The sequence below is a fragment of the Pistacia vera genome, unplaced genomic scaffold (genome assembly GCF_008641045.1).
Source record: "Pistacia vera cultivar Batoury unplaced genomic scaffold, PisVer_v2 Contig357, whole genome shotgun sequence".
Classification (NCBI taxonomy): domain Eukaryota; kingdom Viridiplantae; phylum Streptophyta; class Magnoliopsida; order Sapindales; family Anacardiaceae; genus Pistacia; species Pistacia vera.
The window spans coordinates 519,738-591,826 of NW_022196176.1; the positions used below are offsets into that span (position 1 = coordinate 519,738).

At 36.8% G+C, this 72,089-nt stretch overlaps 2 pseudogenes; both read right to left on the reverse strand.

The window, feature by feature from the left end:
• Positions 1-10,649: 10,649 nt before the first annotated feature.
• LOC116139693 lies at positions 10,650-41,221 on the reverse strand (annotated as a pseudogene).
• On the reverse strand, positions 25,254-33,963 carry LOC116139659 (annotated as a pseudogene).
• Positions 41,222-72,089: the final 30,868 nt, after the last annotated feature.

Genomic DNA, 72,089 nt, shown 5'->3' on the forward strand with positions numbered 1-72,089 from the left:
CATCAAAAACCTAAATCAAACAAACAAATAACAACTTCCACGAAGAGAAAAAAAAATGGGTATGATTAAAGATCTCATACGAAGAAAGAATCTTACATAAAATATAATACATCAAAGAACAGAAAATATATGTAAAGAGACAAAAATCGATAAGTTAAGAAAACAATGAAGTAAAGGTAAGAGAGTAGTAGTAAGAAGGCGTCTCGCCAGTAAATCTGTTGAGTTTAAAGAGTGAAAGATAAGAGATGGAAGAAGTAAGAAGGCGTCTTACCAGTAAATCTGTTGAGTGAGTAAAAGATGAAAGACCTCTACTGCTCTCGGAAGAATGGAATTTGAGGCTACAGCTCCGTCCCAGCACTTGATTCTTAAATGGAAGGCACTTGATTTGGCCTACAAATAACACCAGATTCTTCATTTACACAAGAACTCTTATCTTTCATGTTTTACACAATCCGTCAATTACACAATCCATCAATTAAAGTAATTGACGGATGTGTAAAACAGGGAAGATAAGTGTTGACTCCACACACACATACCTTCAATCAAACAAGTAAAGAGCTCCGATCGACAATTTTCTACAAGGAATTTGGCAAGTGAAGTGGTGTCTGGGGGGTTTTTAAAAGAATATAAAAGTCATTCTGGAGTGGGTAAAGATGAAAAGATGGGTTGATCCGAAACGAGAGTTATAATCCTATTTTAGTGGAAACATAAAAAAATAGGGTTTAGAGAAGGATGGCAGTAGGTACACTTCCTTTCGATTGTTTGATGAGTAATTCTCCCGTTTTCTACTTCCTTCTCTTACTCCTGTGCGGCAGTTGACATGGCAAATGCCACCTAATTATCACGTCATCCAATTACCATGTCATTCTGCGCCCAAAATTATTTTTTTTTCCAAATTTCGAATTTAGAGGGAATTTCAAAAAACAAAAAAACAAAAAAAAAAAAAAATTCATTTTATGTTTCCTTAATCATTGAACCCTAAAATTTTCCATGTCTAATTTCAATTTTGAAATACTTAGTCACCACCTTCCAATCTCCAACCACTGCCACGAATCCAAAATAGTCACATTTTGAGCCATTCAGAATAGGCGAAGGTGAATGACTGTGGTGAAGACAAGCAGCAGTTAGGTGAGTGGCCGATTTGTTTGCACTCATTTTCCTTGTCTGTGTTTTCTTCTTTCCGTTGGTTCAATGAGCGTGGTCGCGGATTTAGTTGAAGAATCTTTCATGAATGAAACTTTCTCAGCAATGATGTTTGGTTTATTGAAATTTGGCTTCGTTTGCAAAATGGGTTTATTCCGTGGACATATGGCAATTGAAGAGACCACATGTTAACTGTTTGTGTTATGTGTGGATGAAGGGTGAGATGTCAAAGGTTTTGTTTGTGTATTTTAGTATTGGATTTTGATGCTTGCTAAACTGTTTTGGTATGCAGCCATCTGCAACGGCGACCACTACCGAGCTCAACTATCTTTCAATCAAGCATTCTCTTCCACTGAAGAGGACAAGCCTGTGTTGGATGGAAAAAAATCAAACCTTTGATTTTTTTTTTCTTTAATTGGGTTGCTTCCGGTTTCTAAATTTTGTTTTAACAATACTTTATCTCAATAAACTGTTTTTCTTTTCAAAATTTGTAGTACGGGATAACAATAAAATATTATGGAATTACCCTTGTTAATCAGATTATATCATAAACATTATATAAGCTATTTTATTCACATGTCATTTGTATATTTCAAGATGTGAATTTTAGGGGTGGGATAACCCGGTTAACCGAACCGGTTTATCCAAACCGAAAACCGAACCGGTTTTTTGGTTTGGAGAAAATCCAAACTGAAAACCAGACCGGTTTCGGTTAAAAACCGAATGTAAACCGAATCGAATTTTCGGTGTTAACCGGTTTTCAAATTATTCTTTAATCCTTAAAATTCTTTAATGTTTCATTTAAGTCTCTAAATTCAAATATTTATTATTTTATATATAATAATTTTTTTGCTTTTATATTTAGGGTAAAACCGGTTTGAAATTTTTTTCAAACCGAAAATCGAACTGGTTTTCTGGTTTTTTGAATTTCACAAACCGAACTGGTTTGTAAAAAACCCTAATTTTCGGTTCGGTTTCGGTTCGGTTTTGGGATTCTTTATCCCACCCCTAGTGAATTTCATTATGGTTGTGAAAGCCTTTATGTATAAGTAGAACCATTTCAGTGTTGGACATTCAGAGTTCATAGAATTTTGAGGTGGAATTGTGGACTTCTACACCTACTCTGTTCTAATAATTAATATCACTATTTGAATTCTCAAAGTTGGATGCATTGTTTAATCAACAGTAGTTTGCTGGTGTGATTTAGGGGAAATTTTTGAAGATTTTTGTTACTGCAGTGTTGTGTTTGCTGGGAGTGATGCTGGGGCATGTTGGAGAAACAGCAACAAAAAAATGCATTTTTTACCGGGAAATTGCAGAAGAAAACTGCAGAAAGGTTGCAGAAGGAACTTGCAGTGGGAGAGTATTGCATTTTATGCAGTTTCTATAGTTTTTTCTTTTCTGTTCTTGCAGCTAGTATGCTGCATTTTCTGCAATTGTTTTGTAGAAAATGCAATGTTTTGCCTTCTGGTTGTGAAGCTTTGTTTAATTGATTGTTGTCTTCAAATGGACAAGTTGTTTTCTTTTTCTTTTTTGGGTTAATTTTATATTACATTCTATCAGATGTACTGCACAATAATCTACTGTTTTGAATATATTATTTGATACATGATAAATAGACAATTGGTATTTGCAGTTTCCTATGCTATACTTTTACAAAATTTACTATTTTGGAAAATGTAAGTGCAATTATATGAAGTGAGAAAAAATGAATTTCAAGAACACTAATGCCTCATGGACCATCTAATATGAATCTTCAAAAATTCTAATATTGAGGAAGGAGAGATTTTGAATTTTAGGGTTTTGAAATTTTGGGGAAAAAGAATTTATATAAGGTTGCCCAAATATGTGAAATTTCGGGTTTGATAATTTTCCAAATTTGAAATTTAGGGAATCTCATTTAAATTAAAAAAAGAAAAGAAAAGAAATTTGGGTGCTTGGATGAGGTGGCAGTTGGTTGATGTTAGAGCTGGACATTTGGGATCGGACCCAAAAGCTGGTCCTAAGACTAGTCCTTGAGAGGACAGGACCTTTTGGGACCAGGCCTAAGGAGGAGGCTCGAGCCCTCCATTGGGTCCTCCTCTAAGCCAATTTTTTTTGTATCTTTTCAATATAGTCCCTTGTCAAATTACATAAAACCTCTTATTAATTTTAAAATAAATATAAATTACGAGGGCTAAAAAAAATTATACAAAATTTATTAAAAAAAAAAAAATCTTCCAGGTCTAAAAAATTTATAAATTTTACCCTTAAAAAATACTAAAAACCCCCTATAAAATTTTGTTTTACCCTCAAAATATAAAAAAAAAAAAAAAAGGGGAAAAAAAATTATCCTAGCCCCATGGGACCAATCCTAAGACCAGTCCTGGACCCATGGGACCGATCCCTAACAGGCCTAAGGACTGGTTCGGGTCCTAATTTTTCTCATGGGCCTGGGACCGATCCCTGCCCACCTCTAGGTGACGTTTGTAGATGAGGTGGCATATGCTATGTCAACTGTCACATAAGGGAGTAAGAGAGGGGAGTAAGACTAGCATTACTCTTGTTTGATACCCTCTCATGTCCCACATCTAGCCCATTAGCACACAAGGTCTTCTCATTACTGAACGGGTCATTTGCCCATAAAGTCTTCTTGCAAAAGAAGAATGATGTATAACAAAAAGGGGAACGACTTACACCTGCTCAAAGTTTGTTGTCAAGATAAGTTGGTACACAAAAAGTTTTGAAACGACAAATACCCACCTTTTCGTCAAAGTCTGTTAGTAAAAATTGTTAACTGATATGACATTATTGATGTTCTTCAATCTCTATGGGATAATTTTGATTTTATATATTTTATAAAATCCCAAATTTTTTGTCTATTTCTTTACTATCTTTTACTTCATTTTCTCTTTCTTTCCATCTCAACACTTTATCTTCTCTGCCTTTCCTCTTTCTCTTACTTTTCTTTCCTTTCTTATCCCTTTCTCTTTTCTCTCTCCCTCCTCCTCCTCCCAGCCTCTTCTTCTTCTTCATCTACCCCTCTTCGTATCTTCATCTTCTTCATCTTCCCATCTGGCCAAATTGCACCTGATCGGTGTGATTCCGACTGGAATTGTATCAGATTGGGGATGATTCTACTTGGGTCGGGTCCCATTCCGGCCAAAATCGCATCTAATGGCATGCGATTTGGCTAGAATTGCACCATCCTGCACCTCTACCAAACCTGCCATCATTTCCTCCTCCACCCCTGCCTCGAGTTCCTCCTCCCCACCATTTCCTCTCTCCCTCTCCCTTCTATTGTTTAAATGTGAAGTAAATCCTTGAATAAACCAAATTATGTGCTTGTCTATTGTGGAAGCTCTTCATGAGAATGCCTATGTTTTGCTATTGTTTTGTTTGGTAGGTAGAATGGTGAAGGAAGTGGCTAATTATTTTGCTTGCAATTCATGTGGCATTTTTGGAGAAGTACCACTACGTATTATGATGATTACAGGTGGCATAAAAGGGGATAGCTAGATTGCAGAGTTTCTTTCTTGATTCGGCTTTGATTGTAAAGGATCTTTCCTTTTTGTTTCTTTTTGCTTCTTGTTTTGTTGTTGCATTGGCCTGCCCTAAGGTGTTTTGCTTGAAGGGAGTCCCCTCCTTTAGGTTGTATTATTATTATTATTATTTTTTTTTTCTTTTCTATAAAACTACTAGAAAACTATCACATGGCTTGTGAAGACTATGAGGTGGTCAGAATTTACATACTTGTATATTATACTTTCATTGTAATTAGAAAACATTATTTTTTATTTATTATTCTTTGGTTGTATGTCTTTAAAGGATGACAAAGCTAGACTAATCAGATGGCAAATTTGGTTTGCAAATTATAGAATCAAATTTGAATATATTTCTGGTAAATCTAACTTGGTTGCTAACTTTTTGTCCAAACACTTCTTTGAAGAATTACATGATAATGACAGACAAGAAGTAAACTGGAAATCACTTCTCATGTTTTACTCCCCAAAAACGGTTAATTGACATGAATATTTGTGAGAGGTTTAGCTTTCTAGAAGGCTTAAGATTAACTCCAGCTACTCAAACACTCTGGGAGGACTTGGAAACCCAAATTAGAATCGCATTGGCAATAGGTCAAGGGGAAGTACAACTGTAGAGGTATTTAGAGAAGTGAGCAAGAGTGATAGCTTGGTTGTAATCTGACAAACTATTTTATGAAGACGAGGAGTTTAGAGGAACTGCTTTGCTTTATGAAGCAAGAATTCAAAAAATCAACGTAATGAGAAAATGTTATTTGTTTGACATGATAAATCTCAAACTTAAGAATTTAAATGATCTAATAGTGAAATTAAGAAAAACTGACATAGCGGATTTGGTCTAAGGATTAGCAATTTATCCTAATGGCGCTATGGAATTGTACGTTACATGGAAAACCTTTAGAAAAGGTTATTGCAAAAATCTTTTGAATAGAGGATGGATCGATACAATGGAAATTGATATACAGGAAGCAATGGTGGACCCGAATATGCCAGATGCGGTTAAACAAATGCTTTGTGTATTGAATAGAAAGATCAACACTTCCACTTGCTTGATTACTTCCTCATTGCAAGAGAACTATAATGTTCAACCTATACAGATATGAGAATTTCTTGTAAGAGAACCATGGTACTGAATTATGTTAGATAACAATGTAATAATGAGATCTTATGCACTAGAAGAAATTCAAAGGAAAGAAGAGGAAAATTGGACCAGGTTGCATATTGCAAAACTGCTACTAGTTAAATGCAAGCTGGAAGAGCTTGTTAAAGCAAATGCTACTGTCCATATCTATAATGGAACAGTGGTAGTTTTACTAAACAGGTATGCAACAATCCAGGATACACTCTTCAAACATAACCAAGCCCAGTTAAGAATGCTACTAGAAGGGTTGGATTTAGTTCATCTATCATAGCAGGTTTTAATGGAAGATACTATTGATCCTCTAAGGATGGTCTTAGCCTACGACCAGGAAACCCAAGAAGATGAGACTCTAAAAGATTTTATTGATCTTATAGAAGTAGATAACTTTAAAGATTGATAAAAATCTAGATGATGGAGATTTAGACAACTGAATATGTCCAACACGTAATACGCTGACATGTATAAAATAAGCGAAAGATAATGTGGAGACATCTAGGATTTTGCTGACAGAATTCAACGATCCAGATCAAAAGAAGGCATTGGATGTTATGTATTATTGTTTGCAATAATTATATGTAAAACATGTAACGTAATAATTATATCTTTGTAAGACACATGGGAGACATGTGGACTCGGTGTCATTATCTTTGAGATAGATGTTATTTTCTTATTAGTTTATTAGTTTTTGTAGATTTGACAAGTCACCTTTAGTTGGTGATCGATTAGACCTTTTGTTTTGTTTTGTTTTATGGATTCAATTTATTTGAAATCCGAACTTTTCTATATAAAGAGAAGGTTATGTACATTTTTATTCGAAGAAAAATCAATAATATTTTCAGTTTGTGAAAAAATTCATTCTCTCAATCTCTTGTTTTACTTTTGAATTGCATACTCGAAGCAAAGAGAAATGTTCATTCAAGAAGATTGATACCCAGCTATGAGTTAATATTTAAAACTGAATCTATATGTTTTTCTTTCCAATTAATCAACTAGGTGTCAAGTTATTAATTGTAATGATATTTATTGGACTGGATATAACAAATATTATGTGGGTGTAATGGTATTAGAGCATTGGAAGACGGGGCAGGGGAAGGGGTATCTAGACCTGTTAACCTGTTGAAAGTTCTATAGCATGAATAATGGTTCAAATGATGAAATCTGTGTAAATAATACTTGTTTTCATTTGGATCATGGACTCGAGGGAAAACCAAAGATCGGTTTGTTAAATACTGCCATAGATAAATTGGAGCTTTTTGACCCAGAAGCTTGATAACTTAGACAAGAGAGTAAATTATACGATGTATCATATATTTTCTCTAAACGAAGAATTGACTCAAATCGAAAAACAGATTGTAAAGGTCAATTCTACACTTCAAAAGGTCAAGACACTAGAACACATCTTAACTATTTTACTAAGCTAGTAAAATAGGAGATGTCCTTGGTTCTAAGTGACACCTTGCTATGTCTAAGCAACTACTCAATCATTAAATTTAAATACAAGAAATCTACGAAAAAAGGACTTTTGGGTATCAAAATTAACAAGACAAATCAACCATTAGCCACAAAATAACTCAGAATACATAAGGGTATCTCATGTAAATAACAAAACAAACAAACAAAGAATCCATTTAATCAAGAGTCTACTCACAGTGGGACAATAGCATGACTGCTTGACTTAAGAGTGGAGTGTGCTAGAGTGATGGGTGCTGGCGAACGATGAACGTATCTCACGGTGTGGATGGAATAGCTCACAGTGACTGGACAGTGGATAGAGTCAGCTCTGCTCAATAGCTCACGGTGTGGAACTGTGGATGGAGTAGCTCACGCCTCACAGTGTGGACTGTGGATGGAGTAGCTCACGGTGTGGAAGACTGGAACTGTCGAACTGGAGTCTGGAACTTTGGAAGTGACGAACTAACGAAGTGTAGAGATTTCAATTTTCAGATTTGAAGGTAGAGGAAGACGAACTGTAAAGAGAAATAGAGTGAGGAGTAAAAAAAAATTGTTTGCTCTTATATTTAGGGTAAAACCGGTTTTCGGTTAACTGGTTTGAATTTTTTTTCAAACTGAACTAGTTTTTCGGTTTTTTGAATTTCACAAACCGAAAACCGAACCAGTTTGTAAAAAAAAACCTAATTTTCGATTCAGTTTTGGTTCAATTACCAACTCGGTTTGGTTTTGGGATTATTTAGCCCACCCCTAATAATAGTACTTACAACTGCAAATACAGATGGAAGCCAGGCCTTGTACAAAGCCCGTGGACCTTCTTTACGCAGCACAATTGATAGACATAGGGAAAGCTCTAAGGTGCTATAAACATAGGGAAAGCTCCTAATAATCATATAAAAATAAATTGTCTTTTTATATAAAAGAAGCACTAACAAATTCTTTCAAAAGATAAGATTCACGAAAAAATGTGGGATTAAAAGAAAAGTCCTTTATCAGAGAATACAAAGTTGATTAAACCAAAAAATAATTATCTCAGGAAACTTAATTGGAGAACACTTTGGGTTCAAATTGTCAACAATATTGGCAATATCAGTTACAACTCTTTCACCAATGTCTGATTGTCTTCTGCTTCCAAGCTAATGCAGCAGCAACTGCCTCCACTTTAGGCCCACTTCCACATCCTTTATTATTATTTTCCTTCTAAACCAGCACCTCAACAATCACTAAAGTCAATTTGATATCACCAAAGCCTAGAAAAAGATGATAAGCCAGAACTTCTATAAAACAAATCAAAACTTCAAAAAAGCCAAAACAGGACTAGACGGGACTGGGCTGGACCGGACAACATTGGACTGGACAGAACAGGACTAAACTGGACTGGACAACACTAGACTGGACTGGACAAGGACTGGGACGGGGAAGCGAAAGTGAATTAGATTTAAGTACCGATGACCATAAGTCAAAATATATTAATATACAAAGTTTTGTTGGAGGAATTAACTAGCTTAAACTAATGAGGTAGAGGCCTTTAAGTAACCTATCTTAGATTTAAGTAATGGTGACTTTGAGTAACCTGTGCAGGAATTACATTTAAGCAAATAGCTTCTAGTTGTCAAGATTCTATAAGAAATTCAGCTATTTCATGAGCATAGCATCCCGCTTAACCTCAGTTTCATCTTTTCTCCTAAAGCAGCAATAAATATATTAGAATACTTCAGTTGATTTCTAGACACATATAGTAGAACATACATAAAAGAAGGAACTGCACTTACAATAAAGTGAGACTGAAGTTTCCTCCTTAGGAGCTGGTGGATAACTCCTGCCATTTCAACAAATATATAGTTATTTGTGTATGTTGATTAGGACTAAGGATATGAGCAATGATATATTTATTTTAGTAGATGAATGAGTAGTGGGATAGATATTAAATTATGTTGTTGAGTATTAGCAAATGAACTGATTTCTAGTTTCTATATATCTTTAAAAAGGATTATATTTCCTTATGATTATGCTAGATCTTGCTTTACATCATTTATCCAATTTGTGAACATTTTGACTTTCTAGGGTCAGGATCTTGTAATTGGAAATGTTGGGGAATCAAGAGCAGTGCTAACGATGAGAGATGAAGACAACTTTTTGATTGCTGTACAATTGACTGTGGACTTGAAGCCTAATCTGCCAAGTCTCTCTCTCTCTCTCTCTCTCTACACACACACACACACATAAACGGCCACTTGCATGAGCCTCTATTTACTTGGAAATTTCCAAGTAAAATTTGGGGAAAGAGAAGTTTGGGAAGAATGATATTCCTCAATCTAGCGTCAAAAATACGTAATATAATTGTAAACTTAAAATTCCTAATCTTCTTGTTTTTAGGGGAGGCTGCTAGAATCCAGCAATGCAAAGGAAGTGTCTTTTCATTGCAAGACGAACCAGAGGTTGCCCGTGTATGGTTACCTAATTGTAACTCAGGTAGTTGATAATGGAAGTTTGAAAGTGCAGATGCTGAAGGCCTAAAAGTTTCATGTGAATGGTTTTTATTGTTTCAAAATATAAACGATCTTAAATCTCAGTAAAATATGAATAGTGGTTGTTACTAGATTCTTATGTATTACAGCAGTTCAATAATTGCATGTAAAAGCTCATACACAAGACAACTAAATTAGATTAGTGGTTAGTCTTGCACAACACTAGAAACTTTGGAGCTAAATTAGTTGAAATATTACATCACAAAGTTTCATAGCTGTAAAGGTTGTAGGTTTGGAAGTAGTCCCCAAATTAAAACACAGTGAGCCAGAAGTAAAGGTTGAGGAATTTTAAGGCATAAAAATTTATAATTTATTGTAGTTCTCTATTTTTGCTGGTATTTATTCTATAAACGCACCTTGCCTTTTGGGCATGATGAGATTCTTAATAACCCTTGAACATTTATTTCTCCTTTCTACGAATTTCTTAATCACTATGTTACTATGTAGTACATGATCCCAAGGTTTCGTACTTATAATTCAAGTGCATCATTAGCCCCAATAAAAAAGACATATAAATCAACCTTTGAAACAATTTTGGACTTTCAATTGACAGGTGTTGAAATTTAGAACCTACAAGACTCTTATTATTATTATTATTTTCTTAGATACAAGTTGCAGTAACATGTGCTGTGATATGGTATATGCTAATCTTATCATATACTTATTCTTTTCCGGCGTTGCTTATACAATTTCTTCGTTTGTGTTTTGGGCAAGTAAAACAAATAATAGAATCTGATGCAGCAATGACTGAAGATCGAATTGCTTATAACTTAATCCCGCTGGATGCTCCTACTGGGGTAAATGTTTTTGGTTCCCCTGGTACCATTACAGTCAACCATGTCTATACTTATGATAAGATATGGAGAATTCCACAAAAGCATAACTTAAATGCCACATGCCAATTACAGACGCAGGGAGTTAAAGAGACTTAGAAGCAGAATTTACCGTAACACCAGCAGGAGGATCACGGTAACCAGTTAAAAGAGCAAACACATAATTCTGACCATTGTGACGAGCCTGGAAGGAAAAAGAGTAAGATTTTTCCTGGATAGGAAATTACAGCTTTTATTGTTAAATCCCAGAAGATAGTAATTGCTTTGGTAATAAGACTCAAATCTGGAGGATATGCCCCTCCATTTGCAAACCTAGCAGCTGGCTCATTGGCATATGGCTGAGGAAAAGGATCACTGAATTTACCAAGACGTGTAAACATCTCACCCTCATCATTAGGTCCATCAACCACCTCAATCTCAGTTGTCATTGCCTTTCTTTCCTCTTCTGTATACGCAGCTCCCACCAAATCACGGTATGATATTAGTGACATAGAATGGCAGGATGCACATACTTGCTGGTAAACCTGGCGACCACGCCGAATCCTGAACATTGAAATTAAATCGCAAAAATTACAACATGTAGTTCCGTCAAACTAAATATTACTAGCAACTAAGAACAGATAATATCACAATTTCTCTGATGAAAGATTCTAAATACATAAATTTGAAGAGCTAAGCTGCCTCTGAATTTAAATGATGCAGAACAGCCAGCTTGTTGTCTAAATATATATATTGAATGTTTCTCTTTCACGCATAGGTGGAGTAACAACAGCTACAAGTATAGTACATGTAGTGCCATGTAATTTTTTAACACCACCAGAATGTCTTTCAAAAAACGATTAAACTAGTAGAATAAAAGAAAACATTCTCACTTACAGTCACTACAAGCAAAAGAGTAAGGCTAAACATGATGTGAACCCTGATATTGGAGATAGCATGAAAATATATAACTTAATTAATGGTAAATATAAATATTAGGGAAAAAAAAGTGATACTCAATCAGGTTCGATTAAACTAGAACTTTACAAGTCAACTTAAATTTGCTAGTTCAACAACGAATTTTACAATTAAAAAAGGAGGCCATAAACTCACGAAGCATGGTCGTATTAACTAAGAATGCCTTCATAAGGCCAGGGATAGTTTGGACATGCCAAGCCATTCTCAGCTTCATCAGTAGATGCTATTGTTGCAAAACTCAAAAACCCTGAAACACCAGCACCAAGGAGTGCAAATGTCTTTAGGGACTTCATACCCACAGATCCAGCATCTTCATGAAATTTCTTAGAAGAAAAAAAGGATATAGTGCGTATCCCCTGCAAGATCACATGCACAAACTATTAGGTATAGAACCAACCACTAATTATATATTCTACCTAGCAGCAAAGTAGAAAGGTCCAATCAAATAACGCCATTGTCCCCCATACATGATTGAGAAGCACCACTTGAAGTTGGAAACAATCTCAAACATTTTACCACAATATCATTCATTATTCAATCAGGAGATACAATATAAATTAAAACACTTCAGTTGATTTCCAGACACAACACACATAAAAGGAGGAACTGCACTTACAGCAGAGTGAGACTGAAGTTTCCCCCTAAGGAGCTGGTGTATAACTTCTCCAGCCATTTCAACAAATATATATATCAATTAGTTCACCGTGACAAGAAAAAAAAAATTACAAAATCATTCCAACAAGGATAGACCAAAAAGAAATAAAAAAATCCAAGATTTAAATTAGCTCAAAATGCAGCACTGTATTAAGTGAAGCAGAGAAATATATTTTCATACACACAGATTACAACACAATTTTTCAAACCATTTGTTCTTTTATGCTTAGGATAAATGGCCATTTTCTAAAATAATACAAGTTGTAGACAATTAAATTAATGCACTTTGAATGCATGAAATTACCTCTAAAATATGCCATTTCCAAGATGAATTAATTTTATATTCCAAATGTAATATTAGTTGTTGAATATGCATTGATCGTCAATTCAAAACTTAGTTACACAATTTGTTTAGAAAATGTGATGTCATTAGCCCAATATAGTGGGTGGATAAACATTGCTCACTCTATGGTGAGCGATACTACCATATAGCACTACATGTATACTACACCCATGTGAACAAATTAAAAGCACCATACTTGTAGCACAGAACTATGTGGCACCATACATGTCTGGAAATCAAGCATCAAAATGACTTCAAAAGGCAAGGTTAGATAGGGAGCACGTTAAAAATCAATTTACCCAGTTAGCATCATCAGGAAGAATAGTGTTGAATCAATAAACTATTCTAAACTCTCTCTCAAGGGTTCTATTGACGGTCAAGAAGATTCTAAGTTCCAGATTGCAGCGTTCATAATAAAAATACAGAATTTAAAAAAAAAAAAAAAAAAATGGTCCCACTAATTACATTTCTAAAACATTATAACACAAAAGAGTTACAAAATCTAATCAAATTACATGAATCCAATAAAAACAACAAAATAAAAATAAAAGCAAGTAAAATAAAAATGAGAGCATAAAGATATTAACACACACGATATTCACATTAACATAACAATGAGTTTCTTTTGATTAAAAAAAAAAACCCAAACGGAGAGCAGATCACAGAACATGAAAAGAAAGAGAAAACACAAAAGAACAACAGAACTCATAAAATGATACAAGACAATTGGGTGGATCTTTGAGTTTATGGTCAAAGGAGAAGGCGCAGCTAATAGAGATAAAGGGATCCGAATAGTAGTTTGCGAGAAAATGGGGTTAACATTTGTTGCTATTACCACCAACTCTTATTGATCTTTCGCTTTACTTACAATTTGGGCTGTGGTTTTGGCCCAACTCAACCAATACGCTAAACACCACTTATCCTTTCTTTTAGTACACCCTTTCGTTTCCTTTAATTTGGGGCTGGGCAAGATGGGGGAGCTTGTGTGGAGGAAGCAAAACCCAGTCCATCTCCACCCTTGGACACTTTTCATATCTGTCACAATCATTCATGCATGCTATATATCTACCATACGCATCATCAGCTTACTCCGATTACCTGCCATTCATTCATTGCAAGAGTAATTTAGATCACAAGAAAAAGTTGCAAGAACAACAGATTAATATCAAGGTAGCAAAATGCATTATCATTTCATAAATTTCCTTAAACTCTTGAGGGAATGAAGTTCAATTTTAAAAAGGAGTAATGAAATTTTCTCTTGGATAGTGGTACTAAACAAAAGATGTCAAGGCTTTCTTCTCATAGAAATATGCATAACCTCAACAGATGAGCACAATTAATCAATTTATATGAAATAACATTTAAAGCAAATGGAAAGGGGAAGCAGAGACATACAGCCATAAGCACCAATAAGGACTGAGAATTGTATGTGAATATAGGGCAAAAAAAGCTATTGAGGATTGTATGTTTTGTTAACTTGACATTTTGTAAATGAACGTCTCTTTGATTATTAATATAGTTTATTAGAGCTAAACATATCAAATTCCAGACAATATTTTATCCTCAAGGACTATTTAAGCTTCCTATAGTAAGGAGCACAATAAAATGTGAAAATATATATATATATATATATAATTCTTCAAGCAAAACACATTCACTAGTAAGCTTCTCCACCATTGGTTCACTTATGTTGACTCTAACTAGTTCTAATTTTTTGAGAAAACAGAACCTTATTGTATTAGGTGGCTTCTCAAACCTAAAGCCATTTAGCCTAAGTAGTTAACAATTTAGCAGTATAGATTAGGTGAGGCAAAATGTAAACCTTCTTATCATCTGTTTTAATAGTAATATCTAACTCTTTCACATCCTTCTCTACTGCCAATATTATCCATTTGTCAATAGAACAAAGCAATCCTTCAACATCAACAAGACTTATAAATAACCTAAATGTCTTCATAGAAACCTGATGCTCACAAAATCAAAGCAGGGAAATATCAATAAATTGCAAAAAATTTGCTATAGGTTCACAATATTCTTGATTACTTGCCAATCTCATTTCCAAGTCTGATTGAAACAAGTCAGCTTCACTAAAATTAAAGATAGGGAATGATGCCTGCAAGTGATTCCATCTCTTTTATAAGAGTTTAGTTTGAGCTACCTGTTTTCTGGAGAGGTGAGACATAATTTGATGAATGGTAAAAGGAGGTAGGGCAGAGATCCGATCATCATCCATATTTGTTTCTATCCAACCCGTTGCGAAACTTTTAACAAAACTTCAGCATAACAAAGATGAAAACTAGGAAAAAACCTGCCAAGAAAATTCTTCTTGGAATTCGAAAATTCTGATACTAAATTTCATGCTTAGCCATAAGATTTTACCAGCATGAACTAGACATGTAAATGTACCAAATTATTTCGGATAATACCATCAAAAACCTAAATCAAACAACAAAATAACGAACTTCCACGAAGAGAAAAAAAAAATGGGTATGATTTAAAGATCTCATACGAAGAGAAGAATTCTTACTTAAAATATAATACATCAAAGAACAGAAAATTATATGTAAAGAGACAAAAATCGTATAAGTTAAGAAAACAATGAAGTAAAGTGAAGAGGAAGTAGTAAGAAGGCGTCTCGCCAGTAAATCTGTTGAGTTATTAAAGAGTGAAAGATTAAGAGATGGAAGAAGTAAGAAGGCGTCTTACCAGTAAATCTGTTGAGTGAGTAAAGAGTGAAAGACCTCTACTGCTCTCTGGAAGAATGGAATTTGAGGCTACAGCTCCGTCCCAGCACTTGATTCTTAAATGGAAGGCACTTGATTTGGCCTACAAATAACACCAGATTCTTCATTTACAAAGAACTCTTATCTTTCATGTTTTACACAATCCGTCAATTACACAATCCATCAATTAAAAGTAATTGACGGATTGTGTAAAACAGGGAAGATAAGTGTTGACTCCACACACACATACCTTCAATCAAACAAGTAAGAGCTCCTGATCGCAATTTTCTACAAGGAATTTGGCAAGTGAGTTGGTTCTGGGGGGTTTTTAAAAGAATATAAAAGTTCATTCTTGGAGTGGGTAAAGATGAAAGATGGGTTTTGATGATCCAAAACGAGAGTTATAATCCATTTATAGTGGATAACATAAATTAGGGTTTAGAGAAGATGGCAGTAGGTACACTTCCTTTCGATTTGTTTGATGAGTAATTCTCCCGTTTTCTACTTCCTTCTCTTACTCCTGTGCGGCAGTTGACATGGCAAATGCCACCTAATATCACGTCATCCAATTACCATGTCATCTGGCGCCAAAATTAATTTTTTTTTTCCAAATTTCGAAATTTAGAGGGAATTTCAAAAAACAAAAAACAAAAAAAAAACAATTCATTTTATGTTTCCTTAATCATTTGAACCCTAAAAATTTTCCATGTCTAATTTCAATTTTGAAATACCTTAGTCACCCCCTTCCAATCTCAACCACTGCCACGAATCCAAAATAAGTCACATTTTGAGCCATTCAGAATGGCAAGGTGAATGACTGTGGTGAAGACAAGCAGCATTTAGGTGATGTGGCCGATTTGTTTGCACTCATTTTCCTTGTCTTGTTCTTTTCTTTTTTTTCTCTCGTTGGTTTCAATGAGCGTGGTCGCGGATTAGTTGAAGAATCTTTCATGAATGAACTTTCTCAGCAATGATGTTTGGTTTATTGAAATTTGGCTTCGTTTGCAAAATGGGTTTATTCCGTGACATATGGCAATTGAAGAGACCACATGTTAACTGTTTGTGTTAATGTGTGGATGAGGGTGATGATGTCAAAGGTTTTGTTTGTGTATTTTAGTATTGGATTTTGATTGCTTGCTAACTGTTTGTGGTATGTCCAGCCATCTCAACGGCGACCACACCGAGCTCAACTATCTTTCAATCAAGCATTCTCTTCCACTGAAGAGGACAAGCCTGTGTTGGATGGAAAAAAATCAAACCTTTGATTTTTTTTTTCTTTAATTGGGTTGCTTCCGGTTTCTAAATTTTGTTTTAACAATACTTTATCTCAATAAACTGTTTTTTCTTTTCAAAATTTGTATTACGGGTAACAATAAAATATTATGGAATTACCCTTTTTAATCAGATTAATCATAAACATTATATAAGCTATTTTATTCACATGTCATTTGTATATTTCAAGATGTGAATTTTAGGGGTGGGATAACCCGTTTAACCGAACCGGTTTATCCAAACCGAAAACCGAACCGGTTTTTTGGTTTGGAGGAAAATCCAAACTGAAAACCAGACCGGTTTCGGTTAAAAACCGAATGTAAACCGAATCGAATTTTCGTGTTAACCGTTTTCAAATTATTCTTTATCCTTAAATTCTTTAATGTTTCATTTAAGTCTCTAAATTCAAATATTTATTATTTTATATATAATAATTTTTTTGCTTTATATTTAGGGTAAAACCGGTTTGAAATTTTTTTCAAACCGAAAATCGAACTGTTTTCTGGTTTTTTGAATTTCACAAACCGAACTGGTTTGTAAAAAACCCTAATTTTCGGTTCGGTTTCTGTTCGGTTTTGGATTCTTATCCCACCCCTAGTGAATTTCATTATGGTTGTGAAAGCTTTTATGTATAAGTAGAACCATTTCAGTGTTGGACATTCGAGTTCATAGAATTTTGAGGTGGAATTGTGGACTTCTACACCACTTGTTCTAATTTAATATCACTATTTGAATTCTCAAAGTTGGATGCTTGTTTATCAACAGTAGTTTGCTGTGTGTGATTTAGGGAAATTTTGAAAATTTTTGTTACTGCAGTGTTGTGTTGCTGGGAGTGATGCTGGGCATGTTGGGAACACAACAAAAAATGCATTTTTTACCGGAAATTGCAGAAGAACTGCAGAAAGGTTGCAGAAGGAACTTGCAGTGGGAGAGTATGCATTTTATGCAGTTTCTATAGTTTTTTTTTTCTTGTCTTTGCAGCTAGTATGCTGCATTTTCTGCAATTGTTTTGTAGAAAATGCAATGTTTTGCCTTCTGTTTGTAAGCTTGTTTAATTGATTGTTGTCTTCAAATGGACAAGTTGTTTCTTTTTCTTTTTTGGGTTATTTTATATTACATTCTATCAGATGTACTGCACAATATCTACTGTTTTGAATATATTATTTGATACATGATAAATAGACAATTGGTATTTGCAGTTTCCTATGCTATACTTTTACAAATTTACTATTTTGGAAAATGTAGTGCAATTATATGAAGTGAGAAAAAATGATTTCAAGAACACTTCTCATGGACCATCTAATATGAATCTTCAAAAATCAATATTGAGGAAGGAGAGATTTTGAATTTTGGGTTTTGAAATTTTGGGAAAAAGAATTTATATAGGTTCCCAAATATGTGAAATTTCGGGTTTGATAATTTTCCAAATTTGAAATTTAGGGAATCTCATAAATTAAAAAAAAAAGAAAAAAATTTGGGTGCTTGGATGAGGTGGCAGTTGGTTGATGTTAAGCTGGACATTGGGATCGGACCCAAAGCTGGTCCTAAGACTAGTCCTTGAGAGGACAGGACCTTTTGGGACCAGGCCTAAGGAGGAGGCTCGACCCTCCATTGGGTCCTCCTCTAAGCCAATTTTTTTGTATCTTTTCAATATAGTCCCTTGTCAAATTACATAAAACCTCTTATTAATTTTAAATAAATATAATTACGAGGCTAAAAAAATTATACAAATTTATTAAAAAAAAAAAAATCTTCCAGGTCTAAAAAATTTATAAATTTACCCTTAAAAATACTAAAAACCCCCTATAAAATTTTGTTTTAACCCTCAAAATAAAAAAAAAAAAACAAAGGAAAAAAATTATCCTAGCCCCATGGGACCAATCCTAAGACCAGTCCTGGACCCATGGACCGTCCCTAACAGGCCTAAGGCTGGTTCGGGTCCTAATTTTTCTCATGGGCCTGGGACCGATCCCTGCCCACCCTAGGTGACGTTTGTATTGAGGTGGCATATGCTATGTCAACTGTCACAAAAGGGAGTAAGAGAGGGGAGTAGACTAGCATTACTCTTGTTTGATACCCTCTCATGTCCCACATCTAGCCATTAGCACACAGGTCTTCTCATTACTAACGGGTCATTTGCCCATAAAGTCTTCTGCAAAGAAGAATGATGTATAACAAAAGGGGAACGACTTACACCTGCTCAAAGTTTGTTGTCAAGATAAGTTGGTACACAAAGTTTTGAAACGACAAATACCCACCTTTTCGTCAAAGTCTGTTAGTAAAAATTGTTAACTGATATGACATTATTGATGTTCTTCAATCTCTATGGGATAATTTTGATTTTATATATTTTAATAAATCCCAATTTTTTGTCTATTTCTTTACTATCTTTTACTTCATTTTCTCTTTCTTTTCCATCTCAACACTTTATCTTCTCTGCCTTTCCTCTTTCTCTTACTTTCTTTCCTTTCTATCCCTTTCTCTTTTCTCTCTCCCTCCTCCTCCTCCCGCCTCTCTTCTTCTTCTCTACCCTCTTCGTCTTCATCTTCTTCATCTTCCCATCTGGCCAAATTGCACCTGATGGTGTGATTCCGACTGAATTGTATCAGATTGGGATGATTCTACTTGGTCGGTCCCTTCCTTCCAAAATCGCATCTAATGGCATGCGATTTGGCTAGAATTGCACCATCCTGCCACCTCTACCAAACCTGCCATCATTTCCTCCTCCCCACCCCTGCCTCAGTTCCTCCTCCCCACCATTTCCTCTCTCCCTCCTCTCCCTTCTATGTTTAAATGTGAATAAATCCTTGAATAAACCAAATTATGTGCTGTCTATGTGGAAGCTCTTCATGAAATGCCTATGTTTTGCTTTGTTTTGTTTGGTAGGTAGATGGTGAAGGAGGCTAATTATTTTGCTTCCAATTCATGTGGCATTTTTGGAGAAGTACCACTACGTATTATGATGATTAGAGTGGCATAAAAGGGGATAGCTAGATTGCAGAGTTTCTTTCTTGATTCGGCTTTGATTGTAAAGGATCTTTCCTTTTGTTCTTTTTGCTTCTTGTTTGTTGTTGCATTGGCCTGCCCTAAGTGTTTTTGCTTGAAGGGAGTCCCCTCCTTGTTGTATATTATTATTATTTTTTTTTTTTTTTCTTTTCTATAAAACTACTAGAAAACTATCACATGGCTTGTGAGACTATGAGTGGTCAGAATTTACATACTTGTATATTATACTTTCATTGTAATTAGAAAACATTATTTTTTATTATTATTCTTTGGTTGTATGTCTTTAAAGGATGACACAGACTAATCAGATGCAATTTGGTTTGCAAATTATAGAATCAAATTTGAATATATTTTCTGGTAAATCTAACTTGGTTGCTAACTTTTTGTCCAAACACTTCTTGAAGAATTACATGATAATGACAGACAAGAAGTAAACTGGAAATCACTTCTCATGTTTTACTCCCCAAAAACGGTTAATTGACGTGAATATTTGTGAGAGTTATCTTTCTAAAGGCTTAAATTAACTCCAGCTACTCAAACACTCTGGGAGGACTTGGAAACCCAAATTAGAATCGCATTGGCAATAGGTCAAGGGGAAGTACAACTGTAGAGGTATTTAGAGAAGTGAGCAAGAGTGATAGCTTGGTTGTAATCTGACAACCTATTTTATGAAGACGGGAGGTTTGAGGAACTGCTTTGCTTTATGAAGCAAGAATTCAAAAAATCAACGTAATGGAAAATGTTATTTGTTTGACATGATAAATCTCAAACTTAAGAATTTAAATGATCTAATAGTGAAATTAAGAAAACTGACATAGCGGATTTGGTCTAAGGATTAGCAATTTATCCTAATGGCGCATGGAATTGTCGTTACATGGAAAACCTTTAGAAAAGGTTATTGCAAAAATCTTTTGAATAGAGGATGGATCGATACAATGGAAATTGATATACAGGAAGCAATGGTGGACCCGAATATGCCAGATGCGTTAAACAAATGCTTTGTGTATTGAATAGAAAGATCAACACTTCCACTTGCTTGATTACTTCCTCATGTCAAGAGAACTATAATGTTCAACCTATACAGATATGAATATTCTTGTAAGAAACCAGGTACTGAATTATGTTAGATAACAATGTAATAATGAGATCTTATGCACTAGAAGAAATTCAAAGGAAAGAAGAGGAAATTGGACCAGGTTGCATATTGCAAAACTGCTACTGTTAAATGCAACTGGAAGAGCTTGTTAAAGCAATGCTACTCCATATCTATAATGGAACAGTGGTAGTTTTACTAAACAGTATGCACCAATCCAGGATACACTCTTCAAACATAACCAAGCCCAGTTAAGAATGCTACTAAAGTTGGATTTAGTTCATCTATCATAGCAGGTTTTAATGGAAGATACTTGATCCTCTAAGGATGGTCTAGCCTACACCAGGAAACCCAGAAGATGAGATCTAAAGATTTTATTGATCTTATAGAAGTAGATAACTTTAAAGATTGATAAAAATCTAGATGATGGAGATTTAACAACTGAATATGTCCAACACGTAATACGCTGACATGTAATAAATAAGCGAAAGATATTGTGGAGACATCTAGATTTTGCTGACAGAATTCAACATCCAGATCAAAAGAAGGCATTGGATGTTATGTATTATTGTTTGCAATAATTATATGTAAACATGTAACGTAATAATTATATCTTTGTAAGACACATGGAGACATGTGGACTCGGTGTCATTACTTTGAGATGATGTTATTTTCTTATTAGTTTATTAGTTTTTGTAGATTTGACAAGTCACCTTTAGTTGGTGATCGATTAGACCTTTTGTTTTGTTTTGTTTTATGGATTCAATTATTTGAAATCCAACTTTTCTATATAAGAGAAGGTTATGTACATTTTTATTCGAAGAAAAATCAATATATTTTCAGTTTGTGAAAAAATTCATTCTCTCAACTCTGTTTTACTTTTGAATTGCATACTCGAAGCAAAGAGAAATGTTCATTCAAGAAGATTGATACCCAGCTATGAGTTAATATTTAAAACTGAATCTATATGTTTTTCTTTCCAATTAATCAACAGGTGTCAAGTTATTAATTGTAATGATATTATTGGACTGATATAACAATATTATGTGGGTGTAATGGTATTAGAGCATTGAAGACGGGCAGGGAAGGGGTATCTAGACCTGTTAACCTGTTGAAAGTTCTATAGCATGAATAATGGTCAAATGAGAAATCTGTGTAAATAATACTTGTTTTCATTTGGATCATGGACTCGAGGAAAACCAAAGATCGGTTTGTTAAATACTGCCATAGATAAATTGGAGCTTTTTGCCCCAGAAGCTTGATAACTTAACAAGAGAGTAAATTATACGATGTATCATATATTTTCTCTAAACGAAGAATTGACTCAAATCGAAAAACAGATTGTAAAGGTCAATTCTACACTTCAAAGGTCAAGACACTAGAACACATCTTACTATTTTACTAAGCTAGTAAAATAGGAGATGTCCTTGGTTCTAAGTGAACCTTGCTATGTCTAGCAACACTCAATCATTAAATTTATACAAGAATCTACGAAAAAAGGACTTTTGGGTATCAAAATTAACAAGACAAATCAACCATTAGCCACAAAATAACTCAGAACATAAGGGTATCTCATGTAAATAACAAAACAAACAAACAAAGAATTCCATTTAATCAAGAGTCTACTCACAGTGGGACAATAGCATGACGCTTGACTTAAGAGTGAGTGTGCTAGAGTGATGGTGCTGGCGAACGATGAACGTATCTCACGGTGTGGATGGAATAGCTCACAGTGACTGACAGTGGATAGAGTCAGCTCTGCTCAATAGCTCACGGTGTGGAACTGTGGATGGAGTACTCACGCCTCACAGTGTGGACTGTGGATGGAGTAGCTCACGGTGTGGAAGACTGAACTGTCGAACTGGAGTCTGGAACTTTGGAAGTGACGAACTAACGAAGTGTAAGATTTCAATTTTCAGATTTGAAGGTAGAGGAAGACGACTGTAAAGAGAAATAAGTGAGGAGTAAAAAAATTGTTTGCTCTTATATTTAGGGTTAAAACCGGTTTTCGGTTACTGGTTTGAATTTTTTTTCAAACTGAACTAGTTTTTCGGTTTTTTGAATTTCACAAACCGAAAACCGAACCAGTTTGTAAAAAAAACCTAATTTTCGATTCAGTTTGGTTCAATTACCAACTCGGTTTGGTTTTGGATTATTTAGCCCACCCCTAATAATAGTCTTACAACTGCAAATACAGATGGAAGCCAGGCCTTGTACAAAGCCCGTGACCTTCTTTACGCAGCACAATTGATAGACATAGGGAAAGCTCTAAGGTGCTATAAACATAGGGAAACTCCTAATAATCATAAAATAAATTGTCTTTTTATATAAAGAACACTAACAATTCTTTCAAAAGATAAGATTCACGAAAAATTGTGGATTAAAAGAAAAGTCCTTTATCAGAGAACAAATTGATTAAACCAAAAAAATATTATCTCAGGAAACTTAATTGGAGAACACTTTGGTTCAAATTGTCAACAATATTGGCAATATCAGTTCAACTCTTTCACCAATGTCTATTGTCTTCTGCTTCCAAGCTAATGCAGCAGCAACTGCCTCCACTTTAGGCCCACTTCCCAATCCTTTATTTTATTTTCCTTCTAAACCACACCTCAACAATCACAAAGTCAATTTGATATCACCAAGGCCTAGAAAAAGATGATAAGCCAGAACTTCATAAAACAATCAAAACTTCAAAAAAGCCAAAACGGACGGGACTACTGGGCTGACGGACAACATTGGACTGGACAGAACAGGACTAACTGAACTGACAACACTAGACTGGACTGACAAGGACTGGGACGGGGAAGCGAAATTAGATTTAAGTACCGATGACCTAAGTCAAAATATATTAATATACAAAGTTTTGTTGGAGGAATTAACTAGCTTAACTATGAGGTAGAGGCCTCTAAGTAACCTATCTTAGATTTAAGTAATGGTGACTTTGAGAACCTGTCAGGAATTACATTTAAGCAAATGCTTCTAGTTGTCAGATTCTAAAGAAATTCACTATTTCGTGAGCATAGCATCCACTTAACCTCAGTTTCATCTTTTCTCTCAAAAGCATCAATAAATACATTAGAATACTTCAGTTGATTTCCAGACACATATATTACAACATACATAAAAGAAGGAACTGCACTTACAATAGAGTGAGACTTAAGTTTCCTCCTTAGAAGCTGGTGGATAACTCCTGCCATTTCAAACAATATTAGTTATTTGCGTATGTTGATTAGGACTAAGGAATGAGCGATATATTTATTTTAGCAGATGAATGAGTATGGGATAGAGATTAATTATGTTGTTGACTATTAGCAATGAACTTATTTAGTTTCTATATTATTTAAAAAGGATTATATTTCCTTATGATTATGTTAGATCTTGCTTACATCATTATCCAATTTGTGAACATTTGACTTTCTAGGGTCAGATCTTGTATTGGAATGTTGGGGAATCAAGAGCAGTGCTAACGATGAATAGATGAAGACACTTTTTGATTGCTGTACAATTGACTGTGGACTTGAAGCCTATGCCAATCTCTCTCTCTCTCTCTCTCATACACACACACCCACACACATAAACGCCACTTGCATGAGCCTCTATTTACTTGGAATTTCCAAGTAAAATTTGGGGAAAAGAAGTTTGGAAGAATGATATTCCCAATCTAGCGTCAAAAATACGAATAATTGTAAACTTAAAATTCCTAATCTTCTTGTTTTTAGGGGAGGCTGCTAGAATCCAGCAATGCAAAGGAAGGTGTCTTTTCATTGCAAGACGAACCAGGTGCCCGTGTATGGTTACCTAATTGTAACTCAGGTAGTTGATAATGGAATTTGAAAGTGCAATGCTGAAGGCCTAAAAGTTTCATGTGATGGTTTTTATTGTTTCAAAATATAACGTCTTAAATCTCAGTAAAATATGAAAGTGGTTTACTAGATTCTTATGTATTACAGCAGTTCATAATTGCATGTAAAAGCTCATACACAAGTACACTAAATTAGATTAGTGGTTAGTCTTGCAACACTAGAAACTTTGGAGCTAAATTAGTTGAAATATTACATCACAAAGTTTCATAGCTGTAAAGGTTGTAGGTTTGGAGTAGTCCCAAATTAAACACAGTGAGCCAGAAGTAAAGGTTGAGGAATTTTAAGGATAAAAATTATAATTTATTGTAGTTCTCTATTTTTGCTGGTATTTATTCTATAAACGCACCTTGCCTTGGGCATGATGAGATTCTTATAACCCTTGACATTTATTTCTCTTTTTCTACAATTTCTTATCACTATGTTACTATTAGTAACATGATCGGATTTCGTACTTTATTCAAGTGCATCATTAGCCAATAAAAGACATATAACACCTTTGAAACATTTTTGGCTTTCAATTGACAGGTGTTTAATTTAGACCCTACAAGACTTATTATTATATTATTTTCTTAGATACAAGTTGCAGTAACATGTGCTGTGATATGGTATATGCTATCTTATCATACTTATTCTTTCCGGCGTTGCTTATACAATTTCTTCGTTTGTGTTTTGGGCAAGTAAACAAATAATAGAATCTGATGCAGCAATGACTGAATCGAATTGCTTACTTAATCCCGCTGGTGCTCCTACTGGGTAAATGTTTTTGGTTCCCCTGTACCATACAGTCAACCATCTCATACTTATGATAAGATATGGAGAATTCCACAAAAGCATAACTTAATGCCACATCCAATTACGACGCAGGGAGTTAAAGAGACTTAGAAGCAGAATTTACCGTAACACCAGCAGGAGGATCACGGTAACAGTTAAAAGAGCAAACACATAATTCTGACCATTGTGACGAGCCTGAAGGAAAGAGTAAGATTTTTCCTGATAGGAAATTACAGCTTTTATTGTTAAATCCCAGAAGTAGTAATTGCTTTGGTAATAAGACTCAAATCTGGAGGATATGCCCCTCCATTTGCAAACCAGCAGCTGGCTCATTGGCATATGGCTGAGGAAAGAACACTGAATTTACCAAGACGTGTAAACATCTCACCCTCATCATTAGGTCATCAACCACCTCAATCTCATTGTCATTGCCTTTCTTTCCTCTTCTGTATACGCAACTCCCACCAATCACGGTATATATAGTGACATAGAATGGCAGGATGCCCATACTTGCTGGTAAACCTGGACCCACGCGAACCTGAACATTGAAATTAAATGCAAAAATTACAACATGTAGTCCGTCAAACTAAATATTACTAGCAACAAGAACAATAATATCACAATTTCTCTGATGAAAGATTCTAAATCATAATTTGAAGAGCTAAGCTGCCTCTGAATTAAATGATGCAGAACAGCCAGCTTGTTGTCTATAAATATATATTGAATGTTTCTCTTTCACGCATAGCGTGGAGTAACAACAGCTACAAGTATAGTACATTTAGTGCCATGTAATTTTTTAACACCACCAGAATGTCTTTCAAAAAACGATTAAACTAGTAGAATAAAAGAAAACATTCTCACTACAGTTACTAAAGCAGGAATGTACATGATGTGAACCTTGATATTGGAGATAGCATGAAAATAATACCTAATTAATGGTAAATATAATATTAGGAAAAAAAAGTGAAATCAGGTTCCATTAAACTAGAACTTTACAAGTCAACTTAAATTTGCTAGTTCAACAACGAATTTTACAATTAAAAAAGAGGCCATAACTCACGAGGATGGTCGTATTAACTAAGAATGCCTTCATGAGGCCAGGGATAGTTTGGACATGCCAAGCCATTCTCAGTTCTCAGTAGTGCTATTGTGCAAACTCAAAACCCTGAACACCAGCACCAAGGATGCAAATGTCTTTAGGGACTTCATACCCACAGATCCAGCATCTTCATGAAATTTCTTAGAAGAAAAAAAGATATATGCGTATCCCCTGCAAGATCACATGCACAAACTATTAGGTATAGAACCAACCACTAATTTATATTCTACCTAGCGCAAAGTAAAAGGTCCAATCAAATAACGCCATTGTCCCCCATACATGATTGAGAAGCACTCTTGAAGTTGGAAACAATCTCAAACATTTACCACAATATCATTCATTATTCAATCAGGAGATACATATAAATTAAAACACTTCAGTTGATTTCAAGACACGATAATAGAACACACATAAGGACGAACTGCACTACAGCAGAGTGAGACTGAAGTTTCCCCCTAGAGCTGGTATAACTTCTCCAGCCATTTCAACAAATATATATATCAATTAGTTCCACCGTGACAAGAAAAAAAAAATTACAAAATCATTCCAACAAGGATAGACCAAAAGAAATAAAAAAATCCAAGATTTAAAGAGCTCAAAATGCAGCACTGTATTAAGTGAGCAAGAAATATATTTTCATACACACAGATTACAACACAATTTTTCAAACCATTTGTTCTTTTATGCTTAGGATAATGGCCATTTCTAAAATAATCAAGTTGTAGACAATTAAATTAATGCACTTTGAATGCATGAAATTACCTCTAAAATATGCCATTTCCAAGATGAATTAATTTTATATTCCAAATGTAATATTATTGTTGAATATGCATTGATGTCAATTCAAAACTTAGTTACACAATTTGTTTAAAAATGTGATGTCATTACCAATATAGTGGGTGGATAAACATTGCTCACTCTATGGTGAGCGATACTACCATATAGCACTACATGTATACTACACCACACTGTGAACAAATTAAAAGCACCATACTTGTAGCACAGAACTATGTGGCACCATACTTGTCTGGAAATCAAGTATCAAAATGACTTCAAAAGGCAAGGTTAGATAGGGCGCGTTAAAAATCAATTTACCCAGTTAGCATCATCAGAGAATGTGTTGAATCAAAAACTATTCTAAACTCTCTCTCAAGGGTTCTATTGCCGGTCAAGAAGATTCAAGTCCAGATTGTAGCGTTCATGATATACAGAATTTAAAAAAAAAAGTTCCACTAATTACATTTCTAAAACATTATACACACACAAAGGTTACAAAATCTAATCAAATTACATGAATCCAATAAAAACAACAAAATAAAATAAAAGCAAGTAAAATAAAATGGAGCATAAAGATTAACACACACGATATTCACATTAAATAACAATGAGTTTCTTTTGATAAAAAAAAAAAACCCAAACGGAGAGCAGTAACAGAACATGAAAGAAAGGAAAACACAAAGACAACACAGAACTCAAAATGATACAAACAATTGGTGGATCTTTGAGTTTATGGTCAAAGGAGAAGGCGCAGCTAATAGAGATAAAGATTCGAATAGTAGTTTGCGAGAAAATGGGGTTAACATTTGTGGCTATTACCACAACTCTATTGATCTTTCGCTTTACTTACAATTTGGGCTGTGGTTTTGGCCCAACTCAACCAATACGCTAAACACCACTTATCCTTTCTTTTAGTACACCCTTTCGTTTCCTTTAATTTGGGGCTGGGCAAGATGGGAGCTTGTGTGGAGAAGCAAAACCCAGTCCATCTCCACCCTTGGAACTTTTCATATCTGTCCCAATCATTCATGCATGCTATATATCTACCATACCATCATCAGCTTACTCCGATTACCTGCCATTCATTCATTGCAAGAGTAATTTAGATCACAGAAAAAAGTTGCAAGAACTACAGATTATATCAAGGTAGCAAAATGCTTCATTTCATAAATTTCCTTAACTCTTGAGGGAATGAAGTTCAATTTTAAAAAGGAGTAATGAAATTTTCTCTTGGAAGTGGTACTAAACAAAAAATGTCAAGGCTTTCTTCTCATAGAAATGCATAACCTCAACAGATGAGCACAATTATCAATTTATATGAAATAACCTTAAAAAGCAATGAAAGGAGAAGCAGAGACATACAGCTATAGCACCAATAGGACTGAGAATTTATGTGAATATAGGGCAAAAAAACTATTGAGGATTGTATGTTTTGTTAACTTGACATTTTGTAAATGACCGTCTCTGTTATTAATATGTTTATTAGAGCTACATATCAAATTCCAGACTATTTTATCCTCAAGGACTATTTAAGCTTCCTATAGTAAAAAGCACAATAAAATGTAAAAAAAAAAAAAAAAAAAAAAAAAAAAACTTAATTGAGAGCAATTAAGAGAATGCAACTTATTGCAAGAAAAACCAAAGAACATGCATATGGCAGGGTCAGTTTTTGAAAGAAACGTTATATTAGAGGCATCTGTCATCAAATAGTTCATAAAAAAAATCATCAATATAGGATAAAATTTAGCCAAACGTTAAAAAAGAAAAGTGGATTTATACAATAACTTTAAGAAGTCTGGAAACAAATAAATAAAAAACTGAGAAAAGCTCATGAAATATATCAATCCCATATCTATATATTTTAAGCAGCCAAAAAATTTTGTTAGGTTAGTAACTGAAACAAAAATCTAGATTTTTCCAGGTTCCAAAATCCAAAGAGTGTAAGCTTGAAATTGAAGGGGCTAAATAAAATCTTGACAACTAGAGAATTAGGTCCATGTCCACACCTTCATGGCTAGAACATGTAGTTATCTTGGTAGCATATTTTCTTCTTCGAAACTTAGGTAAATTGAATGAATATTTTACCAGCATGTGGTCATTAGACTTTACCAAATGATTCTAGGCATAACAAATTGAAATACAGTGAAACATTTTAAATTGAATTTGAAAGAATGGAGCCTATATTAAAAAAATTGGGAGAAAGATATGAATCTGCTATAAAACAATCATGAATGAAAGTTTAAACATAAATTCAAAAGGCAACCAGATGAAATTGAAATTAAAGCACATATCATTTAAAAAAAAAAAAAAAATCAAGACTAGACTGACAAGTAGAAATAATTTACAAAACATAAAGCATTTACTAAAGCCGAAAAATCTCTCCACTGAAAATTACATGTGAAATTTCAGAACTAATTAATGAACATGATGAAACTGATTTTCTTTTGGTTTATATATCATCAAGTTATTTAATACTTCAACAACTTGTAATGAGAACAAATCAAACTGGAATAAGACTGGGAATGGGTAACCTAACCATCAGTGCATGATAACTCAAGATTTTCATACCAGGGTTTGCCTCTCAAGCGAACAAAATAAAGAGAACCTACTATAGCAAGAGCATTGGTTTAAAAAAAATAAAAAAGAGCATATTATCACACAACAGATTACAAACCCAACGATTAAAAATAAAATGTGATTATTGAACACATACTCAATGTTTAGTACTAAGTAACAATGCAAATCTAGACCCTAAAATGTAAACATTATAAGATTTGACTTTATGCACCTCAAACCTTGATATGTTCTCCCTTGTTCCTCCTCCAAAATCCAAATGCAAGCATAGGCAAAAATGCTGCAGGTCCTTTAATTTTCAATAACAGAATTAGAAATGTCTCAAATTTTCTATTCAAATATAAACCCTAATTACATCAAGGTCTATAAATAAAAAATAAAATGATAAACAGGACTGGACAGGTTGGACTGCACTGCACTGGACAGGTTGCACTAGAGTGTACTGGACTGGACTGGATAGAATTGGATAGGAGTGGACTAAAATGGAATGGACTGGACTGGACTGGATTGGACAGAACAGGACAGAGCACGACTGGACGGACAGGACAGGACGGGACAGGACGGGACGGGACTGGACGGGACGGGACTGGACTGGACAGGACAGGACAGGACAGGACTGGACTGGAGGACGGGACAGGACAGGACTGGACTGGACTGGACCGGACCAGACTGGACTGGACTGGACTGGACAGAACAGAACAAAACAGGACCGGACCGGACCGGACAGGACTGGACAAGAGAGGACAGGATTGGGCTGGACTGGACCGGAGGACTGGACTGGACTGGACATGACATGGACATGGACTAGGACAGGGACGGGAAAGGGATCAACTAGTCCAAAAGGCATAGCTTTGGTTAATCAACTGTTTACAGATATACACATCAAAGTTGAGACCCACAAATGGAATCTGCAAACATGAATAATAGAATAAGAACCCACATACAACAGACAAATGAAAAGTCTTGATAGAACTGCAGATTAATATCAAGGTAGCAAAATGCATTATCATTTCATAAATTTCCTAAAACTCTTGAGGGAATGAAGTTCAATTTTAAACAAGAGCAATGAAATTTGCTCCTGGAAAGTGGTACAAAACAAAAAATGTCAAGGCTTTCTTCTAATAGAAATGCATAACCTCATCAGATGAGCACAATTAATCAATTTATATGAGATAACCTTTAAAGCAAATGGAAAGGAGAAGCAGAGATATACAGCTATAAGTACCAATAAGGACTGAGAATTGTATGTGAATATAGGGCAAAAAAAGCTGTTGAGGATTGAATCTGTCATCTCTCTAATTAACAAAACTTCTCTTTCTGTGAAGCGTCGAGCAGAAGGATGTTCAGAAATGTCCTTTAAAGGTTCATGGTTGTGCGTACCATTTTTAATAGTTAGTATCCACAAACCATCATCCTTCTTACCAACGGCTTTAAAAGGACAATTGGTAAGTCAAGAACCTGTTTTTCTTCGGCGGATACTTTCAGCAGAAGACTCATCAATAGTTTTCCGCCTATTACGATAAACACCTCCTCTGTCACATCCAAGGATTACTACCCTGTCCCTCTTAGATTGCTTGATAGTTACCACATATCCCTGGGATACGGCAAAGTCACCAACATGCTGGATAAGTTCCTCACGATCTACAAAAGTTCCAGGCGGTGGTGGAAGCATTTGTGGCGCCTCAATCAACTCTGAGGAACTTGGAGTGTCAATCATTGAATTATGAATGAGACAACCTACAGTAAACATATAAGTTACAATTTTACACATCGTTATAATCATCACTTATCCCATTATCATCCTCACATCAACTTCAGCTAATGAACCCCAAATCTATATAGGCAATGAAATAAGTTTTACAGATCCATACTATACTAGCCATTCTAAGGACAAAATTATTGACACTTGGCTGCAAATTAGAACTATCAGCTTGCAAACAAGATTATTGATACTCTTCAGATAAATTTAAAAAAGAAGAATTAAAAAAAAAAAAAAAAAAAGAGAAGAAAACCATATTTTTACCAAAGAAAGTGATTAAGCCCACAAGTTTGCAGGTCTACTTTTTGATCTGGTTTTCATATTTTTTTCCCTCTCGTTATGGAAACATAACATTAGTAATACAACATGTAGGCCGCAGAAATAGAATGGGACACACCTCATACAGTAGTATCAATATCCTCCTCTTCCAAGACTTAACTTTCAGTGAAAACAAAAGGGGTCACAGTATTTGAAAATTAGCACTAAAAAATTCAAACACTAAATATATACAAATAAGCATAAATAGAAATGTATTTGCATTTAGTGTAATCAGATGATACAAATTTCACACATAATTCATCAGATGCATGTCTTCCAAAACTACCAAGCTCTATGTTATTTAAAATATCTTCAAAACAAGCAAAGAGCAATTTTTAAACCATTTAGGGCTAGCTCAAAAATATGAGCAACAATTTAAGATCATTGAATTTGAAAATTTTAAATAGCAAAGCTGGATGTATACAAACATATACCCTCTTCTTTATGGTTATATGGCATCTCCGATTGTGAAGCATACTCATGACATTCTAATCTTTACATAAATTTTAACTAATTAATAATCTATCTATAAGACATCTCGTATTAGTAGCATAAACCCTATAACTTTAGACAAAAGAAAAAGAAGATGTACTTGATTACAATATTATTGTTGATATCTAAAAGTTACGCCATTATAAATTTTTTATCCTACAAATCCTATTTTCCAACCTAATTCTTTATGAAGGAAACCAAATAGTTTCTGACATAAGCACATATAAAATCCTAAGCTCTTGGTCTCAATTTCAAAAAAACTTTCAAGACGATTTACATTACACACGAATGATATACAACCAAAAGGGGCAGAAACTTCAATGCACCCTTGTCAAAACAAATTTGACCAAGAAACCCATGTTGGTTATCTAAGATCATATAAAACCATTTCTTTTCTTTTACGAAAATCTTGTTTAATGGTAGAAAGTGTTCTACTGTAAGTATTGTTATTTGATATGATATATATATATAAAACCATTTCTTTTCTTTTACGAAAATCTTGTTTAATGGTAGAAAGTGTTCTACTGTAAGTATTGTTATTTGATATGATATATATATGTTGGAAGACCTTGAAGAATGGTACCACAAGGATTTGGATCGTACATTCTTTTATTAAAAGGGATATTATATTAATATAATCTTTGATCAAAGAGGATATTATATTAAGTAAAAGAAAACTGACATAGTTTAATTAGTTTGAATAAATTTGTGAATAATATATTTGATTAGAAGGATAAATATGTGGGTTTGTTATATAGATTACTAAACTGTATTTCCTTTTAAATATTAATATAATAGTATTTATTATTATTATTATTTGAATAATTTCTTTTAATTCTCTACTTTTCAAATTTAGCAAAAATACCCTAATAACCAAAAACGTTTTAAACTTAACAAAGTCACCCTAACCCATCCCAAACCATTATCGGCAGCTAGCCACCATCGTTGACGGCTACCGACAATACCACAGAGCTGGTCATGATGACGGCAGTGCCATAGATCTGGCCGTTTTATGGCTGGCTATATACAACCGGTCTTACACCACTATGACAACTTTCAGCAGTGGTTGCCAGTTCTGGGTACAATGACAATCCTGCATGAGTGAATTGTGTGTTTTGTAAATCTTAACAAATATAAGGCTAATTTGACCAAATGTTCAACTGTTTAGAGGCAATATGGAACACAAAATTGGATTACCTAAGGTAAGTTTTATAATAACCCCCCCAAGGTAATAATATTCCCGGCAACTTACCCCCCAAATACCATTGTTTGTTATAAAAGATTTCAAAAATAATTTTTTATAAATCAACCAAATATTGTCATCCGTTCAATTTAAAAAAAATATTACCCACCCCAATCCAAATGGGCCCAAATTTTTTTTATTTTTTTTACCCTCAGTAAGTACTGGGGATTGTGATAGTCTCCAAAGGTCATGGGTAAGACAAATAATTTTATGTGTGTACTCGAATTTTTATATAAATTTTGCAGAGGTTGTATTAACACTTAATTAAATAAATAAAATAAAAAGAGGACACATATTTTTGAAAATAATTAAAAAGAGGTTGGCATCCTTTTAACTTAAATGTTAAGGGAAACTTTCAACAAGGGATTGAAACCTGATAAAATATCATATGATACTGTCATTTATGCCTATTGTAGAAATGGTCGGATGAAAGAGGCTTTGCGGATATTTTCGGAAATGAGAGATTCTGGCCTTGTTCCAGATGTTGTTAGATGAAAAAGGGTAGTAAGCTTCTTGCCATTTTACTTTTCTGTTTTACCTTTTTTTGTCGTTTAAGTAGTTTATTCTTTAATTCTTTATACAGCTGTGATTATAGGAATTTGTTATGCTTTCTGTTAGTTTGTTACAGAGCACCCTTGTATAAAGGCTACGGCCTCCTTTCCTTTTCAATATACAAAACAGTAAGCAATATACAGAAGCTTCATTGAAACCTCCATTACTGCTCTCGCTTCTCCTTTCTTTTATTATCAGTTTACTTACATGGTATCAGAGCAGTGAGAGCAACGATGGACGACCTCAACTCGCATACACCACCCGATTCTCCAACCCATTTAAACCTTCACACAAACCCACTCTCCCGATATCTCAATCTTGCTGATCCCATAAACCTATACCGATTAGATCACGGTGATAGTCCTTCAATCACTCTTGTTGGTGATTTGCTTACCACTGAAAATTACCCAACCTGGTCCCGTGCAATGAAGCGTGCCCTACGAGCTAAGAACAAGCTCGGCTTCATCGACGGAACCCTAACCAAACCCAGTCTTCCCGATGACTCTTTACTTGATCTCTGGCATCGTTGTAACGATATGGTAGTGTCATGGATTCAAAATTCCATCACTCCCTCTCTCAAATCAAGTGTTGCCTTCGTCGACGATGCAAATGATATTTGGCTGNTACTCTATCTTAGTTTCCATTAATATAAACTTCCATTTCTTCACTTGTGCATATCCTGTGTTTGTGTGCTGTGTGTGCGTTGCTGTGGTTCTTAATTGCAGGGAGTTCCATCAGATTGGTATCAGAGCCAAGTTGCCATCAGATTTAGCACTGGGGAATGGTCAAATCAAAAATGGATAATATGGAAAAAGAGATGAAATCAGTTCAAGAAGATATGAGTTCAATCAAAACTGATGTGGGGAGTCTTAAGGAATACTTAACCGAGATGAGAGAATTGTTGAGGTTGAGAGAAGAAAGGGAGGAGAAACGTTACCAGGAAAAAGAGAAGCACCAGTCATCGTCCGGAAATGCAGATTCAGGTGATGGTTGTGAACACGAACAAGACACAGTAAGGGACAGTGGAAAAGGGGAAAGGAAAACCAGGAAGCTGGAGCTTCCAATCTTCAGTGGGGAGGACCGTTTTGGATGGACTTTTCGTGCCGACCGATACTTCGCTATCAACAAATATGGACCATCGGAGATGGTGGAGGCAGCGGCTGTTTGCATGGAGGGCAGGGCGCTAAACTGGTACCAGTGGGTAGAAGGACGAGATCCTTTCAAGACATGGGAAGAGCTCAAGGCTGCTCTAATCGCAAGATTCAGACCGTCGTTCCAAGGGTCTGCACACGAGGCTCTAGTGGCGCTGAAACAAAGCTCCACCGTGACAGAATACAGGGAAGATTTCGAAGCCCTTACAGCTCCGTTGAAGGATTTGGGAGAAGAATTGTTAATAGGGGTTTTCATAAATGGGCTTAGGGAAGAAATTAGAGCTGAGTTGAGAGTGTTAAGGCCTAATTCACTTCAAGAAGTCATTGAACAGGTCCATCGGGTGGAGGAAAAAAATTGGGTAATGGAAAAATGGAGGCCCAAAACGTTTAGGACCCAAGTCACCAGGGAAAATTATTCTAGGGTGTCCAACAGCCCAGAACCAACTCGTTAGACATGGTGGCCCAACCCACCCAAGCTTGTATCTCAACCGGATCCGACCCGACTTGTCTGGTGGCCCAACGCAACAAAACCTCCTGAAACAAATCAGATCGCATCATCTCGCGATTCTCGTGCACCCGATAGACGCGAAAGAGCTCCAGAAATAGGAATGGCGAACTTCCGAGGAGGATCAGGCGGTGGTTTCTGGCGGCTGACGGAGGCCGAGCTCCAGAGTAAACGCGAAAAGGGCCTTTGCTTTAAATGCGACGAAAAATTTGGCTCTAATCACCGCTGTCGAAGTAAGTCCCTGCAGATCCTATTAGCTTTGGAGGATGACAGTGATGAGAAAGCCGAAAACCCATCGGAAAATGATGATATTCCTAGCCCAGATAGTGACGATGTAGCGCTGTCTATGAACTCTATCGTGGGCATCACATCAGATCACACCTTGAAAGTAAGAGGGAAGATTGGTAAGACTGAGGTTGTGGTGTTAGTTGACAGTGGGGCATCCCACAACTTTATTTCACAAGATCTGGTAGAGGTTGGGGCTTACAGTGGAAAAAGGGAAGCGATTTGGGGTGATGATAGGGAATGGAGTAATAGTAAAAGGGGAAGGGGTGTGCCGACAGATCCATCTGAACGTGCAAGGAGTCCAGATTAGACAGGATTTCTTTCCTTTCCAGTTGGGGGGTGCCGATGTGATTTTGGGTATTACGTGGTTGAGTTCCTTAGGGGACGTGTGCGCCAATTGGAAGAATTTGACTATGAGGTTTGAATTGGAAGGGGTTAGGGTCAGTTTACAAGGGGATCCGTCTCTGGTAAAGGCCGGTGTATCCCTGAAGTCGATGTTACGGTCATCAACAACACCGGAGGAGGGATTCTGGTAGAGTGTTGTACAATCGAAGAAAAGCCAAGCCACATAGATGAAGACATCAGCTCGCAAGTTCAGGCAGTTTTGGATGAGTATCAGCATCTCTTCGACTAGCTCTCTAAATTTCCTCCACACCGTCCCCATGACCATGCCATAAACCTTAAGGAAGGAGCCCAAACACCCAACATTAGACCATGTAAGTACCCATATTTCCAGAAAAACGAAATTGAAAAATTAGTTGAGGAAATGTTAGCAGCCCGTATCATCCAACCAAGTACCAGCCCGTTTGCCAGCTCGGTGTTGTTAGTCAAGAAAAAAGATGGAAGCTGGAGGTTTTGTGTGGATTACAGGGCCTTCAACGAGATAACAGTCCCCGACAAGTTTCCCATTCCGACCATCGAGGAACTGTTGGACGAACTAGCCGGTGCAACAATCTTCTCTAAACTAGATCTCCGATCCGGGTACCATCAAATTAGGATCAAGGACGAAGACATCCCCAAAACAGCTTTCCGAACTCATGAGGGCCATTACGAGTTCTTGGTGATGCCCTTCGGGTTGACCAACGCTCCTTCAACATTTTAGTCACTTATGAACAACATTTTCAGACAGGTTTTGCGTAAGTTCATATTGGTTTTCTTTGATGATATCCTGATATACAGTAGTGACTTGGAAGCCCACCTTCAACACCTTCGACAAGTCCTTCAAATCTTGGGTGACAATGACCTAGTGGTAAATTGGAAAAAATGCTCATTCGGACAGCCTAGACTGGAATACCTGGGGCACCTAATTTCAGCACACGGGTTGGAGGCCGACCCACAAAAAATTGCAGCTATGGTTTCTTGGCCTGCACCCACCAATGTAAAAAGTCTCCGCGGCTTCTTGGGATTAACGGGGTATTATCGCAGGTTTGTTAAAGGATATGGCAGCATAGCCCAACCACTCACACGGCTCTTGAAGAAAAACTGTTTTAATTGGGATCAAGAGGCTCAGCAAGCTTTTCACGCCTTAAAGAAGGCTATGACCTCAGTTCCAGTGTTGGCAGCCCCAGATTTCAGTCTTCCATTCGAGATCCAGACGGATGCTTCAGGCCAAGGTATGGGAGCTGTGCTGGTGCAACACAAACGACCCATAGCGTACCTAAGTAAAGCATTTTCCCCTCAAGCTAAACAAAAATCAGTCTATGAAAGAGAACTATTGGCTGTTGTTTTCGCTGTGCACAAATGGAGTCCGTATCTATTGGGCAGAAAGTTTATCATTCGAACGGACCAGCGTAGCCTTCAATTCCTCAAGGATCAGCGGATTAAAACACCTGAGCAGCAGAAATGGTTGTCTAAGTTGATGGGGTATTCCTTTGACATTCAGTATTTGCCGGGCACCACAAATAAGATCGCGGATGCACTATCTAGGCGAGATGAGAACCTAGAATTATCGTCCTTATCAAAAGTTCAGTTTTTGGAGTATGAGGACTTAGCCAACGAAGCCCACCAGGACCCCAAGCTACGACAGTTGATTCAAGCATTGGTTTTGGACTCTAACAGCCGACCACATTATAAACTCCAACATGGGTGTCTCATGTACAAGGATAGGTTAGTGTTACCTAGAGGTTCTCGGTTTGTTCAAAAGCTACTTACTGAATTCCATTCCAGTCCGTCAGGAGGCCATTCAGGGTTTTTTTGGACATACAAAAAGGTGTCCAATGTGGCTTACTGGGCAGGTATGAAGACGGATGTCTAGGACTTTGTCAAAAAATGCACCATCTGCCAGGTTAATAAACACTCAGCTTTGAAGCCCGCAGGGCTACTTCAGCCACTTCCGATTCCCGCTCAGGCATTTGATGATTTGACAATGGCTTTCATCGGAGGCCTCCCAAGAACGAAAGGGTTTGACACCATACTGGTTGTAGTGGACCGCTTGACGAAATACAACCATTTCCTACTTCTGTCACACCCTTACACAGCCAAGGAGGTAGCCTTAGTTTTCATCAAGGAAGTAGTAAAGCTTCACAGGTTCCTTCAAACCATCATCTCAGACAGGGACAGATTGTTTATGAGTCATTTTTGGCAGGAAATTTTCAAAATCTCAGGTACAACTGTGAAATTCAGCTCGGCTTACCATCCCCAGACGGATGGCCAAAGAGAAGTGGTGAACCGGTGTCTGGAGAGTTACCTCCGCTGTTTCTGCAGCTCATAGCCCCGTCAATGGCCCAACTGGTTATCATGGGCTGAATTTTAGTACAATACGACATACCATCGATCCACTAAGATGACGCCCTTTAAAGCATTGTACGGCCGAGACCCTCTGACTCTCCTTAAACTCACCAATTACCCCTCTGCGGTCGAGGAAGTAAACCAGCAGATCAAAGAACGCAATGCTCTTCTTCAAGACCTTAAACATAACCTGGAAGTCGCACAAGCTCATATGAAAACCCAAGCTGACAGCCACCGAAGAGACATCCAGTTTTCTCCAGGAGATTTTGTTTATCTCAAGCTTCAGCCATACAAGTTTAAATCTCTAGCCACACGATTGAATGAAAAATTGAGCCCCCGATTCTATGGACCCTTCCGAGTGATCGAAAAGATTGGTCCGGTGGCATACAAGTTAGAACTACCCACAGCAGCCCGTATTCACCCCGTTTTTCACGTATCCCAATTGAAGCTCTGCCTCCATAGTTCAGTCCCTGTACAGCCCCTACCCTCTGGTCTCACAGAAGACCTGGAACTTCAGGTTCAACCCGAGGCAATGTTGGATGTACAGAATCTGATAGATGGCTCCACTGAGGTACTCATCAAATGAAAAGACCTGCCTAATTTTGACGCCACCTGGGAATCTTTTGAGGTCATCAATACTAAATTTCCTCAATTCTACCTTGGGGACAAGGTGGCACTTCAAGGGAGGGGTATTGTTAGACCCCCCATACGTAAGGTCTATGAGTCCAAGGGCAGGGGAAGGAAGAGGGGCAAGGGTACAATAAGTGGGAGTCCAGTAGAGGATGTTGACGTGTGCAAGGAGGGGGATTAGGTAGGGGAAATCTGTTGTGAAAAGGGACATGTACAGGGGAAGTTTGTTATGGAAAAGTACACCTGGCTGTCAGTTAGTTGAAGAATTGACTATTTAAGAAGATGAAAGTAAGGAGGGAGGACATCTGGAAATATTAGTCATTGGCTGGTTTAGGAGGTCCCCAGCTCCTCGAATTGCTCGGAATCTGTTTGTTATTTCTTTTCCTTTGTTAATTGTGCTGGTTACTCTATCTTAGTTTCCATTAATATAAACTTCCATTTCTTCACTTGTGCATATCCTGTGTTTGTGTGCTGTGTGTGTGTTGCTGTGGTTCTTAATTGCAGGGAGTTCCATCAGTTAACATAGGCAATCACCCTCAGATGAAAGGGAAAAGTTGGAAAAAAGAAAAAAGAAAAAATGGAAAGCCATCTATAATTCCAATAAGAATAAGTGGTATTACAGCAAAGTCTTTAGTTATAAAAAATTAAATATGAATCCTCCGAGTTATGTACCTTGAGCTGCTTAAATGAATAATTATACGGATGTCATTACTCGATTGAACCTAACATGCAATATCAAAAAATAAAAAAGCAATGATACAGCTGCAAAGAGTTCTAATTGCTGCCATGATTAAACCAGTGAAACAGACATATGTAAACCAATCTCAGAATTATACCGGATCAGAGAGATAGACATAAAATTCAAACATAAAACTCTTTGTAGGAAAATATCAAAAGAACCTTGATATGTGTTAGCAACCGCAAAACTACAAGCATTAGCCACATCACCAAAATGAAAAGAACCTCGATACTTTTTGAATTGACACTTGTAGAAAACCATTAAATGGACAAAATTAACTACCAACAAAAAATAAGGCCATAGTAATATCATATAAAGTTATTTGCGAAAAAAAAAAAAATTATGCATGCCTCATCCAATACAATGCCAAAAAGATATGCAACTGAGTCAGCATAATGATCATCATTTGCTCAATTTTCTCATATTGTTCAACTGACTACTAGAAATTCTTCCTTCCCAAATATAAAAGCTTGTAACCTAGTGTTATTTCAAATAGCTCCCAAATGAAAAGAAGTTCAAAACCAAAACTTTACATTTCCTCTAGCCACTGATCACACAATAAACATAAATAAATAAACAAATGAATCAATTATTAAGCGGCAGACACCACCCAATTATAATCTCTCAACTTATTTATTAATCTTTAGGAATTAGAGTCCATAATGCAAAGTATACATAATTCACCAAAACAATTGTCAAAACTGCATTTTGAACGAGACCCATTTTTCAACTGAGCCTGAAACAACAATTTCAGCAAGTTAAATTCAAAATATATAGATTGTTCAGACATTGCGTTTTTTTTTTTCCCTTTTTTCGAGAACCAAACAGGAGAATGTTAAGGGAAGGCTTACTGCGACGGCGATGGCGATCGGCCGACAAATTGACGGTACCGAACGTTCCGGGACTGCAGAATTTTGCTTTTGATCGTATGATGCCTTGCCTCACAGTGCATCAGCACCCAGTCCTTAGACAGAGAGAGAAAGACAGGGAGATTCAAGGCTGTGCTGTGATGGTATTGTACTTTCTTGATGTGGTACTGTAGCCAAGCAGGACTCCAAATTTGATTTTTGTGGAAGACCTTGAAGAATGGTACCACAAAGATTTGGACCGTACATTCTTTTATTAAAAGGGATATTAAAAGGAGTATTATATTAATATAATCTTTGATTAAAGAGAATATTATATTAAGTAAAAGAAAACTGATATAAAAAATATGTTTAATTAGTTTGAATAAATTTATGAATAATATATTTGATTGGAAAGATAAATATGTGAGTTTGTTATATAGATTACTAAACTGTATTTCTTTTTAAATATTAATATAATAGTATTTATTATTATTATTATTTGAATAATTTATTTTAATTCTCTACTTTTCAAATTTAGCAAAAATACCTTAATAACTAAAAACGTTTTAAACTTAACAAAGACACCCTAACCCACCCCAAACCATTGTCGGCAGCTAGCCACCACCGTCGACGGCTACCGATAATACCACAGATCTGGTCGTGATGACGGCAGTGCCACAGATCTGGCCGTTTTATGGCTGGCCATATACAACCGGTCTTACACCACTATGACAACTTTCAGCAGTGGTTGCCAGTTCTGGGTACAATGACAATCCTGCATGAGTGAATTGTGTGTTTTGTAAATCTTAACAAATATAAAGCTAATTTGACCAAATGTTTAACTGTTTAGGGGCAATATGGGACACAAAATTGAATTACCTAGGGTAAGTTTTATAATAACCCCCCCCCCCCCCCCCCCCAAGGTAATAATATTCCCGGTAACTTACCCCCCAAATACCATTGTTTGTTATCAAAGATTTCAAAAATAATTTTTTACAAATCAACCAAATATTGTCATCCGTTCAATTTAAAAAAAAATATTACCCACCCCAATCCAAATGGGCCCAAATCTTTTTTATTTTTTTATCCTCAGTAAGTACGGGGGATTGTGATAGTCTCCAAAGGTCATGGGTAAGACAAATAATTTTATGTGTGTACTCGAATTTTTATATAAATTTTGCTGAGGTTGTATTAACACTTAATTAAATAAATAAAATAAAAAGAGGACACATATTTTTGAAAATAATTAAAAAGAGGTTGGCATCCTTTTAACTTAAATGTTAAGGGAAACTTTCAACAAAGGATTGAAACCTGATATAATATCATATGATACTTTCATTTATGCCTATTGTAGAAATGGTCGGATGAAAGAGGCTTTGCAGATATTTTCGGAAATGAGAGATTCTGGCCTTGTTCCAGATGTAATCACCTACAATACCTTCGTTTCAACTTATGCAGCCGATTCATTGTTTGTGGAGGCTATTGATGTGGTTAGATACATGTTCAAGCAAGGATGTAAACCAAACCAGAACACGTACAACTCCATTGTAGATGGTTATTGTAAACTCAATCGTCGGGATGAAGCAATCACATTTGTTAATAATCTTTCCAAGCTTGATCCACGCAAGTCTAAGAGGGAAAAATGCAGGTTATCAGACCGTATAGCAAGGAAATGATCATATCATAGACATTCCTCTTCTCCAAAGGGATGGCAGTTCAGTTTGTGTGCTTTTTCAGCGTCAGACACTAGTGCATCCAGTACAATCAACCTATGTACCAATGAAATATGAATTGGTACCTTCTATTGGCTGGTGTTTCTATGCAAATTTTGTGATAAAATAATATTTTTGATAGGTTTTACATGTGCTGTAATATGGCACGACTATTATCAACTGAAATCGTATTATCAAATTTCATGTTAAATTCATCATAATACTTTGGAAGGCAAAAAGGAAAATTCATTTATTTGCTAGATGAGCGGGAGATTTGTGTGAGGGCATTCTCATTTTAGAACACCTTTTTTTTTTTTTTTTCAAAAGTAATCCATAAATTTTGATACACATATAACAACATTCAGAGATATATATACAGAGATACATATACAGTAACATCCAAAACATTATACAATCGAATAGATGATACATACATGTCTCTGAATAGTAAAACCTAAATTTGGTAAGTTCTGGCTGCCTAGATTACGCAAAAGTTACAATCAAGTAAGTTACGATCGCAAAATAGAACTAAACGTTCTAAAAATGTGTTGGATGGTGAAGTGTTTAATTTTTTGCCATAAATATAAACAGACGTCTCTAAACAATATTTCTATTTTGTATAATTTTAAACAAAAAAAAGATTGTCTTTGGTTGGGATCTGACTGAGAAAGTGCTTCCACTTAAACTTTCTCCGTTATATCTTGGCCAAATGTTGTACATATTGCTAAAAGAAATTGTAGAGATAGATAAGCATTAAGAGTAGATCATTTTGATAACAATATTATTACTTAAAGTTTTCTAACAACTGGAATCTAATAGTTGACACTGGATTCTAACAATTGGGAACTTAATTAATTAATTAAGGAAATTTAATTAAAAAGTGTTATACATAAAATAAGTTATAGGACACTTTTTTAACATTTTTATTTAAGTTTTAAATTTGTTATGATTAGAGGTATTTTAGGTAATTAGGTTCATGTGTTTATAAAGAGTTTTCAGATTTTAGATTTAGGTAAGAAATCTTTTTTCTAGAATTAAGTGACAATTTGAAAAAGAAAAATAAACAATCAAAACTCAAAATTTAATTAGATTTGAGTTATAAATGGTAAAATCACACAAACTCTAAGTATGACTTCATTGCATTGTTTTAAAACCCGGCCCGGCCCAGCCGGTTGAACCGGGACCTGGAAGCTTCAACGGGCCGGGTTTATACTTTTCCTATTCACCCAAAACCCTAGGATTTGGGTGGATGATCGACAAGTAATTGATCGTCGAAACCTTAGGGTTTTTGAAGATAAAGCGCCAGTGAATTAATGGTGGTGAAATCGTTGATTTCCGGTGAGTAAATCGACCGGAAATCGAACAAATCTGGCAGCGGCAACGATGGGATTTTGCCAGAAATTGGAGAGGCTAACAGGGGTGGGGTGAGGTGAGTTTTGGTCGGGAGGAGGAGGGGAGTGATTCCTGGGTGATGGGGAGGGTTGTCGTCGTCGTCGTCGATGAGATCTAGCCTGGAATACCCACGCTGGTGAGATCTGGCCGAAATTGAACATATTTCTGCCAGATCTTGGGTAGATTTTAGTGGAAATGGGCTTAGGGGACGATTGGGTTGCATCTGGGGTGTCACCGTCGCCAATCGGTCATAAGTCAATTTGCATTTAGGATGTGTTTGATAAAGTTCAAACATATAGGGATTGACATATAATTTTTAGGGGTGTATTTGCTAAATTTTAAAATTTTTTGTCAATCGGGTTAAACCAGTCAACTCGGGACCCGGGAACTTTGTCGGGTTGCACCCCAGGTTGGGTTTTAAAACATTGCTTCATGGGATGAATATATAAATGATATAATGTTTGATAATGCTTTGTTTAATGATTATATAGAAACGTAATTGAGATAATGTTATCAAAATAGTTTTCACAAGACTTTTTAAAAGAGATTTATTGAATATAATTTGTTATTTTTTTTTAAAAAAAAAAAGACAATCACTAAAGCAATAGATTTAATTATGTCATAAATTTAATTTTTAATTATGTCATAAATTTAATTTTTAATTATGTCACAAAACAATTATTCTAAAATAAATTTGATAAACAATGAAAAAATTCAATTATTTATAATAATATTAATGATAATTATATGCAAAAATAATTATTTAAAAAATATAGTATGATGATAATATTAAACATGATAATAATACAATGAATTCATTCAAAGTGGAACGAAGTGGAACCCACAACCCAAATGTTAGGGGTGTTCAAAAGAACCGGTTGAAACCAGANGGTAGATTCTCAAAAGTCAAACCAACTTAATTTAAATGCTATGAAATATAAATATAAATGTATTCACACTACTTTTTCTATAAAAGTTTTTATTAACCCCTTTAATCTTTAATTTTATTTTATATTAGTCTCGGTTCCTGGTTCCTAGTTCTGGTTCTGGTTCCTGCTTCTGGTTCTGGTTCCTAGCTATAGGAACCAAAACTAGAACTGTACAGTAACAGTTCCAAAAATTTGAAACTGGAACCTACCTATTGATGGTCGGTTCTAGGTAGGAATCGGAACTAAACCTTGGGTACTCGCTGTTCCAATTCCAACATGTTCTTTTGAACACCCCTAGTGATAATATTAAACATGATAATAGTAATACAATGAATTCATTCAAAGCGAATCAGAGTGGATAAACCCACAATCCAAATTAAATTACCCAACCCAGCCCAATATTAGATACAAGAAATGGAGTAGGTTAGGTTGCCCCATAACCCATAATTTGCCATCCCTACATAGTAACATTTTCACAAGCAAACTCAACCTCTAAGCCACAATCAATTCTAAAGAAAATATTCTAATATAAGAGCACAGATATATATATGTTTCTCTATACACAATCTCTCTTTCTAGCTCCCCACTTGTTATAAAAGGAAATTCCCAAAAGTTTTTTTTTTTTTTTTTCATATCGCAAAACACCAAAGCATTTGACAAATTAAATATCTTATCCTTGTAACATGTGACTGTGATATTTGCAACCTCAACCCAAAAAACTTGGGTTATTTTTCATCCTTAAGGTTTGAAGTATATTGAACTTACTTCCAAAACCATAGGAACAAACATTTTAGTCTAGTCAGGTGAAAATTTTCAACAAAATTTCTTTAATTCCCCCATTGTCTTATTTACATGTTATTAGAAATGAATAAAATGTTAAAAAAAAAAAAAAAAAAAAAAAGTAAAAAGCATATGATACGCTTATAGAAAAAGTCAATTTCTCATAACAATGTTTTGAAAACTAAACTGGATCGATGGTCTGACTGTCAACCAACATCCTCTCCAGTCTAAATTTCTAATTTTACTGTTCACCCAAATCCCTAATCTTACCACCAGAGAACAAGGGGCTATCAAGTGCCAAGGTTAGAGGGTTTTTTTATAGGGAAGGCTGGTGGTTCAAAGGTTGGTGTCAGATTTAATTTTGGACACCAAAATCAGTCGAAATTTGATCGAAAAAATCAACCCAATACATGAGTCACGACCAGCGAACGGGAGGCTACCAAGTTTCGAGATTAGAGGGGTTTTGTAGAGTGAAAGACGGTGGTTCAAGTGGTTGTGTCGAATTGAATTTTGGCCACCAAAATCAATTGGAATTTGGCCAGAAAAGTAAAAACCCAAACAGATCGCAGGTAGGACTGTAAACGAGTCAAGCCAAGCCAAGTTTTTGGCTTATCGTGCTTGGCTCCTTTACAACAAGGTCGAGCTCAAGCCTGGCGAGCCTTAGAAATGAGACTCGAACTCAAACTCGACTGAGCTCGAGTTGAGCTCGAGTCGGCTGGCGAGCCAATGTCCCCTTTTTTACAGCCTACTTACAGTATTCCTACGTACAACATTCCTTCTTTACATCCAATGCTGAATTTACAGAAAAAATAATAACCACGACAATTTCGGACTTTACAAAATGTCTATTACTTTACAAAATAAAAAAAAAGTTCTACATATATACAAATAACATTCCAAGATATAAAAATACAATCCACTAATCAAAATCACTATCCACCAATAGTCTGCAGTAGGCCTGTCTTCGACCAAAACCACCATTTCCCCCTAGTTGTATAAAATGTTCAATTTAGTAAGTATTTTTTAATGTAACTATGACAAGAGAAAAATATGTATAATCATAAAACAAAAGCAAAAGGAATCAAACTTTTACCTATGCATGCCTCCTACCACAGCCAAACCATGCACTGAATCCTAGGAACTTATAGGATAGGAAGGTTGATCTCCAACGGTTGATGATCTTCCTGAAAATGACAAAGAAGGAGTAATTGAAGTTTAGTTAGTATAAATATAACGTAATAATTAAATTTAATAAAAACAATATTCAATATAAGTATATTACCTACTTTACATCCTTTCTTCACCCTATTCAAAGTCCTGCACCAATCATATCCACATAAGAGTAGCTCCACTGTGTCGGGAGACAACGACGATCGGTATGTGTCAATAACCTTACTGCCGGTACTGAAAGCAGATTCAGAAGCAACCATAGTAATAGGGATGGCTAATATGTCACAAGTCATCGTAGACAAGATACGGAACTTTGTTGAATTAGCCTTCCACCATGTCTAAGCATCAAACGCCGTAGGGTCCCTAACACATTTATTGCATCCTTCTCCCCGGTAATAGTCTAACTCTGATTTTGTTGGCTCAACTATCTCAACCACATCCAGAAACTGACTAAAATCATCCCAATCATCTGCCCTCTCTGCTGCTATAAAACCCCCCTCCAGTCAAGTATCCTCTGAATATCCCTCAATGAGAATCCGAGGGTACATGTCTGGAGAACGAGTTGTATTTAGAAAAAAAAATATGTGTAAGGATAATAATAATAATATCCAAAACATGCATATAAAATGTCACGCAGGATCCAAACTTATAATTTACAAACTTTAAGAAATTATACAATCAAAACATATTTAGAGGGTGGAAGCTTCCAAAGGTATTTCACAAATATTTATCATTTACATTATTTACATCAAGATAANAAAAAGTCAATTTCTCATAACAATGTTTTGAAAACTAAACTGGATCGATCGGTTTGACTGTCAACCAACATCCTCTCCAGTCTAAATTTCTAATTTTAATGTTCACCCAATTCCCTAATCTTACCACCGGAGAACGAGGGGCTATCAAGTGCCAAGGTTAGAGGGGTTTTTTTATAGGGAAGGCTGGTGGTTCAAAGGTTGGTGTCGGATTTAATTTTGGACACCAAAATCAGTCGAAATTTTACCGAGAAAATCAACCCAATACGTGAGTCACGACCAGCGAACGAGAGGCTACCAAGTTATGAGATTAGAGGGCTTTTGTAGAGTGAAAGACGGTGGTTCAAGTGGTTGTGTCGAATTGAATTTTGGCCACCAAAATCAGTTGGAATTTGGCCAGAAAAATCAAAACTCAAACAGATCGCAAGTAGGACTGTAAACGAGTCAAGCTAATGTCCCCTTTTTTACAACCTGCTTACAGTATTCCTACGTACAACATTCCTTCTTTACATCCAATGTTGAATTTACAGAAAAAATAATAACCACGACAATTTCAGACTTTAGAAAATGTCTATTACTTTACAAAATAAAAAAGAAGTTCTAAATATATACAAATAACATTCCAAGATATAAAAATACAATCCACCAATCAAAATCACTATCCACAAATAGTCTGCAGTAGGCCTGTCTTCGACCAAAACCACCATTTCCCCCTAGTTGTATAAAATGTTCAATTTAGTAAGTATTTTTTAATGTAACTATGACAAGAGAAAAATATGTATAATCATAAAACAAAAGCAAAAGGAATCAAACTTTTACCTATGCATGCCTCCTACCACGGCCAAACCATGCATTGAATCCCATGAACTTACGGGATAGGAAGGTTGATATCCAACGGTTGATGGTCTTCCTGAAAATGACAAAGAAGGAGTAATTGAAGTTTCGTTAGTATAAATATAACGTAATAATTAAATTTAATAAAAACAATATTCAATATAAGTATATAACCAACTTTACATCCTTTCTTCACCCTATTCAAAGTCCTGCACCAATCATATCCACATAAGAGCAGCTCCACTGTGTCGGGAGACAACGACGATCGGTATGTGCCAATAACCTTACTGCCGATACTGAAAGTAGATTCAGAAGCAACCATAGTGATAGGGATGGCTAATATGTCACAAGTCATGGTAGACAAGATACGGAACTTTGTTGAATTAGCCTTCCACCATGTCTAAGCATCAAACGCCGTAGGGTCCCTAACACATTTATGGCATCCCTCTCCCAGGTAACAGTCTAACTCTGATTTTGTTGGCTCAACCGTCTCAACCACATCCAGAAACTGACTAAAATCATCCCAATCATCTACCCTCTCTACCGTTGCCCTCGACCCCTCACCAACAACCTTAACTCCATCCCCTGTAGATGTAGAAGCGCGGGCAGCAGTCAATGCTTTACTGGCATTAACATATTCCTTATATACCTCATACAAGGCATCTCGAACAACATCAATATTTTCCTACGCTTCACGCTCAGGATACATCTTAGGGAACGCCCATTGAATCACCCTCATCTTCAGTCTGGGGTCTAAAATAGTAGCCACACCCATCAATAGATTACATTCTCCCCAACATTTGTCAAACTTTTCTTTCATTTTCCAAATCATGGACTGTATAAACTGATCTTCATCCTGACTCTTACTATCCAACATAATTTTGATTGTACAAACTTGTTTTAGAAACAAGTTTGATGTCGGATAATCACTCCTCGATATGAGATTCGATGCACCACTGAACACCTTCAAAATTGAACAAATTTTTTCAACTTTGTCCCAATCCTCCTCCTTGGGACAATAATGATAACTCAAATCCCTTTCCTGCAAACAAGGAAAAACATGTCTAAATTTCATTGCCGTTGTCAACATATCATATGTTGAATTCTACCGTGTTTTGCAATCAAGAATAAGCTTGCGAAATAGCAATCGTCGCTGCTGAACAATCTATGTGAACACCTTTAGTATACTCTATGATGAATTGATATACACCACACTATCACGGATGTCCTCAATGATGTGTCTAATCTGATAAAGACCATCTTGAACAACTAGGTTCAAGATGTGTGTACAACACCTCACATGAAACATCTTGCCCCCACATATGAGCTTCCTCGTAGCTTGGAAATGATCTTTCAACACTTTTATTGCAACATCATTGCTTGAAGCATTATCCACCGAGATCGTGTGGAACTTAGCTTCAATTCTCCACTCCATCAAACACTTGAAATTGCATCATCAATGACAACACCAGAACGGGGAGGAGGGAAATGAATAAAGTTCAACACCAGTCTATTAAACTTCCAATTGTCATCAATCTAATCCCCAGTCAAGACCATGTATTCCATCCTTTGGTTGCCTGAATGCCATAGATCTGTGGTTAAACTTATCTTTCTAACACCCTTCAATAGGGTCAGCAACTTCTGCCTCTCATTTTCAAACACTCTTATACAATCATTCTTACAAGTATTACGGGAAATCAAAGTCCATTAAGGAATCCTGTACCTTATCATGTTGTTCAACCTCTCTTCCTCCACAATAGAAAACGAATGCTCATGCATACCCAACGTGTAATAAGCTCCCTTATCTTCATCATATCGAATTGGTCCCGTAGAGCAGGCAGGATAGGGAAATTTATTTGTTGTTGCCTCAAGTTAGATATTCTTTTTGCACACCATTTCAAATGTCTATTGAACTGTGTAATACTTCCAGTGGTAGTCATTTTCAGCTTTATTTTACAATGAATGCACTCTGTCTTCCTTGTACCACCAGGGAGAACCACTCCCTAAATTCTGACCACATAGTTGATGTCTTCGCTCTCTTCTTCCTTTGTAGTGGACTGTCATTGTCCTCTACATTTTTGGGGTTACTCACACTTTGCTCTGTACTAGTACCACATGTGCTCGTATAAATGTTATGCCAATCGACTGCTCTTACCGTGACTTAATTATCGACGTCATCCAATGTAAGGGTGCTTGAGGAACTATCTCCCGAGGCCATACCTACAATTGAAAAATAAGACACCATTACAAAGCAATCCATGCCACAAATTTCAAATATGATACCAAGCAAACATCCATACCAAACATTTGAGGAATCTAGTTAACGAAGATGGATTTTAATAAAGCATAAAATGGTAATGCCATTTTAAGCAAGTCCATGAAGTTACAAGAATATGCTTACCAAGAGGTTAGAACCAAGATTAGTTAAAGGATTCATCATACCATGAGATCTTATAAAAGTTTTAAAGATCGCTTTTGTTTTCATGGGACAATCAGATGAATCCCAAACTGATTCAAAGCGAAGTCTCATCAATATAAAGATATAGTGACAGAAGATAGAACACAAAATAGATGAGTACTACCATATAATTAGCACATGTCCATGGCAATATATATTAGTAAGCCTAAATCAGTTTTGAAGATTTGTCCTATGCTGTCATGCTACATCAGTGAATATATCAATACAACATTACCTCCATTTTTCTAGAAAAATTGCGTAATGTTTCATTTGTTTGCGGAGGAATCTTACATCTATTGAGAAAAGAATAATTGTTTTGGATCTGGAGTATTTATTCCTGTATTTCATAGTTTAACAACTAATGTTCTAGTTCTGTAGTGGCCAATATACACTGGCGGTGACTACTGACCATTGAAACTTGGACTATAGCTTAATAGTTAGGTAAGATAGACCCACATGCAGCTTTCACATTGCTTTAAAACTCAATTGGAGTCCCCATTTCAACAAAATTCGGGCACTGTCTACCAGTAATGTTCATAGAATTTATGGTAAGAGAGCACTTAGAAAGTCATCAAAAAATATTATCTACAATAGAATCTATGTAAACCCTCGAACTGGTAGCAAACATCTTATTCATTACATGCACAGGGATTCCAAATGTTGCAAAGGCATATAAAGCCACACACAGTCTAAGATAAAACATCAGATTATTTCATTTATAGTAGCAATTATTTATGAGCTTCAACTTCTCACAATTATCATCATCATCATCTCGTACTTAGGTGCTAAGCCCAAAATCTTGGCTTGGACTAGATCACAAATAGCTAAGACAGTATCTCTGCGAGAGCTACAATGCTGAAGAAACACGTGATTATTTCGTTCAAACCATAGGAAATAAATTATGACTGAAAGGACCAACCGGGAAAGAAGGTGGTTGAAGTCACCTTTGCGTCTAAGATACAAGCTAGTCCACTGGAGCAGAGGGAGCCAAGAGAGAGTAGGCAATGTAGAGAGCATCCTGATAGTGACCTCCCGCCAAACATAACTTGAGAAGTCACAGCTGAAAAACAAATGGTCATGGGTCTCTATAGCTAAACTGCATAAAACACACAGGGAGGACGTAATGACACTAGGAGAGTTGAGCCAATCCATGGTATGAAGCCGACCAAGAGAAACGAGCCAGAGAATGAAAGAGTAGCATGGAATATGCCCTGGAAACCACAAGAGATGATGAATCGAGTTCACATCTCGTTTGTCTCGCAACACATTCTAGGCTGAATCAATGGAGAAACGTCCAGACGGGTGGCCCTTCTACACAAGATGGTCAGGATGACTCGCTGAAGGCTGCATTGTAATGAAGTCCCAAATATGCTGAAGGTCTGCACTGCTCCAAGGAAAATCCCACAAACCATCCCGAATAATGTCTGAAACCCGAGCATCCCATGGCAAACCAGTGGAAGTCAAAGTTCTAAAAGGGAGCAAGTCACACAAAGGTCCCTGCGGCAGCTAGTGATCTCGCCATAATATGGTGTCCCTACCATCACCAATACAAGTCACAATAAGACCCCGACACCAAACCCTACTAAGTAAAGTCTTCCTCCAAGCCCATGAAGCCCCAAAAGTAACTCGAATATGCCAAAAGGACTGACCACGGACGAGAACCAAACAGGCCTAAGAAGACCATACAAAAGATCTCTCATTAAGTAATCTCCAAACATGTTTAAGAATAGCCACTCTATTCTAATCTTGGATCCTCTTAATCCCCAAACCACCCTCTCTCAATGGGTAGCAAACAGAAGACCATGCAACCTTGGCACCAGAAGGGGGCAAAGAAGTACCCTTTCAAAGAAACGAGACCAAAATACTCTCAATCTGTCTAACTGTAGCTGCCAGCAAAAGAAACGTGGATAATCAATATACCTATATGGAGAAAAGCACCAACTTGATCAACTGTACTTGGCCTACATAGGTCCAAGAAGCCAACGTCTATAGCCTAATCTGAGATAGAATTCGCTCTAATAGAGGCCTACAATCAAAATGTCGAAGACTGGTAGAGATAAGAGGAACCCATAGATATCTAACCGGTAACTAGCCCAACTGGAATCCTATGATAGACTGTAACCCAATCTGATCCTTATCTGTAATTCCCGAAAGAAACAACTGGCTCTTCTCTACATTAGTCACCAACCAAGAAACCTTTGCAAAATAATCCAAGGCCAATTTGATCAGGCTAACAGAGGAAGCATCTGCTTGACAAAACACCATCAAATCATCCACAAAACACAAATGAGTAATAGCTGCTTGCCTACACCTCCAATGATAATGAAAACCAGGGCTTTAAGAGGTTTCCCAAAAGATACCAGCTAACCCCTCCATAGCTAACACAAATAGGTAAGGAGAAAGAGGGTCCCCCTTCTAAACACCTCGGGAGGACCTAAAAAACCGTCAAGCTCTCCATTTAGGGCAACAGAGAAATATGGTGTAGAGATACATGTCATGATCCACCTCACTATACACTCAGGGAACCCTATAATAAGCAGTCCCAAAAGGATGAAATCCTAGCTCACAGTATCAAAAGCTTTCCAAATATCAACTTTAAGGGCACATCGAGGTGAAGTACCCCCAAGATGATAATTCTGCAAAAGCTCTTAAGTCCGCAGAATATTATCAGAAATCCTTCGACCTGGGACAAAAGCCGATTGAGAACTCCCAATAACATCCGGAATCACTACTTTAAACCAATTCACTATCACCTTAGTAATGCACTTGTGTAGTACATTACAACAAGATATCGGTCTAAAGTCTGTCATACGACTTGGGCTCTCCACCTTAGGAACCAAAGCAATCCAGGTGGCATTAACACATCTTGGCATTTCATTAGTAGCAAAAAAATGTCTCATTGCATCTCTGAAATCTGTACCAATAATATCCCATGCCCGCTTAAAAAGCAAAGAAGTGTATCCATCCAAACTAGGGGCTTTATCATCTGGGATAGAGAATAAAACAATCCTAATCTCATCATCAGTGATAGGAGTAGTCAAGGGAGAAATCATATCAGGAGAAATGCGCCTAGAAAAATACTTGGAAGCCTCTGCGATCTGAGGTTGAGTAGGGGCAGCAAGGAGATCCTGAAAAAAACCCTAAACCCTAAACTTTTTTTTTTTTTTTTTGGAAAAGTTAAATATATTATAAAAGAGACCAAAAATGTACAAAAACAAGGGGCATACCCCAAGAGGATGACTGATAAATCTCAGTTAAAAAAACACATGGGAAAACCCACAAAGCCACAAACGGCATAAAAAAGAGCACGCAAGCTCACAACAAAACAAAACAAGAAGATGCCATAAATCACAAAGCCACAAACCGGCATAAAAGAGCACGTAGGCTCCTAACAAAGCTAATCAAGGAGATTCCATATCGCCTGAAGCTGAGTCGAGATCTTGTACTTAGGTGCTAAGCCTAAAATCTTGGCCCGAACTAGATCACAAATAGCTAAGATAGTATCTCCGCGGGAGCTACAGTGTTGACGAAACACGTGATTATTCCGTTCAAGCCATAGGAAATAAACTGTGGCTGAAAGGACCAACCAAGAAAGAAGGTGGATGAAGTCACCTTTTCGTCTAAGATGCAAGCTAGCCCACTGGAGCAGAGAGAGCCAAGAGAGAGTAGGCCATGTAGAGAGTGTCCTGGTAGTGACCTCCTGCCAAACATAACTTGAGAAGTCACAACTGAAAAACAAATGGTCATGGGTCCATGTAGCTGAACCGCACAAAACACATAAGGAGGACGTAATGACACCATGAGAGCTGAGCCGATCCATGGTATGAAGTTGACCAAGAAAAGCGAGCCAGAGAATGAAAGAGTGGCGTGCAATATGCCTTGGGAACCACAAGAGATGATGAATCGAGTTCACATCCCGTTTGTCTCGTAACACATTCCAGGCTGAATCAATAGAGACGGGTGGCCCTTCCATACAAGATGGTCAAGATGACTCACTAAAGGCTGCATTGTAATGGAGTTCCAGATATGCTGAAGTTCTGCACTGCCCGAAGGAAAATCCCATAAACCATCTTGAATAATGTTTGAAACCCGAGCATCCCATGGCAAACCAGTAGAAGTCAAAGTTAAAGTTCTAAAAGTGAGCAAGTCACACAAAGGTCTTTACGGCAGCCAGTGATCTCGCCATAACATGGTGTCCCTACCATCACCAATACAAGTCACAATAAGACCCTGGTATCAAGCCCTGCTAAGTAAAATCTTCCTCTAAGCCTAAGAAGCCCCAGAAGTAACTCAAATATGCCAAAAGGACTGACCACAGAGGAGAACCAAACGGGCCCAAGAAGGCCATACAAAAGATCTATCATTAAGTAGTCGCCAAACGTCATTAAGAATAGCCTCTCTATTCCAATCTTGGATCCTCGTAATCCCCAGACCACCCTCTCTCAATGGATAGTAAACAGAAGACCGTGTAACTTTGGCACTAGAAGGGGACAAAGAAATACCTTTCCAAAGAAACAAGGCCAAAATACTCTCAATCCGTCTAACTGTAGCTGCCGACAAAAGAAACGTGGATGACCAAGAAACCTTTATAGAGAAAAGCATTGACTTGATCAACTGTAGTCGACCTGCATAGGTCAAAGAAGCTGACGTCCATAGCCTAATCCGAGACAGAATTCGCTTTAACAGAGGCCTATAATCAGAATGTCAAAGATGGGTAGAGATCAAAGGAACCCCTAGATATTTGATCAGTAACTGGTCCAACTGGAAACCCACGATAGACTGTAACCCAATCTGCTCTTCATCTATAACTCTAGAAAGAAACAACTGGCTTTTCTCTGCATTAGTCACCAACCCAGAAACCTTGGCAAAATAATCCAAGGCTGACTTGATCAGGCTAACAAAGGAAGCATGTGCTGGACAAAACACCATCAAATCATCCGTAAAACATAAATGAGTAATAACTGCTTGCCTACATCTCCAATGATAATGAAAACTAGGGCTGTGAGAGATTTCTCGAAAGATACAAGCTAACCCCTCAATAGCCACCACAAATAGGTAAGGAGAAAGAGGGTCCCCCTGCCGAACCCCTTGGAATGACCTAAAAAAATAGTGAAGCTCTCCGTTCAGGACAATAGAAAAATACGGTGTAGAGATACATGTCATGATCCACCTCACCATACACTCAGGAAAACCCACAATAAGCAGTCCCAAAAGGATGAAATCCTAACTCACAGTATCAAAAGCTTTCCGAATATCAACTTTAAGGTGCATCGAGGTGAAGCACCCCCAAGATGATAATTTCACAAGAGCTCTTGAGTCAGTAGAATATTATCAGAAATCCTCGACCCGGGACAAAAGTCAACTGGGAACTCCCAAACCCTAAACCCCTAAGAACCCTAAAAACCCTAAAACCCAAAACCGTAAACCCAAAACCGTAAACCCTAAAATCGTAAACCCTAAACACTTAAACCCTAAACCCTAAACTTTTTTTTTTGGAAAAGGTAAGTAATTTATAAAAGAGACCAAAAATGTACAAGTACGAGGGGCATATCCCAAGAGGAAGACCGACAATTTTCAGTAAAAAAAACACATGGGAAACCCCACAAAGCCACAACGGCATAAAAAGAGCACGCAGGCTCCCCACAAAATAAATAAGAAGATGCCATAAATCACAAAGCCACAAATCGCATAAAAAAGCATGCAGGCTCACCACAAACGAACTAAAAAGATGCCATGAATCACAAAGCCACAAACTGGCACAAAAGAGCACATAAGCCTTACAAAGCTTAATCAGGAAAGATGCCATATCACACTGGAGCTGACTTGAGATATTGTACTTAGTGCTAAACCTAAATCTGGCCCGAACTAGATCACAATAACAAAGACAATATCTTGCGGGAGCAACAATGCTAACGACACACGCATTATTTCGTTCAAACATAAGAAATAAACTGGGGCTGAAAGGACAACCAACAGGGAAGAAAGGGGTGGCTGAAGTCACCTTCCATCGAAGATGCAAGCTACCTACTGGAGCGCAGAGGAGCTAAGAGATAGTAGGCCATTAGAGAGCGTTCTGGTAGTGACCTCCTGCTAAACATAACTTCAGAAGTCACAGCGAAAACAAATGTCATGGTCTCTGTGCTAAACTACAAAAAAACATAGGGAGGACGTGATGACACCATGAGAGGGAGCCTGTTAGTGTATAGGTATGCCTTAGAAACCATGTGTTTTCGGTTTCAGAGCATTTTGTCTTGTATCTATATATATATCATAATATAGAAGAAAGAGTTCTTCAATTCCTATATGTAAATTGCTTCCTTTCAGTCATGCATTTAAAATAAATATGTTATGAATTGTCAGATGATTCATTTAGTCGGTAAATGAATTACGAAAGGGTTCCCTACGGAAGCAATATATTGGGCAACTATATTGCACAGTAGGCATACCGATGCTTCGAAAGATATCATGAGTGATATAAGTACGGATGACGATGATAGTCATTTAGTCGGTAATGAATTATACGAAAAGGGTTCCCTATGGGAGCAATATAATTTGGGGAACTATATTGCACAGTAGGCATACCAGAGCTTCGAAGATATCATGAGTTGATATAAGTACAGATGACGATGATAGTCTGTCACTGGGGCATTGGTATGGATTAACGGTTGGTGAACTATTTTCGAATGTGACCGAATAACGACAAATCATTGGAAAAGCATGTAGTCAATGATTATCATGGTTAATCAGTGCACGATGTAGTCCTTTGACCTGAGACATGTAGTCGGATCCGGATGGAGCGTATGAGTGTTCTACGTGGTATAAGTATAGACTAATCATGTTTCGACAAAGCCTATTTGGTCATGTTTGTTCATATGCGGAAACGAACATGGTCAAGAGGGGATCCATTGACTCAGAAATAGGATAGGTAGTACCGCGACTCCATTCGGATTCAAGTACCTAGACGAACATCAATAAATGTCAGAAAATTGAATCTCTGGCCAGAGTCTATTATTAGTCATACAAAGCAAGTTTGGATGCAGAGTTCCGAACATATTGACGACGATTCGGTAAGAAGATCGAGTTTAGGATTTTGAGTTCCATGATCCATACTCGTTAGGATACTCAATGGAGGGACTTTACCTACATGATGTATGATCTGAAAGGGTTCGATGAAGTATTTCTCATCGTGGTGTTAGGGACTATGGCACATTGCTAGATTTTTACCATAGTTTGTTGGCCTCCGGACAGGTTTTTCGGATTCATCCATAACCAGCTCACGGCTAATCCACGTGGACTACAGGGTCACACAATAGCCTTAGAAGTTAGAGAAGGTGAGAGAGAGAAATGATTATTCGAAGAGGGCTAGACCTTCCGAGGAATAACGGGAGGTTCTATAGAATAGTTACATAGAAATCATTTGGACATTTAGGGTTAAATGGGCAAGCAATTAATTAATTATATTAATTATTAATCTTAAAGTGTTAAGATTAATGAGATGAACAAAAATAACCTTTAATAGTTAAAAGGGTAAAAGGGTGTAAATTTATGGGTTGTAATGTAAAATAGTTTAGTTTACATGGGCCCTGAATAATATTGATTATTCAAAGGGTAGCATATTAAATCGTGGGTTCCTTTATAAAATAAGATTTATTGGGCTTGAAGTGAAAAATAAATAATTGCAATATTGCCAAGTAATATAAGGCAAAGGTTGATTTTTGTTCATTCTTGACTTGTTCACAAAAACACGAACAAGAAACTCTCTCTCAAACCTACGGCCACTCTCTAATCTCTCAGGTGGGTTTAAAGTGTGAAGGTTCATCCTTTGAAGCTAAAACTTCATCAATCCAAAGCAAGAGAGGTAGGTTAATTATTTCCATGCTTTGTATGAAAAAAGGTTTTTGAAACCATCCTTTATGCTTTCTTCTCCATTTCCACCACTCTCATGACAGCTACTGTTCTTTCAAAGCCGATCCTGGTGTGAAGCCAACAAAGAGAAGCGAGCCAGAGAATGAGAAGACTGGTGGAATTGCCCTGGAAACAACAAGAGATGATGAATCGAGTTACATCTCGTTTGTCTCGCAAAACTTCTAGGCTGAATCAATGGAGAAACGTCCAGACGGGTGGCCCTTCCACACAAAATGGTCAGGATGACTCGCTGAAGGCTGCATGTGTAATGAAGTCCCAAATATGCTGAAGGTCGTAATGCCCGAGGAAATCCCATAAACCATCCGAATAATGTCTGAAACCGAGTATCATGGAAAAACCAGTGGAAGTCAAAGTTCTAAAAGGAGCAAGTCCACAAAAGGTCCCTACGGTAGCTAGTGATCTCGCCATAACATGGTGTCCATCCCATCACCAATACAAGTCACAAAAAGAACTCGGCACCCAACCCTACTAAGTAAAACTTCTCCAAGCCCCAAGCCCGAAGAGAAGTACTCGAATATGCCAAAAGGACTAACCCCGGAAGAGAACCAAATAGGCCTAAGATGACCATATGAAGATTATCATTAAGTAGTCTCAAACGGTTTAAGAATAGCCGCTCTATTCAATCTTGATACTTTAATCCTTAGACCACCCTCTTCATGGATAGAACCAAAAGACCATGTACCTTGGCACCAGAAAGGGACAAAAAACGTCAGCCGTTGCCAGAGAAGAGGCCAAAATACTTCAATCTGTTCTAACTATAGCCCACAAAAGAAACCGGATGACCAATTATTGTATGGAGAAAAGCATCGACTTTATCAATTGTAGTTAGCGTATAGGTCAAGATACGGACGTCCATAGTCTAATCTAAGACCGTATCACTTAATAGAGGCCTACAATAGAATGTCGAAGATGGGTAGAGATCAGAGGAACCCTAGATATCTGAATGGTAACTGGCCCAACTGGAAACCCATGATAGAATGTAACCCAATCTGCTCCTCATCTGTAACTTCAAAAAGAAATAACTATCTTCTCTACATTAGTCACCAACCCAGAAACTTGGCAAATAATCCAAGGCCAATTTGATCAGGCTAACAGAGGAGCATCTGCTCAACAAACACCATTAAATCATCCACAAAACACAAATGAGTAATAGCTGCTACTACCTCTCTAAGATAAGAAAACTTCGGGTGTGGTGTGAGGGTTTTCGAAAAATATCAGCTAACCTTCCACTAGCCAAACAAATTGGTAAGGAAAGAGGGTTCCCCTCCCGAACACCCCTGGGGACCTAAAAACATTGTGAAGCTTCTGTCAGGGAAATAGAACAATCGTGTAGAGATACATGTTATGATGTCTCACCATCGCTCAAGAAAACCCACGTAACGTAGTCCCAAAAAGATGATCCTAACTCACAGTACGAAAGCTTCCGAATATCAACTTAAGTATCAAGGGTGAAGTACCTAAGATGATAATTCCGCAAAAGCTCCTGAGTTAGTAGAATATTATCAGAGAATCCTTCAACCGGGACAAAGCTGTTGGGACTCCCAATAACATCCGGAAGCACTACTTAAACCAATTCACTTATCACTTGAAATGCATTGTAAAGACATTGCATAAGATATTTGGTCTAAGTCCGCATATGACTCGGGCCCCTGTAGAACCAAAGCAATCCAGGTGGCATTAACCATCTGGCATTTCATTGGTAGCAAAAAAATGTCTCATGTGCTCTGAAATCTAAATAATATCCCATGCCGCTTAAAACCAGAAGTGTATCCATCTAGACCTGGGCTTTATCGTTAGAGTAGATGCCCTAGAGCCAATCAACTATTTGTAGAATTGACTTTGAATAATGTTCATTAATCAATAAAGGCATTTTTATTATCGCGTAAACTTTTATTGCAATATGTATTGATAATGTCCTTAGAATGTAGTAGCCGTGGACGAGGTATCAGTTTTAAATCTTGATAGTGAGAACCCTTGAGCACATATGGTGGCCATTCTGAAACGTCCGTAGCCCAGTTATTTCTGAACTAAGGCCTAGATAATACGTAAGGCTATCATAGTGTTGAACGACCCTGTCGAAAGGCAGTGACTGATCTCACTTGTCAAGGTTGTTTGGTGACAACCTGGTGCAACACATGGGTGTTGTGTAGGCGATTACACCACAGCAAGTTCACTGGACTGACCCACCAGAGGATTCCATATGGATGTAACCCAGTGTTGATGGAACAAATCCTCTAATGAATGGTGGGCATGTGATCCTTAGACTTGAGATCACGGAGTGCCTGTGCACCGATGGTGTAGTTTGACACTAGCCAACGTATTCTTTTTAGAGCTGGCAATACGTGGGTGATTGGTTGCATCAAGGAGTGTATCAAGACTATGGTGATTGACGAGGATTTATCACTCCCGGGTACGGAGAAAGTTATCTCACGGCGCATTCAGTATATGACAATGAACTAAAACTGTGGCCACAGTGGGATTGAGTTGTTGCGCTATCTAGTTTATAATACAGGTCATTGGTCAGAAACTGAAATAAATAATATCAGAGTAACCGAAGGTTGACACTATTTCTATGCCTTCGTCTCGGCGAGATAACAATGATGAAAGGATCGAATTGCACGGTAACCATATCGTGACAGTAGCTACTTTGCTGACACCGAATCTATGGGGCCATGTGCCTTGCTAGGGGCAATCTTGGTCTGTGTATTAGTGAGATGATTATTGGTTAATCGCAATACATACACTGCCGATATGATGAGAGACCTAAGGGTCACACCATAGAAGACAATTTAAGATGCAAGAAGAAAGAAGGGCGTTTCGTCTTTTAAGGTGAAAAGGTATTTTGGTATTTCACAGTGCAATTAAATTTGCTGAGGTCGTAGCCTTTATTTAATTGGTTAGAAAAAATAAATAAGTGAATTACGTTTAAATATGTGTTCACACATATTAAATTATCTAGTTAATGTTAATATATATAATATATATATATATATATATATATATATATAGATATATATAATAATTATATATTTAAATATAATATATATTAATTGATTTAATTGAGATAATGATGGAATAAATAAATCAAATTGGGAGTGTTGGCACATGGGGCGTTTGGGTTGAGCCCAGCCTATTCCGTATGGGATTAGGGCAAATTGTTTTTAAATATAAAAGAAAAGTGTGTGATTTTAATGTAGGTGTTTTTTTTTCTTTGTAAAACAAAAAATACACACAGCAGCCCTTGCTTCTCCCACGGCAGTAACACTTTGAGCCTAAAATCAATTCAATTGATTTTTTTTCTCTTAATCTTGAAGCCAAAGAGGATCTCAAATCCCTCTTGGGTTCTTTTAAGATTGTCTTCGTGTGGACTACGCAGGTTCGATCCTCACTGGATCGGTTGCAAAAGTTCATCGACAAAATTGGAGGAGCCTTCAACGTGCGGTTTGTCTCTCTAACTCAGTGTGAAATTTATGCAGATTTATTAATATAATTGAAAATCATACCTTGATCTTGGCTCATGTAAACGATCCTGTTATATTATATTTTTGTTTCTGCTGCGTATACGGGACCATTTACAACAGTGGTATCAGAGCTAGGGTACGAATTTACCATTTTATGTGTATGGTTGATAACATGTATTGATGAAATATGTGCCATATTGAATCTGTGTAAATCTGTCTTGAAATATGTTTTAAGAAACTGATTAATCGATTAATTTAATTTGTTGAGTGATCTGCTGGTTGGTGTTTAAGCATGATGGATTTGTGTTGAGATCATTGTGTTTGATTGATTGCCAAAATACGGTTAGAGTGTTTGGTTGCTGTATGAACAGACCGAAGCTACAGATCTGTGTACGCTCGCCGCGGCGATATAATCCATCGCCGCAGAGATCGTCGTCGCCGCGGTGATATAATCCATTGCCGCAGCGATCGTCATCGCCACGGCGATATAACTCATCGCCGCGGCGATCGTCCTTTGGACGAGCGCTGTATGAAACAACGCTCGCCGCGGGATATAACCATCGCGCGGCGATGTCCTTCGGACGTGCGTGTGACAAAACCAATGCACGCCGCGGCGATCTAACTCAACGCTGCAGCGAGCGCACTTCCAAGTGTGCAGGGGTAAAATAACAAGTTTCAAAACTTTTGAACCAAACTGTAAATCTGCAAATTGTCAGGGGGTAAATTGTAATTAACCATTAATTTCAGAAATTGATTGTTTTTTTTAAATGTATGCTTTGTACATGTTGTATATTGCATGGGGCCCGGTACATGACTTAGACCTAAGGGTGAATGTTTAAAATATTTGGGTATGTATGGTTGTATTATTATTAAATAGGGCTTGCGTGTCCTGCCTTTCTCCTCTTCTCGATGTATATCTCTTCTCATCTAATCCCCTCGAAGTAAATCGAGGTTTCTAAATTTATTGATGTAAGGAATTTGTATAATATTTATGTAATTTAGAAAAGTATTTTTGTAATGTACTTGAAGTCGGAGCAAAGGACGAGGCAACCAACTTGAAGACTCAAGATTCTTATTACAGGACCCTAGATGACCCACCGATTCCTCTAGGCTCGAGGAAATCGGTTTAGTTGGCCATGTACCGGCACGTTTAATTTTGTTTAGAATGCATGCTAAGTTGAAGTTTGATAACATGCCAAACAATGTCATTCTAACAAAGATAATAATTTGGTGAGACATTAAATAACAAAAACCTCAATTAAAGTATATTAAGTCACGGAAGCCTTCCATCACCATGGTTTTAATCAAACCACTGTTCGTCGAAACCTTGTCGCCAAAGCGAAGGATACCTTCTACCGTGGGGGTTAAATGCATTGAGTTTTCCTTAATGTGATGGGTCGACTTAATGACGGTTTTGCTGTTCGCCAAGCGAAGCTTGATAAAGCTCATAGGCAAGTAGAGCAGTACACCATATGTGGTGTACGTGGTGACATGTAGTGTCCACTCTACTGATACTGAGAATACACACTGAGGACGTGGCATGTACTGTCCATTGGATTGTATGATTGGCTTGTTGGCTTTCTCACATTTGAGGTTGATAGTGGGAGCTATCAACTGGTGTGGATTGAGTTTGTTGGCCTACTAATAACTCATTTTGGCTTGTTCGCCAAGCGAAGGTTTGAAATGGGCAGGATGGGATCTCGGTCCACTTGGAAGTCAACGGGCTTTCGAGTTAATGGTGAGGGCTATTAACTTGAGTAAATATAGGGGAGCTTGTAATAAAAGACCATATTAAACAATAATAAGAACATGGTAATAACGGTTACTTTTTCTGCATTGTAGATGTTAGTGTTATTAGTGTATGCCTAGAAAACCATTCGTGTTGTTGGTTTCAGAATTTTGTCTTGTATCTATATATTCATAAATAATAGAAGAAAGAGTTCTTCAATTATATATGTAAATTGCTTCCTTATTCAGTCATGCATTTAAAATAAAGTATGTATTGATTGTCCAGATGATTTCATAATAGGTAATGAATTATCGAAAAAGGTTCCCTGCGAAGCAATATAATTGGGCAACTATATTGACAGTAGCATACCGATGCTTCCGAAAGATATCATGAGTTGATATAAGTACGGATGACGATGTAGTCATGTCACTAGGGCATTGGATGGATTAACGGTGGTGAACTGTTTTTTGAACGTGACGAATAACGACAAATCACTTGGAAAAGATGTAGTCAATGATTTATCGTTGTTGGTTATATCAGTGCACGATGTAGTCCTTTGACCTGAGACTTGTAGTCAGATCTGATATGGATGCGTATGGTTCATACAGTGTATAAGTACGAGACTAATCATGTTTCGTACAATAAAGCCTATTTGGTCATGCGTTGTTCATATGCGGAACGAAACGATGGTCAGAGGGGATCCATTGATCGGAAATATAGGATCGGGAGTACCGCTGACTCCATCCAGATTCGAGTTCCTAGACGAACATCGATAAAGTCAGAAAAATTGAATCTCTGGCCAAGAGTCTATTATTATATACAAAAGTATAGTTGTGATGACAAGTTCCGGACATATTGATCGACAATTCAGTAGAAGATCGAGTTAGGATTTTGACGTTCCATGAATCCATACTCGATTAGGATATCTCAATGGAGGGACTTTACCTGCATGGTACGTATGACTGAAATGGGTTCGATGAAGTATTTCTTCATGTGGTTTAGGGACTAGCACATTACTAGATGTTTACCATAGTCGTTGGGCCTCCGACGGGTTCCGGATTCATCCAGAACCGGCTCACGGCTAATCCACGGTGGACCTACATGGTCACACCAAAGCCTTGAGAAGTTAGAGATGATGAGAGAGAGAAATGATATCCGAAGAGGGCTAGCACCTCGGGTAGGAATAACGGGATTTCTATAGTAATAGTTACATAGAAAACATATGTGACATTTTAAGGGTTAAAATGGTCAAGCAATAATTAATTATATTAATTATTATATCTAAAGTGTTAAGATTAAGAATGAACAAAAATAACCTTTTAATAGTTAAAGGGTAAAAAGGGAAATTTATGGGTTGTTAATGTAAACTAGTTAGTTTACATGGGCCCTTGAATAATATTGATTATTCAAGGGTAGCATATTAAATTCGTGGGGTCCTTTAAAATAAGATTTATTGGGCTTGGAAGTGAAAATAAATAATTGCAAATAGCCCAAGTATATAAAGTGCAAAAGGTTGCATTTTTGTTCTTATTCACTTGTTCACTCAAACACAACTAAAGCTCTCTTCCTCTAAGGCCACCCACTCCTAATCTCTCAGGTGGTGTTAAGGTGGAGGTTTCATCCTTTGAAGCTAATCTTCATCATACAGCAAAGGAGTAGGTATAATCTCATATCCAAGCTTTGCAGTAAACCGTTTTTTTTTAATCCATGCTTCATGCTTTCATTCTCCATCTCCACCACTCTTCATGCATGCTGAATCTTTCAAATGTATCAGAGCTAAAAGCTCCTTGCATGTCGAATTTATAAGCTAAAATGGCATTTTCCAGTGTTCTTATGTTCATCAAATGTTGAGTTGCATGTTAGTGATATGGTTCAAAAATGTTTTTTTCAAGTAGATCTTTACATGCATGTCTCGGCCATACATAGATCAGAGGTTATGTTCATTTCTTCTCATTCTAAATATGTTTGAATGATAATAATGGTTATAATGAGCATGCTTAGTATGGATGAGTTGTTTGATGTAATAAGCATGTTTGATGCATGTTTATGTCTCGGCCATCTCTTATCTTTGGAAAACATGTTTTCTTCTTGCCTAATATGTTTTGGTATGTAGATATGAATTAAAGCATGTTGGATGATGATTATTGCATGAAATGTGTTGAAAACTACATGCAGCATATAGTCATTTCGGCCAGACTAGTTTTGCAAAAATGTCATTCATTCATGATGAGAATGTGTGTAGGAAATGTTGCATGATGATTCATTAGAAAAATGTTCATGCATGTTCATCCATCTTTGATAAATGGTTTATGCTTGACATGCTAATGTGTTATCTTTAATTTGATTAAAGTATATTTTTGCATGAAGTGTATGCAAATGTTGCAAGTGTTTAGTGGGTGGATTTGTGTTAGCATAAAGTTATGGATTATTAATATGATGAATTGTGATATTATGATGTATGATGGTGGTAATTAATGTAGGATGTTTAATTTGATTAAATTATCTTATTGCATCATTGCATGGCATAAATTATTATATTTTGAAATGTAAAATTTGGGTTTGAATGGTTTCAAAAATGATGATGCAAGAGGCATGATTGTCTTTGAAAAGAAAATATGTCATAAAGGTATTACTTTAGTAAAAGAACTGTGTCATAGAATGATTACTCTTGGAGTAATAAACCCACTATCTATGCCATCAGACTTGTGAAAAGTAGAAATGATGTAACAATAAATAGTATTCTTGGGTGGATATGACAAAGTTTGTGTAATGATTCCTAAAAATGTGTAATGTGCATGGCCCAAAGTTATATAATTACCACATGAATATTATATATATATCTATATTAAATATGGATATATTTATATATTTAATCATGCTTTCATAATTGTTTATTATTTGGTATGAATGTTAATATATTTATGTATGAATGATATTAGATTAGGGGTTGATCATGGGCGCCATTTGGTTTTCCAAAATTCAAAAGTATTAATATCTTTTATTAAATGGTGAATAATTAAATTTTATTATTTATTTTAATCGGGCCTGCGTGCCTAAGATCCAATATGTAATGGAATCGGCTAGACGAGAACCGAAGAGCATCCGGATGACGATCCAATCGAAGTATAGTATAGGGTAAATAGTTTGCCTTTAGGATGTATTTTCGAAAAGCCCATGGTCAACCAATGCTTAATTATGCATATAGTGATATGTATGAATTGTTAATTAAACATGGCATGCTAAAATGAATTAACTAAAGGTTAAACCTAAATCCCCCTATTAAAATTATAAATCCAAGTCTCCCATTGTGGGATAACTAAATTCTTTGATATAAATTTTAATATCCCAAGATTTCTATTATGTGAGGGACATCTTTATATCTAGAATTAAGTTGATCTTGTTCTTGGATGGATTTTTTCACCTTGACCAAGAATTCTATTATGTGAGGACATGAGAAATGCATCTAAGAAAGCACAATGGTTCGGATTTAACTAGCCTAGGGTACCAAGAATTCTATGTGAGGTATCGAAGCTAGGACATGGAATATGAATCAAACATATAGTGATATAAAAAAAGAGTTTCCTACTTATTAGACTTAATTAACCAAGAATTCTATTATGTGAGGTTAATGAATTTGAAAGAAATTGATTCCCCACTAAGAAATTTAATCCAACGAAAATTTCCGGATCCTATTTAAGGGAGTGTAGGACTCGAATAAAATGTGGGAGCTAATTGATTATGCATTAAAAGGTTAAAAGATACAAGACACTAATAAAATTACTTTTCTTTGCAGTTTCATCTTTGTGATAAATAATCGAAAATGGCCAACAATGTTCTCCTAAGGATAATGGACAATAACAGTTAACGGACCCAACCTAAAAGATTGGCTAAGAAATCTTAGAAGTGTCTAGATTTTGAAAGAATTGCTTTGTCCTAGAAGCACCCTTTCCACTTAATATTGGACCGGAGCTCCACAAGCTGAGCTTGATGCTCTTGAAAAGTGGAGAGAGGTAGTAGGAGGGCTAAAAATTACAGTTAGCCTCCATGAATGAGAACTTCAAACTAAGCAGAAGAGGTTTCAAATGTATGATATCCTCATAGCTCTACAAGAGTTGTTAGCGAAAATCCAAGAGTGTGTGAGTATGAATTGTGTGCATCCCTCTTTAGCATAAGTTAAGGGAAGGGGAACCTCCAGCTGATCATACTCTTAAAAGATCAATGGATTAGAGCGATGGTGGATATGGGTGGTCATGCCAGACCGCCAAAGTGAATTTGATTCACAATCCCTTCCTCCAGTTATAACCGTTTATAACTAACTACAATCTCAATAGGATTGAGAGAAACCTCTTGAACTGATAATGAGCTAAAGAATTCACAGACAGAGTGAAAGGGAAAGGACATGAGGATGTCTTTGCCGCCTCCACTAGCAGGGCCAATAAAAAGCCCAAAGTGCTACCAAGAGAGGTCCAAAAGTTGGACCAAAGAATAGAGCTTCAAGAAGCCCGTGGCAAAGGCAGAGAAGGCCGATGCAAAGGGAAAATGTTTCCACTGTGGAAAAGATGGACACTGGAAGAGGGAAGTCCTAATACCTGAACAGTCTGAGAAGGCAAAGGAAAAGCAGGTAGAACCAATGTCTATGATGAATTTGAATTAAGTGTTAATCAGATAGTCATTCTGGATATTAGATTCAGCAGCAACATTCATGTTTGTATGTCTTTGCAGGTACTTCAGAATAGTTCTGAGGTGACAAAGGCGAGATCATTTGAGGATGGCAAATGGGGCACGAGTTGTAGCCGAGGCCATGGGGACTTGCTCACTAAGACTACCTTCAGGACATGTTTGAATTTGTTTAAAGTAGTTCTTTGAAAAGGCCACAAGAAACATCATTTCTATTTCTGCTTGTGTAAGGCAGGTATTATGTACTGTTAATGGAAATGAATGTTCAATACATTTTGGAATGTTTTAGTTGGTAAAGCTGTGAATACAAATGGTTTGTATGTCTTAGAATTGATGACTATGCTTCCAATCAATACCATTTCTAAAAAAGAACTCGATCTGAATCAAATCCTAAAATTCTATGGCATCATAGATTGGTCATATAGGAGAGAGAAGATTAATACAGCTTGGAGAAGTGGGATCCTAAACTCATTGGGTTCTGAACCCTATCCAACCTGTGAATCATGTCTCACGGAAAGATGACCAAGTCTCCTTTAAGGTAAAGGAGAGCGAGCTAAAGACTTTAGAACTCATACATACAGATGTGTGTGGACCATTTAGTACTTTAGCTAGGGGAGGATTTGAATATTCTCTTACCTTTACAGATGAATGTCACGATATGGGTATTTGTATTAATGAAATGCAAATCTGATCCTTTGAAAATTCAGGAATTCAGAATGAAGTAGAAAATCAAATGGAAAGAGTATTAAAATACTACGATCAGATCGTGGGGGTGAAACTTGAGTACAGAGTTTCAAGAGTTCTTAAAGAAAATGGGATCATCTCACAATTGACTCCTCTATCACAACAGCTTAATGGAGTGCTAGAAAGGAGAAATCGTACCTTATTGGATATAGTACGATCGATGGTGAATTTTACAGACTACCAATGTCTTGTGGGGGTACGCTCTCCAGACCGCTGTGCACATCCTTAATAGGGTCCCGTCTAAAACTATCCAGAAAACGTATGAGATATGGTATGGAAAACGTCCAAGTCTGAATTATATGAAGATTTGGGCTGCCCAGCTATGTTAAATTGGTTAAATCTGATAAGCTGGATGTTAAATCCGAGAAGGGTCGTTCATTGGATATCTAAAGATAGTTTAGGTATAGCTTTTACTTCCCAAGTGATCAAAGAGTTTGGATCAGTAGAAATGCGCGCTTCCTCGAGAACGAGTTCTTGGAGAAGGGCGGTTGGAAGAAATATTGAACAAGAAGAGTTCGAAGAGCAAGAACCGAGATTGCTGAAGATGGAACGTCCACTCAGCGAACCTCAGTATCAGATACTATGGTTCCAGTACGAAGTCTTCTAGAATGTCGAAACTCCAGAGAGATATGGGTTCCTACATGAGCAAGATTTTGAATCTTACTTAGTGGGAGTAGATGATATGGTGAGATCCTAGAAGCTACGAAGAAAGCAATACTGGATAGAGATTCAGGAAAATGGCTGGAAGCATGGATTCTGAGATAGAATCAATGCATGCCAATCAAGTATGGTCGCTTGTGGATCCACCTGAGGGATAGTTCCTATAGGTTGTAAATGGGTCTACAAGAGAAAAGTTGGCAAGGATGGGGAGGTAGAGACCTTTAAAGCTCAACTGGTGGCGAAAGGTTATACTCAGAAACAAGGATTGGATTATGAGGAAACCTTCTCGCCTGTAGCTATGATTAAATCCATCCGTATAGCTAGCCATCGCAGCATACCATGATTATGAAATTTGGCGTGGATGTCAAAACAGCTTTCCTCAATGGGTTTATTGAGGAAAACATCTATATGGAACAACCGATAGGTTTTGTATCCTCTACTGAAAGACATAAGGTATGCAAATTGCATCGATCCATTTAGGATTGAAGCAAGCTTCAAGAAGCTGGAACATTCGATTTGACGACAATCAAATCGTTTGGTTTTGTCAAGAATCCGGATGAGCCCTGTGTATACAAATGGGTTAAAGATCATGCCATCACGTTTCTTATATATTGTAGATGACATACTTTTGATGGGAAATGATATAGGCATGATGACAGAGGTTAGGTTTGGTTGTCCCAAACCTTCTCGATGAAGACTGGAGAAGCGACATATGTCTTGGCATTCGTGTCTATGAGATAGAACGAAAAGGGTAATTGGATTATCCCAAAAATTGTACATAGAGAAAATGCTAAAAAGATTTAGCATGGAGAACTCTAAAGAGGTCTTTTGCCCTTCACTCATGGTCTTCATCTTTCTAAGGAGATGGGTCCAAAGACCTATGAAGAGCGACAGCGGATGCGTAATGTGCCTTATGCGTCTGCCGTAGGTAGCTTAAGTATGAATGCTGTATAAGACCTGATATAGCTATGCTGTGTGTTACGAGCAGATATCCGTCAAACCCAAGGGAGAAACATTGGTCGTTGAAAATCATCCTAAGTAATGAGAAGAACTAGGATCTAGTCTGAGTAGATTTGGATGTTCCGAGGTAAACATTCAGGATACTCAGATTCTGATTTCCAATCAGATATTGATGATTAGAAAGTTACGTCGGGGTACATTTTATATGTAATGGAGGTGCTGTTAGTTGGAAAAGTTCCAAACAAACCACAGCTGACTCCACTACAGAAGCTGAATACATTGCTGCTTCGGAAGCAGCGAAGGAGGCGTTGGATGCGAAAGTTCATAATTGAACTTGGTGTGGTTCCGAACAGGCTATACGATAAGCATGTTCTGTGACAATACTGGAGCTATTGCACAGGCAAAGGAACCAAGGGCACCCAAAATCCAAACACATTCAGCGTAATATCACATTGAGAGAATTCGTTGGAGCTGGAGAGATTTTGATTCTGAAGACTCCTTCAGCAGAAAATGTAGGCACATGACTAAGGCGATGACACTGAAGCAATTGGACCATCATCTGAGAAGATGGGTATGAGATACAACATCGAATGGCTTTAGTGCAAGTGGAGTTTGTTAGTGTATATTAGTGTATGCCCTAGAAACCATTGTGTTGTCGGTTTCAGAGTATTTGTCTTGTATCTTATATATCATAAATATAGAAGAAAGGTTCTTCAATTCATATATGTAAATTGCTTCCTTATTCAGTCATGCATTTAAAATAAAGTATGTATATGAATTGTCCAGTGATTCATTTAATAGGTAAATGAATTATCGAAAAAGGTTCCCGCGGAACAATATAAATTTGGGCAACTATATTGTACAGTAGGCATACGGATGCTTCCGAAAGATATCATGAGTGAT